This window comes from Furipterus horrens, unplaced genomic scaffold (genome assembly GCF_987537825.1).
Source record: "Furipterus horrens unplaced genomic scaffold, mFurHor1.1.pri manual_scaffold_10, whole genome shotgun sequence".
NCBI classification, from domain to species: Eukaryota; Metazoa; Chordata; class Mammalia; order Chiroptera; family Furipteridae; genus Furipterus; species Furipterus horrens.
The window spans coordinates 72379710-72440657 of record NW_028327180.1 but is presented as its reverse complement, the minus strand read 5'-3'; the positions used below and the strand labels follow the sequence as shown (position 1 = coordinate 72440657).

Sequence of the window (60948 nt, the reverse complement as noted above, 5' to 3'; positions counted from 1 at the left end):
GGTGTCACTCCTGAGAGTAGCTTATCTGCAGCCACCGAAGAGAAGAAAATAAGCTATAGTAATAAGTTACAGCTGAAGCACCTAAGCAGGATGGAGAAATGGTGACACGGTGGTGCCCTCCAGGAAGAGCAGCCCAGTAGTTTGCTCCCTGAACTCTGGCTCAATGAAAAAAGCCGGCCAGCAAAGCAGGCTGAGGGTTTGTAGTCAGAAAGCGGGCTTGGAGGATGTCCTTAACAAATGTTTGTGATAGTTATCAACTTTCAGCACCCACAGTCTAGTCTTCGCACAGTTACTCCAAGGATTCCCTTATTTCTTTAAGCTGGAAGGTGCTTTAGAGAAGATTGTGCACAGTGAAAACTTAGTGAGAGTCTGATGCCAAAGGTGCGAGTACAAACTCAGCACATTTACTTCTTCTCCTTGCTTGGTGCTCTCTTTTTTCCCCCTTCATTGAATCAACAAACAAACAAAACTAATATTAATACATATAAGTACATATAATTTTAAAATGTGATGGTGTCTTATTTTCAATCCCATTTCACTTCTTGCAACCTGTTGTGTTTCCTAGTACTTATTTATTAATTTAACAAATATTTACTGAGTAGCTCACAATGAGCCTGTTTATCTAGGTACTGAAAATGCAGCAGTGAATAAAACAGACATCTCCCTGCCCTTGTGGAACATATTAAGAACCCTGGTGGATGGAGACAGACACTAAGCAAATTCTATGGTTCATCAGAAGATGAGCACTATGGAGAGAAGTTGGGAGAGGGTACAGGGAGTTAGGGGAGGCAGAGTGATGTTGGGATTTTAAGGAGTGGAGAAGACTTCATTAGGTAGCACTCAGAACGAATGCTTGGCAGTGTGGGAATGAACCCCATGGACACCTGAGCGAAGAGAGTCCAGGCAGGAGGCAACTTAAAGGCCAAAGGCCCTTGGGATAGGAGCGTGTTAGAGGGCTCCAGGAACTGTGTGATAGTAAAGGCTGGGGCAGACCAAGGAAGGGAGAAGAGTTAGAGGTGGGATGGAGGTGGGTGGTACTACAGACTGCCTCGTGCCTTGTGAAATTTGGCTTCTGCTTTGAGATGGGAGCCTTTAAACACATTCTATCCACTCTTCCTGAAATAAACCCCATTATCTTTTTCCTTTTTGAGTATCAGACTTGGGGTTTCAGACTCAACTTTTTCTACTTAGCAGAATTTAATATTTCTTTATTGATCAAATTGTCACAACCTGGCCCAGTGGGAGCTGCACTGAACAGGCTGCTTCGTCCTCTCAATACTGCTCATTTTTTAAAGCACCTTTGTTTTCTGGTAACAAGATATTCCAGGCCCGCTGCAATCCCTGCCCAAAACATGTAATTAGCTCCTGTCTAAGGAGCTCTACGTGGTGTCAGAGGCCCAGGCTGGCCCAGGAGCCACAGCACTGGTTGTAGCAGGAAGACAAGGCTGTTGAGCCACCAGGGTAACACAGGCCCAGGAAATAGAAGTTTTTACGGTCCTGAGTTCATCCAGACATCTCCAGTTTGGCTGTCATTCCATTCTAATACAATTTTTTCTAAAATACACCTACTTAAAATTAATTCCTTTTTTACTGGATAAACAAGATGGCATATTCATATAATGGAATACTCTTTAGCAATAAAAAAATGGACTACAGGTGCATGTTATATAAACCTCAAAAACATGTCATGCTGTATTATTCCACTTACATGAGAAGTCTAGAAAAGGTAAATCTGAAGACAAAGCAGACTAGTGGTCACCTGGGCTGGGAAAGGAGTAGGGAGCTTTGGGGGACGACAGAAATGGATTGTGGTGAGGACTTGCTTAATTCCATACATAAACAATTAAAATAATTGAATTTGTTTAAAAGAGGTGAATTTATGGGCTGTAAATTATGTCAATATAACTGGTAAAAAATTAAACCCTTTTCCAACTTCAATTGGTTATAGCGACCCAAGATGTTTCATTATATTGATTTTTAACTTACAAAAACTTTTTTAAAAAGTTTTTTTCCATACCATGTAGTTTTTATATCCTTCCTGCCTTATTTTTAACAGCTCTGTCCTTGTTTTGATCTCAAGTACAGTGAGAACATGATGATTTATTGCTGAACAGTTCATTCCTACCATTTTCCACACAGGAGCTTAAATTTTATGAAATCTCCCCCACCCCCGCCCCAATGGTAAAGATCAACAGTTGCTAGGACTGTACTCATCCTGCTGAGCTGTTGTGAGGAGTGTAAAGCTTTGTTCACCAGCTGTTCCCCGAATATATGAATCCACACCATCTTCTGATCTTTTTGGGGGCGAGGGAGGGAGTCACAAATGACAACATTTGAAAATATTGGATTTAATAGAAAATATCACATTGTGAACAAGCCGATTGATCTATTAGCCTAAAATAGAACGGCAGCACAATCACGTATTAAAGAGGGTTAGCAGGGCAGGGTATTTCAGGTGGGGAAAGGCAACTTCAGAAGCAATGGTATGTTGTTCTGGCACTCAGTTCCCAGGGATGCTGGAGAACACACCCCTCGCGTTGTGACTAAACTCATAGTTGAGCTGCCGGCCCCAAGCCCACCCACCCAGCTGAACGCAACATTGAAATTGTGCCACTGTCCGCTGCCCCAGTGGGCCACCTTCTTGTTAATGAGTCTGTAAAATGGGGAGCCACAGTGAGACCTGGGGACAGGAACACAGGGCTCTAGGGGGAAAAGGGCTTCACCTTCGTCTTGGTGCTGGAGGGTCCCTGAGGGAGAGGGTTTGACACTTCTGGGCCCCTTGAGGCTTGAATTTATCAGCAAAGCCTTCTCTTTAGCACTATCTTCCCAAGTCCTCTCCCAAGGAATCCTCAGAATTCATGGAAAGGCCAGCTGAGAGGGGGAGAGAGAAAAAACAGGAAAGAAAGTACGGGGCAGTTTTCTTTCCATGGCACTTGTTACTGACCAGAGCGACTGCCCCTTATGCCGATTTTAGACATTGAGAGTCTGTTCACTAATCTGAAATAGTGACTCAAATAAGGGGCAGGACTGCTCAAGAGCAGCTCTCAAGCCTCCCAAAGAGGTTGTGTCCAATCCAGCAAGCCCGTTCCCCGAACTGAGAATCTGCACGTGACAGAAACTCCTGGCAGGAGTGTGCTTACATGAGAATAGTGTCAGAGGCAGAACAAAAAGCTAAAAGCCCCTCATTTCTGTAGAGCAGACATCAAAATTATGGAGTGGTTTCTTTTTTTTTTTTCTGATTAAGAGTAAGTTACAAACAAGTCATTTTTCCTGTAGCTAAAGTCCATGACTAGACTTCACGCTGTATAGCCAGGAACAATAACTTCATTCATTTATCTGGAGTAACACACTAGATTGAAGAATTGCAAGTCCATCCTAAAGATGATTCCCAGAAAGACCCGCCTGTCCCCATGAGGTACTTGACACAAGGATTAGCACAGGCTAATCACTGTATGGTTTCTTAGAAGACTGGCTTTTCTCTGTTTCTTTCTCTTTGATACTGTACAAGGGGTCCACCAACTTGTTATGAACAAGCATTAAACCTACAAAAAAAAAAAATTAAAAACAAAACGTTAAAAGGTAGAGGCAGAGTTCCACGACTGTCAACAGTAATATCCAGGAGCTCCCCAATTTTGTCCTAGCACTTACAGTCATCCTGTTTTCTCTGTGGTTCCAAATGACAAGACACCCTAAGCCTAGAGAAAGAATCTGTGATTCCCAATGAATGCTGGAACCCACGGGACTTTTGTAAATGCAGTCTCTAGGAGAAATGGCCATTAAAGGGTTCATCTTTTCAGCAAAGAACAAATTCCCAATTTGCCTGCTTAGTAAATGAGGATTTTCACACAAGTTAGCTTAAAGCAGTGTGTCCTTTTTAAGCAGAACAAAAGACCCTCAGGACAGGTGGGTGCCTCTTCTAGTGGGAAAGGCCTGTGTGAGCTGGGAAGATCAACCACCCGGGGCTCAACAGTACTGCAAAGGTCACCACATAGCCCTTGGACTACAGCTTTTCATTTTCTTTCTCCTTCCTCAGAACAAACGGCTCTCCAGAAATGGACCCTCACAGTTATGGATGGAAGAGAAAGGACTGTATTCTGAGACAGGGTTTGATTTTTATTAAAATCAGAGTTGATGATTAAAATGTCCAGAGCATGAAAGCTAGATCCACTTCTCCCTCCACGCATATCCTGAACTTGGCCACCTACTCCCTGACCCAGCCCTCCCTCACCTTTGAAATACTTGACGGTCTTCACTTTCAGCTCCAGGGTGGCATCCTCATCGCACACAAACACGGTGCGTGGATGCTGCTGGAAGGCAGACACAGTCCACATGTGATTCACTCCCTCCTCGATGGCTTTGTACAGAGCAAAGGCCTTGTGAGCACCTGTGATGAGGATCATCACCTGGGGACCAGAGAACAGGCCCATGACAGAGGAGGAGCAGCAGTGAACCTGAAGTGCAGGCACCTGAACTCGAGTGTGGCCACCCCAAACAGTTTTAAGGACCGCCGTCTTGTTTTTTATACGATCACAACACACTCCATGCCCTGGGTCCCTGTGTACTGTCACACGAGTAGTCTGAGTAGGGAGCATCATTCTCCCCTTGTTCTGTGATAAGGAAATGGATGGGGGTGAGGGGCAGGATTAAATAACTGCCCCCACTCGTTTCTGACCCTAAGTGCATGTTCTTGACCAGCATGTCATAGTGCCTCCTGGCACTTTTGAAGGTGACTGCAAGTGCCCTGTGAATAGCTGTGCCATACAAGCTCTCCTCTTATCCCAACAGTTCTGATACTGGGTTCTAGGAGGGCCTAGGCTGGGTGAGTTTTCACAATCACAAGCAAAAAGATGGGTCCCATCTGCCAGGGGCCTTGGAACATGCTGAGTGTCACCTGTATGGTAAAGTTGAATCCCAACAAGGCTGCCCCTTGGTCATTTCAGTTCTGAGTATTAGACCTACTAATGTGACTTCGGGTAATGCTTCTTGTTTAAAGAAGACAAAGGCAGAGACTCTCTTCAACAGTTAAAATACCAAGAAAGTAAGTGCCAGACAGTGATTGTAAAGATCTCAGCTCTATGGATTTCCTTTCACTGTAATTCACTTGTACCATGGAATTGTGAAGCGGATTTACTGTTCCTTTCTAAAGAGGTGAGAAAACAGAGGCATAGAGAGAACAATGTTCAGAACCCCAGTTCTAATTTCAGATGAGAGAATTCCCTGATTTCCATCCCAGGCTCTTTCTCAGGTTAGGATCCACAAACACAACAGGGAGGGTTTATAAGCCACAAGGCCAAGAACAGTGGGGTGATCCCCTAGGTACTGATTTAAGGCAACCCAACAGAAACCTGGCACCATTGCACATTTCCCAAAAGTTCCCTTTAGACAGGGAACCTTTTTCACTGATTTAGCTGTTTGTTTAAAGGTCTGGGCAAAGAAACTTAAAGCTAAAATATCTGTAGCTGCTTCTCACTAAATATACCCCAGGAAAACAAAATGGAACCACAAAAAATGCAAGTGTTACCCAACTTTCTAGGGAAAACCTTACTAAATTCAGTTTAGGACACTTATATTTCAATCACACTTTTCCACACAGCACTATAACCACAAACAGCCTGCGGCCCTTCAAACACTGACCTCCACCAACTGCAGGGAGCCAGAGGACCCCTCTTCGTCCCTGAGCAAATCCGTATTCGGACATTAGTGGTGCTGGGCTCCTCGGCCTGCGAGAACCTGAGCAGAGGCCAGGGAGCCTGTGGTCTTCTGGGCGCCGGTGCTCAAAGGAGTCACCTCACACTGGGAACAATGGTTCCCTCCAAAGAGGAAGGAGGAACAGTGTAGGGCCAGTCGGGATTTTTTCCTTAGTCATGCCTTCATTTTGAATGCAAGTGTCTTCAGGTGGTATCTGTACAGTTAAAATTTTTGAGCAAAAAGACCAGTCCAACCCCCCAGTGAAGGCCTGCGGACCCCTGTGCCCTTACCTCTCTGGCATCCATGACAGTGCCCACGCCCACTGTCAGGGCCATGGTGGGCACCTTGGCGAGATCTCCGTTGAAGAACCTAGCGTTGGCCAGGATGGTGTCCATGGCCAGCGTTTTCACACGAGTCCTGGACACCAGACTGGAGCCTGGCTCATTGAAGGCAATGTGTCCGTCGGGGCCGATGCCTGCCGAGGAGAGACAGTCGGGCAGCCCTGTCAGTGCCAGGGACCCAAGGTTGCCAGGGTGGACACGCTCTCCTTCCCCACCCAGGGTCTGCAAAACTTCTTGAAAATCATGTGTCTTCTCTCATTCACCCCTGGGCAGGGGCACGAAGCATGTGACCTTCCCCTCTGCCTGCTCCTGTCCATTGTGAACTTGCTACCATCCTCAGAAAGCTAAGCAAGGGGCACTCGAAATAGCTTCTGCCTCCCCAGATCATCGAAGTGTAACCTCTCTCTTCTTTCCCATATTCAGGGGGACCCTACAGGGACAGAGTCATAGTAACACACACACAGCCTGGACAGGAGCTGCCAAGTTTATACAGTCTTAGAACGTGAGTCGTCCTGGCTTCTTCATCCCCATCTGAAGTAAAGTTAAATCTAGAGCAGGAAAAAGAAGTCCGGCTTCACACTCCTGTGAGTGACTCCAGAGCTGGCAACAGATGGAAATGTAAGAGGGCAGCGCAGGGTAGGAACAAGGGCACAAATCCAAGAGGGGGACCCCCTAGGCTCCTGCCTTGTCTCCACTACTATGGCTAGCTAACTGTGGGCAAATCACAAACCTTCCCTGGAGTTCACTTGGCTATCTATAGGGTGCAGGGGCTGAGTATGGAATCTTCTGGAACTCCATGAGCCTGTGATTTTAACTGTGTAGATAGGTCCCGTGACTGAGCTATAGAACTTTAAGATTGGGAAATAGAATCTCAGAGCCTAAATTCAATGTTCTCAATTTACACCCAAGGCACTGAAGTGCAGAAAAGGAGACATCCAAGATCACACAGCTACTGAGCAGAACCAGGGCAGGGAGCTAGGGGTCCCACGCTGCCTTCCCTGCGTCCTCAGTGGTAAGGAACCCCATTGTCACTAGCACAGAGAGAAGCTGCTTGAGACAGGCATGTGCTGGGTCTGTCCTAGACGCCCGCAGAGTGTTAAGCTCACCTCCAACAAACAGCTCAATCCCGCCTGCAGCCTTGATCTTCTCTTCGAAGGCATCACACTCAGCCTGCAGGTCGGCTGCATTCCCATCCAGAATGTGGGTGTTTTCTGGGTGGATGTCAGTGTGCTTGAAGAAGTTGTTCCACATAAAGGAGTGGTAACTCTCTGGATGGTGTCGAGGAAGACCTGTGGGACCACAGCCACGCTCAGTCACCCCCAGGCTGAGCCAAAGTCTTCCTCCTGAAGAGGGTGCCAGGATATCCCCAGACCCCCAGAGATGCTCTCAGGGGAGTGCCAAGCAGGGAGCCTTGGGCACCAGTCCTCTGACCCTCACCCCCTCAGGACAGGCTGAGCCGATGTCCCTAAGTGTCTTCACCACTACGAGCACTAGAGGCCTGATGAATCCCTCGTTTTGACCTTTTCACAAGGGAATGACCACAGGCTGGAGGCCAGGGTGACTCTGGGCCTCTGCAGGTGGCCTAGGCACCTGTAGCTGAGGTTAGGCCCATTTGGAATGAAAGCAAGAACACCCCTCACCCTGTGCCTCCAAATCCCACCATTCACCCCCAGTGACGTGCTGCCCAGCCTGAACCCCAACTTGAAAACCAGGTGATTAGAGAGAATTATCTCAGGGCTTCCCCAAAAAGATTTTTTTCACCCAAGAAGAAAAAGAATGTTTAAAGTGAATATTTAATGTTTAATGTTAAACATTAAGAATGTTGACAGCAAACCTTAAAAAGGAAGGAAATTCCGACACATGCTACATGGATGAACATTACGGACATTGTGTTAAATGAAATGAGCCAGTCACAAAAAGACAAAATACTGTATGACTCCAGTTATATGAGGTACCAAGAGCAGTCACATGCAGAGAGAAAGTAAAATGGTGATTGCTAGGGGCTGGGGGGAGGGGCAAACAGGGAGTTGCTGTTTAATGGGTAGAGTTTCAGTTTTGCAAAATGAAGACAGTTGTGGAGATTGGTTGCACGACAGTATGCATGTGCTTAACGCTACTGAACGTACATAAAAATGGTTAAGAAGGTGCATTTTATGTTATGCGTATTTTGCTACAAATTAAAAAAAATATTTTAAGTGAAGCCATTAACAATCACGGGTGGGTGGGGGACAGGGAAGGTGACAGAAGACGAACAGGTCCTTTTCAGCAGTAGAAAGGACACCAGTCTCAGCTCCCCTCCCAGTGTACCTGACAGAAAGGGGAACTAGAGGATGAACACCAGAGAGAAAGTCCAGACAGACACAGGGACACACCCCAGCCACCATCCCACTCAGATCATTTGTGTTAAAAAGAAACAGCATGGAATTGGGGAGGAGGCAGAGAAGAAAACACTTGAATGTTTACTAATTGCTGGCTCTAAAGAAGAGGCTTCCACATCTGCTCTAGCATTTAATGCTTAGGACCTACAAGGTCAGTTTTGTTGGCCCCATTTTATAGCTGAGTAAACCAAGGCCTGGAAGAGATAGGTATCACCAAATGTCACAGGTTGCCTGAGGCATCCGAATTCCTCTCCAGGGCTGAGTCTGTGAGCGGCAGGAGGACGGACTCTCCCAGAATCAGGTAAGGATTGAAAAGGAAAGACTCACCCACATACTCGTCCATGTTGAAGGTCTTCACATATTTGAAGGACAGGTCTCCATTCTTGTAGTACTCAATTAGCTTCTTGTAGCAACCAAGGGGGGTGCTCCCTGCAAGACAGGCCCCGGCCAGGGACACCCTTCAGCCCCAGCCACTGGAAGTCCAGAGGGCACCCAGGAACGAGTCAGATCTGAAGTCGTCCCCAAATGCTCCAATCCTGCCATCTCGTTTCCGCCTATTTCCCCAGCAGACTGTAAGCAACAGAGGGGCAGAGCCGCATCGGTTTCGTTCGCTGCTAAGTCTCCAGCATGCAGTACACTGATGACTGAGATGACTGTGATCAGTCCTTGGGGGGACGTCAGACTCAGTATGCTCCCTGATCAACTACTACGTGCGGGGCAGAGGGCTCATGACAGGGATGCAGAGGAGAGAGACATGGCGGCCGCCCTGGAAGAGTTCACTGACTCGGAGTGGGCACAAGAAGCTGTAATGTCAGCTGTACCAGGGATAAGCACAGCCTAGCCTGAGGGTTCAGGGAAGACTTCCCTGAGGGGCAACAAACTTCAGGTTGAGTATTATTAAAAACTCAGTCATAAAATGCATAAAAAAGACAGGAGGAGCACTCTAAAGACTAAAGATTAGCATGAAGCCCAACTGGACATTGGATTTTTATGTTATAAAAGCTAAATGTGGACAATTAGGAAAAAAGTGTTTAGTATAGTCTGTATTAGATGACATTGTGGAATGATTTTTAATTTTCTTAGGTATGATCATGGTATTGTGGTTATACAAGAGAATGTCCTTAACTGAGGAGATAGATGCTAAAGGATTTAGCAGTAAAGTGTCAAGATGTCTAGAGCTTACTTCCAGTTCATTCAGGAAAAAAAAATTGTGTGTATAGATAGAACATGAGCCAGAAGAAATGAACGAATGTGACAAAAATGTTAACAATTCATGAATCTAGGTAAATGGTCCAGTACTAACTATTCTTTCAGCTTTCCTGAATATTTGAAACGTTTTAAGAAAAAAGGATTGAAAGAACCCCACTCAAATCAGATCACTCTTTCTACAACCCACCAATGATTTCTCATTTCACTCTGATAATAACCAGTCCTAACAAAGGCTCTACATAGCCTGGCTCCTGGCTACCTCTCTCCTCCTTGCTCATCCTGCTCCAAGCAATTCTACCTCAGGGCCGTTGCACATTCCTTTAGCCAGCAGTGCTCTTCTTTCACAGGTTTGCACGGCTACATCTCACCGCTTAAGCCTTTACTCAAATTTTCCTCAGATCTTCCTTGCCACCATATCTTGCCACCAACACTGCAACTCCCACCCCTGCCTAGACACTTCCCTATCCCCCTTCCTAGCTTCATTTTTCTCTTTCCCTTTTACACCATCTAACATACTCTATATTTTTCTAATTAACTTGTTTATTATGTCTCTCCCACTACCATGTAAACTTCAGGAGAGCAGACATTTGTATTTTTTGGTTCACTGCTGTATCGCTAGCACCTGTAATAATAGCCTTTGCCACACAGCTTCCCTGTCCTTCTCCTGGGCCAGTTCACTTACCGCCTAGTCCCTTTTCCAAACCTCTAGCCTTCCCATCAATTCTCTAAGCTCCCCAATATATAGCCAATAAATTCCTTTTCTGTTTAAGTCAGACAGAGTTGGTTTCTGTGGTTTCCACCCAGAACCCTGTCCAGTGCTCCAGCTAACAGAGAATGTTCCAAAGAACCTACGTGGAAATGTGCTGGTTCAAGTGTGAAAGTCACAAAGGGGCCAGGTTGTGGAAGAGCCTGAATGTCGCTCTGAGGAGCTTAGATCTGATCCTGCAGTTCCTGGGGAACTAGGGAGGGTTTCAGCAGAAGCCCACTCTGACCCAGTTAGAAAACAGGATATTAGTGCAGCCCCCAGTGGCCCGAAGCACTGGTGGTGGGACAGGTACCGGCAGACACTGCTCCCGCAAACCTTCAGTGCCGAGGCTGGCAGACTTCAGCCCACAGGCCAAATCCAGCCTGCTGCTGTCTCTGTACAGTTCATGAGCTAAGAATGATTTTTACATATTTTTTAGGTTTTTAAAAATCAAAAGAATATTACTTGTGACATGAAAATTATATAGACTCAAACTTCAATGTCCATAAGTAGAGTTTTGTTGATGTTTATTCACTTACAGATTGCCTATGGCAGCTTGCGAGCTACAAGGACACAGTTATGTAGCTGCAACAGAGGCTGTATGGCCAGTGGAGTGTAAAATACTTACTAGTTGACCACTTACAGAAAAGACTTGAAGACCCCTGCTCTAGTGGCTGGGCCTGTGGGATAAACTCACCCCACTTCTGAAAGAAATAGCACGTTTGCTTTGAGGATCTGGGGTCAAAATATCTTCCTATAAAGACAACATTCTGATTGTTCCCAAAGACACTGGGGCTGTTCTTCACCATAGGTCCTGTGTTTAACTTAACTAAGCCTCACAGAAAATGCTTTGAGTAACCATCTCCTCAATTCTCCCAAGGATGGTGGGACTAGCTGGTAGCACTCCAGAGGCACACAAGAGAAATTCATTCATTACATAAAATGTATGCCTTAAAGTATTGGGAAGTAATCCTGCTGAGGAAGCCAGGGGTGACGTAGGAAGTTGTTCCTGCTCCAGGAGTCTTCAGGAGCAGACAGCAACTAAGCCAACCCATAAAGGAAGCTGGATCCTCTGTTTTAATGGGCTGGAGGCAGGGGACTTGCTCACTCAAAGCACCAGCACCTCAGGGCCCTCCTTCAAGTCCCTTGACTGAGTGAGCCCACCTACCTGACCCCCTACAATCCCCTAAAACCTATTCTCCCCCCACGCCCACAATTTGTGGCACCCTCTCCATCCCACAACGCACCAGTGGGGAGCCCCAGGGTGAAGTACTTGTCTGGTCCTGGGTTAAACTGGATAATGCGGTTCCTGATGTATTTGGCGGCCCACTCGCTGGCCTGAGAATAGTGGTCCAGGATGATGAGCTTCATTTTGTCCTGCAGGCGGCAGGTGACAAAAAGGACTCCGTGGTAAGGGTCAGGGAGAAAGGGATGCAGATGGTGGTTGGGTAGGGAAGAAGCCCCTCTCACCCAGCAACAACCTCCCCCCAGGCTGTCTGGGTCAGGAAGAGGAAGGCACTCAAAAGTTCACTGGGGAATTGACAGCTGGGCCCAGGGCCTCCACCACCCACCAGGAGGCGCCCCTATGGCACAGACCTGGGTTTTAACCTCCATTCCTTCAATACATAGCAGGGCCTTGGTCTAAGGACCGAAATTCTCTGAGCCTGTTTTCTCTTACGGGAAATTGGGGACAAAAGTACCTACCTAACTAATTGCACGATGGTGAGCATTAAATGAGAGAATGCACGTAACCACAGCATTCAATACGTTGGCCATGATCTTGCAGCTCGACCCATCCCCTCCTTCTCCACCCGCAGGATATTCTCTGCCCAAGGGCTCATGGGTTTGTCTTGGGCCAACAGAGCCGGTGGGCTCCGTGGCCTTTGCTGGAGACATGTGTTCTCTCGGTACTGGAGAGGGGTGCTCCCACCGGCCGGCCTGCTTGTGAATCTTCAGTTTCCCCCAAAGCACAGGGGGCATTTGCTCCCCCGCACTGCGCTCGGAGTGGGAAGGCCCGGGCGGAAGTGAGCGAATGGACCGTCGGTGGGGTGCAGGAGTGTTTCCCCCAACCCGCCTGCGATCCCGCCGCCCCTCCGGCCCAGTCTGGGGATGGGGTCCGAGAGGATGGCTGGGGTCCCGGCCCTGGGGTGTCGGTGACAAGGGCAACGCCCGAACCCGCCCGCGCCCGCCCCTGCGCCTTCCGGCGAGGAGGGTCCTAGACAGCCCGGCTCCACACTTACGCAGACACCTCCCGCTGCGGCTGCCGCAACAGCGCTGGCGGGCCCGCCCCATGCGGGTCACGCGGCTGCGGGTCACGCGATGCCAGGCACCGCCCACGCTGCAGGCTCCGCCGGGCGGACTCCGTGGGGCCGCACCCAGCGGGCTGCCTTTGGCCCACTGGGGCCACCCACCCTCTGCTCTTGTGCCGGCCTGGAGCTGGCGGGCCCGGGTGGAGCCCCAGCCCGCGGGAGCGGGACAGGGAGGCGTTATTTTGGCAGGAGGGTGGTGACTTGGAGGCTGAAGTCGCTCCCAGGAATGGTGTCCCCAGGCCCGGGGCAGGGTCGCGGAGGAAGAGCAGAATCCCTTAGTTTCCCAGGGTTGGGCCTGGCTTTGCCTTCGGTTTCTTTGGAATTTTTTTTTTTTTTTTAGATGCTACTTACTTACCTAGATATTACAACTATTGTATTGTTTTAAATATAATTGGTTATTTTCTGCCTTTTTTCTTTTTAAAGCTCATCTTACACTATAGAAAAAGGCCCCTGGTCTCCTCACTCCAAGGTAACAGTTTAGATTACATTCTATATCGTTCTCTTGAATATACTTACAGTTTATTTTACAGCAACGGGAACGCACCACCCATGCCATCCACCATCAGCTAGGCAGCCACATTCTCCAGTTCCTGCGACTGCTGTCTCGGGAACTCGCCCTCCCTTTGGGCTCACCCCTCCCCCTGGCCCAGCTGCGGCTCTGACCAGCTTCAGGAAGGTCGGTCTCTTTTGGTGAGACCCTGATGAGACTGGGCGGTGGAGCTAATCCCTTTACAGTTCAAGGGACTTGTTCTTTGGCCTCATTGTTGGTATAGTTTGTTTTTAATTCAGTCAGAAGTCTCATCTCAGCATGAGGATTGCAGGTGTTTCACAGTGAGATTCCAACTCATCTTCAAATGCATCAGAGAACAGGGCCTGGTTTGCAGCAGCTGCTTTCTCATCTTTCCGGGAAAAGTGACTTCATGTGACTCAAAGAGGGCCTTTTCTATGGGGAACCAGAACAGTGTGTCCCTATTATGCCTGGAAGCTCTGGAGTCAGACAGCCTGGGGACTAAACAGAAAGACCTGGCTTTGAGTTCCGGTCTAGCTGGTCTCTTATTTCTTGAGTGAGTGACTCAAGCAAATGACTCGACTTCTCTAGCTCTCCATTTTCTTATCTGGAACATGGGACTTAAGTAAGACTAACCTCATGTGGCTGTTGTATTAAATGGAATATTAGCATAGCTTGACATTCATGAGTAGCCATGATTGCCCCTTCCTCCTTCCAGCCCATTCTGTAACCCTGAAATGCTCTCTTCCCTGACCACCTGCCCCCCTTCACACTCCTCCCACTCCATGCCTGGGTTTAAACTCTCACGTGCACCCATGCTCCCATCTTCTTGTTTTAGAACTAAAGTTCACTGCAGAGTTCAAAGAATTAGGAGTTCATCTCATACAAGGGAACGTTCTGCACCTCTTATGTGGATGGATGTTTCTGTATTGTCTGATAGTCCCTTCTTTGAGCACACATCCTGCTACTTTGCCCCCCAGATCCTGCTTGGTTCATGGGTCCAAGTGGATATAATGGATGTGGCTATACCAATTAGGGACCTCCATGCCCCTGGCCAGGAACGGTCAGGGCTGGGTAGTCATGGAAGACATTAACCCGGCAGCCAGTCACAGCCTCCTTTCTCCCTTGCTTTCAATGTAGAAGCTGGAAAGTCAAATACTCTCCCAGCTTCTCTCACCTAGGGGCGGCAGGTAACCTGGTTCTGGCCACTGAAGTCAATGAATGGCTTCTGAGAAGGTGAAAAAGACCAGGTGGCAAGAAAATAAAATCTTCAAATAGCCAGGTGAGTCAGCCACCTTGGAAGTAGGTCCTTCATCCCCAGGCAAAGCCTTCAGATGACAAGAGGCCTGGCCAGTATCTTAAGTAAAATCACGTGAGAGACACTGAACCAGAATCTCTCAGCTTAGTTGCTCCTGAATTCCTGGCCCACAGAAGCTATGAGATAAAAAGCTTTTTTTTTTTAAAGCTGCTAACTTATACAGTTTTTGGTTAGGCAGCACCAGGTAGCTAATACATTCTGAAAAATTCCACAGGTGGACTAGGTGGTGGGCAGGGGATTCAACCCTCATCCCTCTCCCTTGTGCCTGGCAGTGCGTCACCTGACCCAGCAGACACTCCACTCCTCACACCCGCACTCCCACATGGTGCTGCCCTCCTGGTGCTTGTGGAATCTCCTGCCGAGGCGTTCCCTGTGCCTTTCTCCCTGTCACTTGACTTGCTCTCTTCTACCTTCTAATAATCTGAGGCCATGTCTTATCTCCGTGAACCATAGCTGTGTCACGGACCTGTGCAGTTCCCATACCGCCTAGCTGAGGGCCTTGTAAATAAAAGCTGAAGGCCCACAGGTTTCAGAGCATTGGTTCTGGAGTCCAAAGGGCTCGGATTCTGTATTGACCACTTATTAGCTAGGGCGCTTTCTTCATCTCTCTGTGCCTCAATTTCCTCAACTGTAGAGTGGGGTAATAGCAGCTACTTCATGTGGTTGTTGTGAGGATTAAATAAGTTGACACTGGTAAAGCATTTGGAATTGTTTGTGATACATGGCAGTTCCTGAATAAATATCAGTTATCAGGTTGAACCATATGACAATGCCATTTTTCTGGATCAAGAACTTAAATATCGGCAATTTTACATAGTTTAACCTAATCTTATTTTTTCACCAGAGTTATGTTCAAAGAAATAGTCTAGCCAACCAAAATGATTAAAATTGCTATTTATATCCCTAGAATAATATCAAAGCAGATCCAAATCAGAACTCATGCCGTGCCTCATTCCTCTTAACTGCTACCAGGAAACCTTCCACATTCATTCTAAACTGCTCCTAACTAAAATATCTCTTTGCCCCAATACCCCATCCCACATAACCAGCCCAAGTGGGTTCCTGCCCTGCCCTTCCATTTACCTCCACTCTCCTCTTTCTTATACTTTATTTCTCTCAGTGCTTTTCAATTCAAGTGCCTTGGTTGGCTTCTCAGTTGTCTCATCCTCTCTCGGATCTCAAAAACTCAGACATGAAACTGCCAAAACCTGTCTTCTTAGCAGAAGAGAAGGGGAAAGCTGAAAAGGCAAAATTCCTTTTTTCTTTTTCAAAATTTTTAATAGTGGTAAAAAAATAGAGCATAAAGCTTACCGTCTTAACCACTTTTAAGTGTACAGTTCAGTAAAGTTAAGTACATTCACATTGTTGTGCAACCAATCTCCAGGACTCTTTCACCTTTAAAAGCTGAAACTCTGTACCCATTAAACAACAACACCTCCATTTCCTCCTTCCCCCAGCCCCTGGCAACTGGCATTCTACTTCCTTCCCTGTGAATTTGATTGCTCGAGATACCTCACATACTGGAATCGTATAGTAGTTGTCTTTTTGAGACTGGCTTGTTTCATTTAGCAAAATGTCCTCAAGGTGCATCCATGTTGTAGCAGGTTTCAACTTCCTTCCTTCTAAAGGCTGGAAATTATTCCATTACATGTATGTATCACATTTTGTTTAGCCATTTATCTGTCCTTGGACACTTGGGTTGCTTCTACCTCTTGGCTATCGCAGAATTCCTTTTAAAGGGGTATAATGAGCACAAAATCAGTAATTTTAGACTCCTTCACAAGGGAGAAACAGTATAATAAACTGCACAATTGTGTGGTTCAAACATTCTGTGGGAAAGCAGGTCAGAGCCTCGAGAGGGCCAGGTAGAGCCAAACAGGACAGATGCAGGTGGCCTAGGCAGGGATGGACTGCAGAGCCGCACTATCTGGCTTTGAATCCCAGCTCCTCAGCCACTTACTGATTGTGTAACTTATGGTGAGTCACTTACTTTCTTTGTGCCTAAGTTGTTTCACTCATAAAAAAGGAAAAATAGTGTTTTCCTTAAACTATGTATTATTATTACCAAGAGTAATTTACCTTAGGAAGGAATGAATGATTTAAAACATGTAAGATGCTTTTAGAGAGCCATGCTTGATACGGTTAGCCATTACTGAAGAGTAATTATTATTACTAAGGTTTTGAGATGGATCTTGAAAGACAGTTATGATTTGGTCGTTGAAGAGAAGGATGGAGGCTTTACAGACAGAGAATGATCAAAGGTATGGAGGGGCAGAGTACCCAGTTAAATTAGAAGTATTTCTGTGCATACATACTTCAAGATAAAAGAAAAATACTGCATGAGATACACTTACTCTAAAAACATTTGCTGTTTATCTGAAATAAGTTATAAGTATCTAAATTACAGACCTCTTTCAATATATTTCCCTGGTGATTTAGCTCTCCTTAATAGTTCTCGTTTTGCAGAATTTGCTTTTGAAATTCCTCCAAGTTACAGTCTATGTCTATTTACATCTTAACATGGTTTCTGCAGTGATCACATCCAACTTATTTGGTCCTTGGTCATTGAATATTCATTAATGAGAAATTGTGGCCAGCATTAGTATTATGAGCCAGTTATATGAAACATGTACTGGCATGAACTTAACAACTCTTGAGACTTGCTCTTCAAATTTGGTGGTTGAAGCACCTTCATAGGATAACTTGCTTTTGCACTCTTTAGGATTACACTGCATTTCCTTTTTTTTTTTTAAGTATAATTATATTTTATTGATTATGTTGTTACAGTAGTCCCAATTTTATTTCCCTTTGCTCCCCTCTGCCTAGTAACCCCCTTCCTTCCAGTAATCCCACTCCCCTTAGTTCGTGTCCATGGGTCATGCATATAAGTTCTTTGGCTTTACCCTTTCCTATATTATTCTTAACGTCCCCCTGTCTATTTTGTACCAACCAATTATGCTTCTTAATCCTGCACCATGTTCCCATTTCTCCCCCTTCCCCCTCCCAGCTGATAATCCTCGAAATGATCCCCATACCTATGATTCTGTTCCTATTCTTGTTTGCTTAGTTGGATTTTGTTTTTATTTTTTAGATTCAGTTGTTGATAGTTATGAGTGTGTTGTCATTTTAGTGTTCATAGTTTTGATTTTCTTTTTCTTAAATAAGTCCCTTTAATATTTCATATAACAATAGCTTGGTGATGATGAACTCTTTTAACTTTATCTTGTCTGGGAAGCACTTTATCTGCCCTTCCATTCCAAATGATAACTTTGCTGGATAGAGTAATCCTGTTTGTAGGTCCTTGCTTTTCATCACATTGAATACTTCTTGCCAGTTCCTTCTTGCCTGCAAAGTTGCTTTTGAGAAATCAGCCGATAGTCTTATAGGTACCCCTTTGTAGGTAACTCTCTGCTATTCTCTTGCTGCTTTTAAGATTCTCTCTTTATCTTTCACCTTTGGCAATTTAATTATGATGTGTCTTGGTGTGGTCCTCTTTGTGTCTAGCTTGTTTGGGACTCTCTCTGCTTACTGGACTTGTATATCTATTTCCTTCACCAAGTTTGGGAAGTTTTCCTTCATTATTTTTTTCACATAGGTTTTCAATTTCTTGCTCTTCCTCTTCTCCTTCTGGCACACCTATGATTCGGATATTTGCACGTTTAAAGTTGTCCCAGAGGTCCTAAGCCTCTCCTCATTGTTTTCAATTCTTGTTTCCTCATTCTGTACTGTTTTATTGTTTTTTGTTACTTATGTTTCAAATCATTGATCTGAACCCTGGTTTCCTTGCCTTCACCATTGGTTTTGTGTAGATTTTCCTTTGTTTCATTTAACATAGCCTTCACTTCTTCCTTTATGCATTTGCCATACTCAAGCATATCTGTCAAGCCTGTGAGCATCTCTGTCACCAGTGTTTTGAACTCTACATCTGTTAGATTAGCTATCTCCTTGTCGCTTAGTTCTGCCACTGGAACCTTGATACATTCCCTCTTTTGGGCCAGATCTCTGTCTCTGTCTCCTCATCTCGACAGGCTCCTGTGTTTGTTTGCCTCAGTGTGTTAGGTAGAGCTGTTGCACCTGTTATGTTGTAAGGAGCAGAGCCTTAGGTATTTGTCAGTACAGGGCGACCCATTTCACCACGTTGTGGTACTGTATGTGGGGGAGGGGTCTGAGAGGGAACAATGCCTGCTTGCTCAGCACTTGCCCCTTTTCTAGGCACTTCTCCCACTTCTATATGGGGCTGGCACCTCTCTAGCTGTTGCCTTGGGCGTTGTTTCCAGAGTGAGTGGGTCTGCAGACGTTCTAAGACCATGGGGGCCCTTTAAACAAGCAGACTCTGCGGAGAGACTGGCAGTTTCTTCCTCCACCTCAACCCCCACTGATTTGCACAGTCAGAAGCAGTAAGCTTTCTTTTCCCCGGTGCTGGGACCATGAGAAGTGCAATCTGGTCTGGGACTGGGAACGCTCCCCAGGTGTCCCTCCTGACTTTTTAAAACGTGTGACTGCACTTTCCTCTGGCCTGCTGCCGCTGCCACCACTACACCGCCACCACACTGTGTCCTCTCCGCCCCAGCTCTGCCCCTCCTACCTGTCTGGATGAGTATTTCTTTATATCTTTGTTTGTTGGACTTCCATGCAACTCAGTTTTCTGGAACTTCTGGTTGTTTCTAGTTTTGAGGTAGTTGTATTCCTTCTTAGCTGTGGAGGGAGATGCAGCGTGTCTGTCTAGGCCTCCATCTTGGCCAGAAGTCGACACTGCATTTCTTGATCAACAACTTCTTTAAATGTCCACTAACAAAAAGGAGCACTGTCATTGATCTTTATTCCTTTTTCTTCAATGCTATAAGTGATGATTACACCTGTTCCTGTGCTGAAAGAGAACTCAGTAATATCCATATAAAAATAATCAAATTTTTCAATGGATGAAATCCATGTCAGAAGAGTCATAGCAAGTGGTACAGTAATTATCCTGTTTATAATGTTGTCCCTTTTAAAATCTGCTTTGCTAATAAAAGGGATAAACTTTTCATTAATCCCTTAACATATTCAAAAGTCCCTTTAAGCAATTGATACCTTCAATATCACTGTTTGCTTTTCTTTAATTTGCATAATCCTATTGTTAAATTGATATTGAAAATTGAGAAAGAAATAAGTAGACTTCATCCAATGCATTATTGCAAAAGTCAACCAGAATTTTGGGGTCTTTTTCTTCAGAATTGAAGTATAACGTTAGTACTTCATATAAATGGAGGATTCTCTAGAGGACATTTGTTCAAGAAAGTCAGTGATCTTTGAATGTGAGAGAAATGAAGAATACTGAATGCCAACAAAATCACTGAAGTCCTTAAATTGCTCAGCTAGAACAGTGTAAATGCTGGAGTAGAACAGTTTCATGACTGTTACTTCAGTCTCAGTAGAAAAGACATCAGATACTACTGAGCAGCATTATGCAGAATATGGGCAGGAGAAGCAAGCCCTTCCACAGTTATCCATGCTGTGCTTCAACTTCGAATAAACATAGTTTGTACCCTTATGCAGACATCCATCAAAAGTTGTGTTATCTCCAACTAAATAGTAAAAGATTCCTCACTAACTTTTTTATATATACAAAAAACTACATATATTTAATATGTATGATTTTTTTCAACAATCATTCTTTCATTAGTAATTAGGATCACTTAGATCTGTTTTGTTTTGTTTTTTAACACAAAATCCCTGCCCATTTAATACAAGGCACAATGAAAAAGACCAGGTATTTAAGTCAACAATTCTGTCTTGTTGAGAGGTAAACACCAAGGACTGTACCTATACCATTATATGATTACAAACTATATTTAAATGCACTGCCACAGCAAATTCAAGTATAAATATTATATTTAATTGCCCCATTCCACATTTTTAAGTTTCTCTTAATTAAATTTATTGGGGTGACATTGGTTAATAAGATCATATAAATTTAAAGTGTACATTTCTGTGATACGTGATCTATATATTGCACTGTGTGCCCACCACCCAAAGTAAAATCATCTTCCATCACCATATATTTGGCCCCCTTTACTCTTTACTACCCCTCACCCCTACCCCTTCCCTGTGGTAACCACCACACTATTGTCTATGTGTATGAGTTTCAGTTTCACATTCCACATATGAGTGAAATAATTTGGTTCTTAGCTTTTTCTGACTGACTTATTTTGCTTAACATAATATTCTCAAGGTCCATCCATGTTATTGCAAATGGCAATATTTCATCCTTTCTTACAGCTGAGTAATACTCCATAGTATATATGTACCATATCTTCTTTTTCCAATCCTCTATCAAAGGACTCTTAGGTTGTCTCCATGTCTTGGCCACCATGAATAATGCTGCTATGAACATAGGGGTGCATATATCCTTGCGAAAAAAATGTTTTTTTGACTTTTTCAGATAGGTACCCAGAAGAGGGATTGCCGGGTCATATGTGAACTCTATTCTTAATTTTTTGAGGAATCGCTATACTGTTTCCCATAGTGGCTGCATCAGTTTACATTCCCACCAGCAGTGAATGAAGGTTTCTTTTTCTCCATAACCTCTACAACACTTGTTATTACCTGATTTGTTAATAAAAGCCATTCTAACAGGTGTGAGGTGGTATCTCATTGGTAATTTATTGTTTCAGATCTTATATTTAGGTCTTTGATCCATTTTGAATTAATTAGTTGTACATGGGGACACAACTAGGATCTAGTTTCATTCTTTTCCATGTGGCTTTCCAATTTTCCCGGCACCATTTATTGAAGAGGGTTTCTTTTCTCCATTGTGTGTTTTTGGCTCCTTTGTCAAAAATTATGTGCCCATATACATGTGGTTTTATTTCTGGGCTCTTAATTCTGTTCCATTGGTCTGTGTGTCTGTTTTACTGCCAGTATCATGCTGTTTTGATTATTATAGCTCTATAGTATAATTTGAAGTCAGGTGGTGTGATACTTCCAGCTTTTTGCTTTTTTCTCAGGATTGCTTTAGCTATTCAGGGTCCTTTGTGGTTCTATACAAATATGATAATTTTTTGTTCTATTTCTTTTAAAAAATGACATTGGTATTTTGATGGGGATTGCATTAAATCTGTATATTGCTTTGGGTAATAGGTATAATTTAATGAGTTTGTACATATGCATACATCTGTGAACCATCACCACAATCAAGGTAGACATATCCATCACCTTCCAAAGTATCCTGTGTCTCTTTATTTTTGGTGTGTGTGTTTTCATTAACAACTAGTAACAGTTCCTGCAAAAAATTGCTACTGTTTCTGAAGTTTCATCTGGAAAGAATTCTACTTGCAATAACCCTGTAAGCAAGCCTTTTTCACAAGAAAAATATTGCACAAAGGAAAAGTTTTTCTGCATTAGAAGGTGATACATTTAGATATTTGATAACCTCTGTAATAATAAATAGAGCTATTACATTTTTTATTATAGAAGTAGATTTCATCGTAGCATTTGAAAATTTGCTTGCAATTTTGGAGCCAGAAAACATTTTTGGTAGTAGTACATTCAAACAGTTATTTGAGCTGAAAGACTGATGATGATATACAGTGTGGAAGTCCATTACATTTCTGCTGCTGTTATTTTATCTTCTTAATCTGAATTTCTCTTAGTAAAAAAAAAGGTTAGTTTATCACTTTTCTTAGTACTAATTGAAGAACCCATACATCTCTTATGCTTAACTGTTAATATACGCTATTTTATATCTGACTTTCCACCTTTTCTATGTTAAATGAACAATTGCATGCTACAGAAAGCTTCAAATGGAATTTTTCCTCATTTAATAAATGTCTGCTGCTCAGAAATTTCAGCACAAAATTTATGCTTGCTTTTAAGTATTTGGGGTTCGAATATATGCAAAAAATAGCTAATAGAAGCCACTATGGGAATCAGAGATTGAATTAGATAATCTCACAGCTGCAACAGAGCACCTGCCACTCACAAGTCTGAAATTGTTAAAAGGGCTCCAAATTCATGAAGTTGACCTTGACATCTGATGCAAAGAAGGTAAACTTCCTGTATGTATGAAAAAGAGAACTGTGCTTTTAGGACAACATCTCTCCCACAACACCAGAACTGATTTAAGTTAAGGTTTTGGGAAGCCCCACTCAGGAGTTGGTGGACTTTCAGAAGCATTTAGGGATGTAAGTTTTTCAGCTGCTTTAGTGTATCTGGAGCAAGGCTGCCTTTGACTGGCTGTCTTCAAGCACTGTCCTGGAGTGAGGCACTTGCTGATTGGCTGTTGTCTGGCACGGGGGCTGACACTGATTGGCTGACTGTCAAACGAGGGTCTGCCATGGATTTGCTCACTTTCAGAAGCTGAGTTACTGACGTGAGAGTATTGCTGATTGGCTGATTTTCAGAACAAAAATCGTAAGTTATTTCTTTTTTTAAAAAAATGTATTTATTGTTTTTCTATTACAGTTGTCCCACTTTTTCCTCCACGTAAGTTATTTCTTATTAACTAATGGGGGGGTTACTGTTCACGACTTGGCCAAAAAAGTTTTCTTTTGTTGAATATGAAAAGAAATACCTTTAATTCCGAGCCTCCTTTCTGTACTTTCTTTAGCCAGATCTTCAGGAAGCCATAAGAAATTTCCCAGGTCTGTATTTGTGGAGATACGCTTTCCGGCTAGTGTTGCCATTTAAGGGATTCAAGTACTAATTACTGTAGAGGAAATTATTCTGATGCGTTTTTGTGATTTCTTGAAAAAAGCTGAATACAAGCTATACAGGGTGTCCTGATTGTCAATACAAAATGCAGGACAAAATACAGGACACGTCCTGTATTATAGGCACCTCTGTGGGGAAAGTACAAGGGGAAAGGGAGCAAGCCCGATTCTCATTTCCTTCTAGAAGGCATTCTTTGTAGCCCTGCCTGTTAAAGGAAAATACTGGAAACAGCCTACATGTCTGTCAATCATAAACCGGTTTGATAAAATTTTCCATGCGTATAAAATGGAATATAATGCAGCCATTAAAAAGGAGTTGGCATTCTGTGAACTAATATGAAGACTCCTGCAACAAATAGTTAGGTTTTAAAAATAAGATGTAGAACTCCATGTATAGTATCATTTGCAATAAAGTATATGTGGGGTCATGGGAGTAGGAATAAATATATGTTCCTATATGCAGAGACTGTCTCTAGAAGGATATATGAGAAACAATTGTGGTAATCTCTTTGGAGAGGGAAACTGAAAAACTGAAGGGCATGGATAAGTGTTAGGTACAAAGAAACTGGTGACTCTCAAACCAGAGTAGGAAATAATTAGCAGCAAATAACAAATTAATTAAATCTTGAAGTAGAGGGTCTCTGAGTCAGAATAAACAGTATTAGCATCCCTACAAGTCAGGAAGTGATATTTCTGTACCTCAGAGAAAATGCCTCTGAGATCAAAGGGAAAAGATATTCAGCACCAAACACCTGGAAATGAGAAAATGTAGCTAGACAGCCCAGCAAACAATTTAAGAAATTAGTACAATTAATTTAGTTAATCGTGTTAGATTGTAACTCCAGAGTATCCAAGTTTGGTGAAAGGGAGGAGGAAGGGGAAGTTGTGGGAGGGGGTGGGGGTGGGGTGGGGGCTACTCAAGTTAGTATAAAACCAGCTCGTGTTTCTGTTTGGTTGTGCATACCTTTGCTGTGCACACAGCTCTGCAGACCTGGGAATTAACATAAGTCTTGCCTACTGCTCAAGTCCTGTGTCCCAGTGTTTTTATTGTGAGCATTTCTCACATAAGGAAACAGCCTTAAAGAAGCTTATAACTAACCTGTGCGTGTGCTATCAACAGAGATTCAAAACCAGGTCAGTCTGTGTCTTCACTGCATCCTTTGATTTGTTTATCCTTTGTGACTGCATTACCTATACTAAATAAGTTTAATTATTTTAAAACATGATTTAAAAAAATCAAATGTGTGACCTGGGCAGGGACAAGAGGCATGGGTTTGATGTGTTTGTGGGGGAGGGTTGCAGTGTGGACAGGATGTTTCCTGAGCCTGGTGCTGCTTCTGCACCAGGGTGGACCTCTGAGGCTGGCTGCCCAGCTGTGCGGAATGTTTCCCACATCTCAAGTCTCCTCCCCACCGCAGAGCATAGGAAATAGCCTGGGGCTGAAGGGAGAGCAGTGTCATCCCACAGAGCAAGTGATGGAGGAACAGCTCACAAGAAATGCCTTCAATTGCACAAGCAGCCAAAGGGAACAGGAACCACTCTAAATTATTCTGCATTGAGTTCACTTCCAGGGAGCTCTCTGCTGCTGAGGGAAATAAAAAACCAAGAAGGGTCCTCCAGGGTGTCCTTGGAATTTCATGGCTGGGGGTCTTCTCATTTGGGAGTCAGTCCCCTTTGAGTATAATAGCTTCTTTCCTGGCAAAAGCAGATCTCTGCTGCACAGAATGTATTACAGAAAGGGAGTGTGACAGAAACTTTTGGAAATAGAGGGGTTGAGAGCAGTGAAAGCCACTGTAGCAGATAATCACCGTTATCATAGCAGTGAGTATTTACTGAACATTTTTTGTGTCCTAGGGGCTGTTCCAGTGCTTTGCGTGCATTATAATCTCGTCCTTAGAACAACTTTATGAGAGAGGCAGTTATTCTAATTTTAATGATGAGAAAACTAGCGTACAGAGTTTTAGAAATTCACCCAAGGTCACCGCAGTGACTTTCTGGGGTTTGAACCCAGGTTCTCTGTACTCCTAGCCATGTGATCATATTCCCTCCAAAAGAGAGCTTCTCCAGGACAGCCTAAAACCCAGTTAAAAGCATCAGGCATTCATTACATACCTCCTGTGTGCCTGGGGCTGAGAGACAGTTATGGGAAATATTTGGTGGTTTTGAGTGCCTACATAGCTTCTGGAATGTGTTTTTTAAAATGGAGGTGGGCCCTGGCTGGTGTGGCTCAGTGGACTGAGCATTGGCCTGCAGACTGAAGGGTCACCAGTTCAATTTCCAGCCAGGGCACATGCCTGGGTTGCGGGCCAGGTCCCCAGTTGAGGGCATGTGAGAGGCAACCAATCATTCATTGTATCTCGCACATTGATGTTTCTCTCCCTCTTTCTCCCTTCCTTTCCCTCTCTCTAAAAATAAATAAATATTTTAAAATGGAGGTAAAATTCACATGACAAAACGATCTTAAATGAAAAATTCAGTGTCATTTAGTACACTCACAATGTTATATAACACCATCTCTATTTAGTTCCAAAACTTTAATCATGCCATAAGGGAATCCCCCTGCCCATGAAGCAGTTTCTCCACTTCCCCTTCTCTCCAACCCCTGATAGCCACCAAATCTGAGTTCTGTTTCTGGATATTTTATAGAAATGGAATCATGCAATATATGATTCCTTTGTGTCTGGCTTCTTTCACTTAGCATAGGGTTTTGAGGCTTATTCACATTGTAATAATATGTATCAATTATTTTTTCTTTTTATGGCTGAATAACATTCCATTGTATGCATATCCCACAATTTGTTTATCCATTCATTCAGTGGTGGACATTTGAGCAGCGGCCACCTTTTGGCTCTTGGAAATAGTGCTGTCATGAACATGTGTGTACATGTACTTGTTTGAATACCTGCTTCCAGTTTGTTGCAGTATATACCTAGGAGTGGAGTTGCTGGGTCTTATGGTAATTCTGTGTTTAACTTTGAAGGACCCGCCAATCTGGAATGTGATATTTTGACATTTGAATCTTTCCTTGTACCTTGACTTTCTCCTATCCAAGAAAAGGAGGGCTCCTTTCTAAGGTGTATAAAGGAAACCCAGTGTGGTGTGGAAGAGCGAAGACACAGGCTGACCTGGTATTGAATCTCTGTTGATAGCATGTGCAAGGCTCAGTTTTCCTATCTGTAGAAATGGAGATGATCATATCACATCATTCATTCATTCATTCATTCATTCATTCATTCATTGAATCTGCTGAGGGCTTACTATGGCTAGGCACTGGGGATACGGTTAGCTATCATGGAGTTTACAGAATGAGGGACTCAGGAGGAAGGGAGTACCAAGGAGCAAATTATTTTGCAAAGGAAGAATCTGTTTTGTCATGAGAATAATTACTCCCTTTAGTCATAAGTAGTTAGTGAGTACATTTAGGTGGGCCAGCATCTTATTCCTCTCTGTCCCCAGCAGCCAATACAGGAAGAGATACGTCTTTCAGAGCAGTGGAAATTGAGTGGCTTGGTTTAACAAGAATTACTGGAAAAAGATTGGGAAAGATTCCAGAATGGAAAGAAGAGATAACCAATCAGTCCTCTAAGAGTCAGGGAAGAGGCCAGGCAGTGACAGGCATCTCAGCAGCAGTGGCTTTTTGCTCTGCCTCCCCTGGGGCTGCACCTTTAATGACCCTGCCCTGACCTTTGTGTCCCACCTGAGAGTGCCCTCATTGCTCCAGCTCAGTGCATGTGTGGCAGGGTGCTGCCCATAACTGCAGGTTGGGCTTTGCACAACTCCCAGGGGGTGGGGGTTCCTTTATGTCCCAGTCGTCAGAGGTTGGAATTTTCATTAGGACAGTTTTCTAGTAAATAACAGCAAAGTGTCTTGAGGAAGGGTGTCTTTGTACAAAGTCACAATTAGGACTGAAAGAACCAAACCCAGTCTGGGACTAAACGTGAACGTCAGCTTGGATTGCAAAAGAAAAAAGTCGGCTTGGAGGTGAGAAAAGAAAGTCAGATGGAAAGCCAACAGGAAGCACATGAACAAGTACATAAGTGACTTTCTCCCAAAGTCATGCAGCAGCTGTGAAATGTCATGCAAACCCCTCGTTGGGTGACCACTGCTTTCTGACCTATGACAAATCAAAAGGCCTGGTTTGCTGTGCTCATCTATCACTGGGAATAACCAACTGCCCAGTCGTCCTCACCTCATGACACACTCCGTCCTTAGTTAATCTCTGCTTTTCTCCATACCAAGTGCAAAAGAGCCACCAGACCAGAAGTGATTCCTGCTTCCCTTAGACCCCACTCAGAATCCTGGAGCTGGAACCCAAAATTTACAAAAGAGCTACTCTCCTTCCAAGAGGCTTCTAGAAAGCGTCCCCTCGCCACATCAAGTGAAGAAATTAGATTCCGTCAGCCAGCAGGGTTGGTCCTGGTGGTCTCTAGATAATTAAGCTTTAACCAGACTGTCAGGGGCTGGATTAGAAGTCCGTGATTGGCCCTGCCAGGGTCCTGAGATAGAGGGTGAAGCTCCCCAAAGGAAAGTAGCCTGCTGTCATCAGGAAAAGGTGAAAGTATTAGCATTCAGACCCAAGGGATGGAGCTCTTGGAGTGGTGCTCAATGAATGCTATCTTTTTAGACACTATATCAAATATCTTATAAAATTATAGATTATAATAATGATTAAATACTGGCTTTTAGCCAGGCACTGTTTGTCTATGACCTCATTTAATTCTTAAAGTAAATGCATACCTGTTTTATAGATCTTTGCAGTTTCTAGAACATACTCTCTGTGCAGGCAGAATCATCCAGCAGGATGAACACTGGAAGCAGGTGGCTCTCAGCTCTGGGCACCACCTCAGCGATTCCCCTGGCCTGGCTGCCACATGCCCCCATCCCCGATTCCTCTGGATGTTCGCGGGGACGTGTGAAGTCAGAGGGGGCTGTAGGTTCAAGTCACCCTGCTTCAGGACAAGGGACTCACACTACTCTGGCAGTAATCAAGATAATAACAACCATTAAAAACATTGTTGGCTGTTGTACTACATGCAGGACTGTTTTAAGAGCTTTGCATGTATCATTTACTCTACAGAGCAGCCCTGTGAGGTACGTGCTTCCTTGTTTGACAGATGAGGACACTGAGGCCCAGGGATGTTTCTTGCTAAGGTCCCTCAGTTGATGAATGACAGAGCCAGAACCTGAGGCTGTCTCGAGCTCATGTGCTAAACCAGAGGGCTGCACTGTTTGACTGACCTGCCACCATCTGTAAATGCAGCCTCTGATTATAGTTTTGTGCTTGTTTATCTATGTACTTGTTCCTATGTAAATATATTTTTAATGAATTAAGGGAGAAAGTGCTTAGCACAGGGCCCATGAGTCATTATTATTGCAGTTACAAATGGGAGTGTTCTTGAACAGAATGTAAATCAAATCCTATTCTCTCTGTAACTTGAGCTTCCGCGTCTCATTTCATCTTCATTGCTCAGTGCTGTTCAGTTTGCCAATGGCTCTAAAACACTCTCCATCGCTCCCCTGAATGCCATCTGCCAGACTTCTCCCACACGCTCTTAATGAGGCAAACAAACACACGAAGGCCAGCACCTAAAAAAATAAAGGCATCTCTCAGCAAATTCTTTTGGGAAGGGAATAATCCTGTTATCATGGGATAAATAAGTCAGCCCCCCCCCCCCCCAACTTTTCTGTCCATAAACTCAGGAATTTGGGGAGGGACTCAGGGAAAGGAGGGGACCGGAGACTATGGCAGCTGTCCCATAGACGGGAAATCCCAGGGGAGTCTCTGCCACTGAGAGTAGCCAGCCAGAGGGGCTCAGAGTGTGGGCTCCAGCCTTGGCATCACTGGCATCGTGGGCAGCTGGGTCAAAATGCAGGTTCCTGGCCCCCACACCAGTCCCACTGAAGCCATATCTCTGGAGATGGTGCCCATGAACCTGCATTTACCATGTTTCGTGGTGAAGAGCTATAGTCTTATTCTAATATCATGGGAAGGAGCCTCGGGCAGGGCTGGAGTCACTGTCAGGGGACAAAGACTGTTTAAAAATGCCTGGTGGAGGGCTGCCTTTTAGGGAGGGGGGCTTCCTGAGTTTGTTCTCACATTTATTCCCTGCATGACTTTTCATCCTGGATGCACTTGACTTATTAGCACCATCTTACTTATTACACTGTTGTGCTGAGACTCCAAACCCGGAGAGTGTGATAGGGAAGAAATCACTCTTCCTGCTTCACCCCAGCCCCAGACATGGTTCTGCTCCCAGAGGCCGCTTGCTCAGGACCTAACATCTTTCCACACCCCTCACTATTCTTCTTTCTTCGGACCTTGGGTGCTGCTGTTCCATTGTGGGGGAGGCGGGGAGGGTGCTCCTGGAATGTGCAAAGACCATTCCCCTTGTGAAGTCAGTGATGAAATTCATATGAATCCCTTCATCTTTGGATTTGAGGCACTGAGATTTTGTACCTAATTTAGCATGGTCTGGATTGAGAGAATTACTGCCTGTTTGTTTGTCCTTTTGGCTGACCTTCCCCTCCCTCCTTTCTGGATTTGTTTATTTCTTGTCCCTAGCTACTGTGGCAGGTTTCATTTATCAGTCTGGTCTGCCTCAGTGATGCCGGCAGAGCAGGCTGGACCTGAGTCTGTGCGGCTGGGAAATTAAGAGGAGGCTCCAGGGGCATGGTGGGAAGAAAGGAATCACAATGCATGTAAAACACCTTGCTACAACTTGACAACAAAACCCACTCAAACTCAAAAACTAGCAAAGGACTTAGATACATGTTTCTCTGAGGAAGACATACTGGCATACTACTGAAGTCATCAGGTTTATGTACCCCACCCCACCTTCGGAACAAAGGCTGGCTTAAATTATGGGGCTCAGAGTACATCAATGGAAGTGGATCATCAGGCTTGAGTGGAACAAAGGTCAGCTGTGGCCACAAGGACCTTCTTGGTAGTGGGTTGGAATCTCTCGTGCCTCTCTGCTGCACGAGTCCCAGAGCATTCTCTTCACTCGGGGCAAACGCAGTTGGGAGGTGCTGTGTTTGAACATTTAGAATCACTCCACACTCTATTAGCACTTGCATGTTCTCTCCTAGTTCCTGCTCTTTCTGCTTTTCGTGGAGCTGGTCGCACCCTGCTCTGCCACACCCAGGGGGAGACTGTAGTGCTGGCAAGTCAGCTGACTTGGCGGATGACCTTGGGACTCTGAACAGTGTCTCCTGCTCCATAGAGAGTTGGTCAGCTGAGCTGAAAAGCCACAGGCTGCTTTTCTTTGCTTAATATGGCTCCTAACCCTCTTCTTAAAAAGGTTTGTTTTTTAAAAATTTTATGTCTTTTATAACTTTTATGTCTTAAATGTACAGCTTGATTAATTTTTACATAAGTATACATCTACTTGGACCAAGATACAGTCCTGTACTGTTCAATACAGTAGCTTCCAGCCGCCGTGTGGCTGTTGAGCAATTGCGATGTGGCTAGCTGGGACTGAGATACGCCCCATGTGTGCAATACAGGCTTGACAACTTAGTACAAAAGATAAAAAGAAACATACATCATTGATAATTTTAAAATAGTGATTGAATAGCCATATATTTTGGATATATTGCTGTTTCATTATAGCTTTTTAAATGACTATTAGGAAATTTTTAATTACATGTACAGCTTGCATTATATTTCTTTTGCACAATGCAGGTATAGAATATTCACAGCACCGGGAGGGCTCCTTCGTGGTCCTTTCCCATTAATAGCATCCCTAAAGGTAACCCTGATTCTGATCTCTGTCATCATAGGTTCACTTGGCCTCTTCTTGACGTTCATGTAAATGGAATAATATAGTATGTGCTTTTTAGTATCAGACTTTTTTTCCATTCAACATTAAATCTGTGAAATTCATCCATGTTGCAGCATGTTGTAGTCATTTGTTCTTTTTCACTGCTCAGTGGTATTCTGTGGTAACAATTTATTTTACCTATTCTGTTGCTGATGAACACTGGTGTTTTTTCCAGAGTTGGACTCTTGTTAATTAAGTTCCAGTGAAAGCTTTTGTAAATGTACTTTGTGGTATATAAACATAAACACTCGTTTCTATGGTATATACCCAGGAAAAGAACTGGGTATATACCATGACCCTAGGTTATGAGGCAGAATATGTTCTTTGTTAATACCGCCCAGCCAGGTTTCCAAAGTGGCTATAACAATTTATGCTCCCACCTGCCATGGCTGAGGGTCCCGCGTGCTCCATATTCTCACCGGCGCTTGGTATTGTAGTCCTTTTGATTTCAGCCATCTAGTAGAGTGGCAGTCAAGTTTTGAACTGAAAATAATTCTTACCATTTTTCCTCTTTACAAGGTAACATACATCCACATAGCTGATGTGTAGGACATACACATAAACAAAATGAAGACAATGAAAATACCCAGCATCAAGTCAACTACTGTTAACATTTGAGATATATATATATAAAACCCATATATTTATCAGTGTGTATACTAATGGTATCATACTACACTAAATTTCCCATGACCGTCTTTGCATAATTATGACTATTCATCTATAGCAGAGTTTTTCAAAGCTCCATAATGTTCCATTTTATGGATGTGCCATAATTTAATCAATCCCCTTACTCTTGGGCATTCACTAGAAGTAACTTAGTCCAGTTGACACTCAAGGGGTTGGGAATTACATTCCACCTTTTAAAGGGAAGTGTCATGGATTTATGCACATATTTTGAAACAACAACAACCCAGTGTACATTTTCCCAGTCTGCACCTCTATAAAATATTACTAGGAGTGAAGAGAATTATTAGTCAATAAGTTATTATGATAACTGATTAACCACTTGGAAAAACAACAACAGAACAACAGAAGCTTAGATCCCTACCTCACATTGTGCACCAACATAGACTCCAGACAGCTCACTATTTAATTGTACAAAAGTGTTAGAAGGAAATTCGTATGAAAATTGAAGTAGGATGGATATGGGAGCAGCTGTTTTTTTTCAGTTTCCAAGTAATTTTACCCAGAATTTTGAGTTTGTTTCCTGAATCAGTAAATACTCTACAAAACAATGTAAAAATGGCTACTGCTTTTTCTCCCCTGCTCCCCCCCTCTTGGGGAGAATCCCCTGGGCCACCTAACTCAGAGATTCCAGATTTGGTCCAGTAAATGAGGTTGAGTGACATTAGAGTCCCTTGGATCATTTTCAGAGGAATTTGGCTGAAGCGGGGAAAGCCTTGGGGTTTGGAGGCTGACCAGGTCAGGGAAGTGGATTGGTGTTTTGGGGAGAAGAGACAGTGCCTGGGGCAAGAGCCTACTCCAAAGAAAAGGGTATCTAAAATGTTCACGGTTCCTTCTTTACCTCAAAAAGTGACAATGTAAAGGAAAAAGAGAAAAGAAAATGATGCAATGGCTGTCCATCCTTCAGCTCCCTTCCCTCCCGCCCCCCCTTCCTCCTCAGCCCCCCAAGGACTGAACCCTGGCTGGGGTGAGGTGGCCGGCCTCCCCTGTCAGATGATGTCAGCAACACTGAGGGGCATCTCCTCAGTGGAGGTGTTGTAGAAGGTCTCGCTCGATGTCTCGAAGACTCTCGTCTTTTGTCATCATATTAATAGCCACACCCTTATAGCCAAAGCATCCACCTTGAACAAATTTGTGGACAGAGTTTTTTCTGTTGATGGAAAGGTCACAGTTGATAACTAAAGAAACCTGCTGCGCCCTGACCAGTATGGCTCAGTTGGTTGGGCATCGTCCCACAAGGTTGCTGATTTGACTCCGGTCAGGGCACGTGCTTGGGTTGCTGGTTTGGTTCCTGGTCAGAGCATGTGCAGGGGGCAACTGATCGATGTTTCTCTCCCTCTTTCTCCCTCCCTTCCCCTCTCTCTAAAATAAATAAAATCTAGGGAGAGAGGAAGGAAGGAAAATAGGAAGGAAGGAAGGAAGGAAACTGCTGCACATCAATGCCTCTACTAGAGCCACCTTGGTCCTTTTGGTCCATATCTGCGTGCATGAGAGACAGTGAAGTCTTGGGCATTTATCTTCTCAGTGAACCAATCAGCCTTTCTTTAAGTGTTGACGACAATGACTGCTTGGTGCCTGGGTGATGGTGAGGGTTTCTTTCATACAAGTCACACAGTGTGTCCAGCTTCCACTCCTCTCGTTCCACATTGATGTAGATCTGGCAGATACCCTCCAGAATCAACTCTTCCTGACAAGAATCCAAAGGGGGTCCCTCATAGCAAGCACATCAGAAGGCTTTGTAGCTGACTGCGGGACTAACTGGGTGTTGCTGTTGAGCTTCTGGAATGTCGTGGATCTGGTCCTTGAATCCACAGCTTAACATTTCATCAGCTTCACCTAGTACAAATATCTTGATGCATTTGGAAGATAGGTAGCTGTAGTTAAGCATATCAAACTCATGGCCTGGGGTGCCCACAGTGATGTGGGGAGCTTGTATCTGCAACTTCTGCACCTCAGCTCGCACATTGTACCTCCAACGAAGGCATGGCGGGAGGCACCCATGTAATCTTCTAAAGCCGTGGCTACCTTTGTATCCTTGACACAAGGAAGAATGTCTCCCTGCTGGGTGGCAGAGGGCTTCTCAAAGCCATAAGCATAGGTACTGTGGAGGAGGGACTCCAAGAGGTTCCTTGTCAAAGCTGTCAACAGTCTCATTCCAGTTACTCTCAATGTGCCTGCAGGTCCATTCCATTTGGGCCATTGTCTCTGGATCTGTTGGTTTCAAGTATGAGTATGATAACTGAGGCACATCAGAAATCCTAACCGCCAGCTTTTTCCACCAGGAACTGGCCTTTCGTGATGCCGTCTTCATTCCCTGACCCAACCCCCACCCGTTCCAAGAATGCTGGCTGACTCACAGACATGATCCTTAGAAACTCCGGGGCAACTGTTCTCAATTCTGTCATGTTCAAGTTATTGCAAACTCGAGCTTTTAAGGGAAGGTTCATGATTTTATAATAAATTATTTTCTCTGGTTAAAAAAATTGAAGTAGAGAAGAATATTGAATCATGGAAGCTTAGGCAACACAAAAGAAATGATTGATAGACATGATAGCATGAAAATTAAATACTTCAGAAGAGAAAAACCAGTTAAAAGATAAATGAAAGCTGGAGAGAATATTTGCAACTTATAAGACAGGCAAGAACTAAATCCTTAGTAGAAAATGTTCTTCCAAATTAGTGCAAAAAACGAAAACAAAAAAACAACTCTAAAACATGCCCTGGGAGTGTAAGTGGGCAAGGAGAGGATTGTGTCTGAAATGTCTTTGTACTGTCCACAGAACGTTGTATATCATCAGTACTCAAATCGAATCTGTTGATTTCAGCTCTTTATTTCTGTTGCAAAAATGTCTGCACCTCTTTCTGTTCCTCACCCTTAAGAACTCTCCTCTCTCACTCAGAAACCTCATTAAAATGCTTCCTGTGCAGTTTGTGACTCACAGCTAGATTATGGCACCGTGCTGATTTCAGCAAGAATCCTCCTCAAAGCATAGACTGGGTTTCTGCAATGCCCAAGGAGTGAATCAAAACTAGAGAATGTTTGCATCCAAAAGCACCTCTTTCTTATGCCCTTAGTATGTATCTGGACCCATATATATATTTTAATCTCCACCCGAAGACATGTTTCCATTGATTTTTAGGGAGAGAGAAAGAGGAATTGGAGGGGAGAGAGAGAGAGAGAGAGATCAATGTAAGAGAGAAACATCAATTGGTTGTCTCCCAGATGCACCCCGACCAGGAATCAAACCTGCAGCCTTTTATTGCATACTGGTTGATGCTCCAACCAACTGAGCCACCCAGCCAGTACATGGAGCTGTTTTTGTTTTTTGTTTTTTAATCAAAGTTTGTGCTTACAAGGGAGAGTGCAGACAAGAGTCCTGGCCAAGAAGAAAGGGCATGCGCTGGGAGATCTGGATTTCCTGTCAGCCCTACCTGCCACTTCTTATCTGCATGACCAGCAGGCCCCTGCCCGCTCCAGGCCCCAATCGCCCCGTCTGTAAAGTGGGTGGGAGGACCGGGTGGTCCCACAGGCTCGTCCAGCTCTGCCATCTGGGGATTCAGCTCATTTTCTTCTTTTTAATGTGTGGGCTTTAATAGCTGTTCGCTTAACCTTATTTGAGAAGTTTATTTAAACTCCCTTGAGCATCCTTCTCAGATTTTAGAAACCACTGGAAGTAAAATAAAAAATTCTTTCAATTACTGAAGTTGTTTCTCCATTTCTGAAAAAGGCTCAGTTCCACTCATTTGGAAAAAGTGAAATTGCACCCAGTGTGAAATGACTAAGGAGGCAGTCATCAGGTTAGGCCACGGCCTGCACCCCTGTCCCCCCAGGTCTCCACGTGTGCTGCAGTGATGCGTGTTGTCCTATAACCTGTAAGGTGCCTGTTGGTTTTCCAGAGACTCCATATCTTCCATTAGTTATCCCAGAAGGACTGGCTCCAGACTCAAAGGAAGCTATGGGGTCATTTCAGGTCGTCTTGCCGGGCAGTATCCTTTTATGTGTCTATTGTGATGTCAAAAATCTCTAATGCTAGAGCTTCCCCTTTGAATTAAGGTCTTTGACAGGGATTATGTTCAGTTGCCCAGCATGGCCCTCCCACCCCCTTGCCTTGTACATCCATTTCCTTCTTCTGATCTGGCCACAGATGTGGGTGTGGGAGCCAGTGTGGGCCAAACATTGGCCTTCATTTTCCTGGACACATGACTGATCCAGGGATGGGCATGACATAATTGATGCTGGCACAGAGAGGGTTCCTGTCCCTAGGTTTAAGCTACAAGGCTGGGAGGATGTCAGTCTGAGCTGCTGGCAGCCACATTCTTGCATTTGGAAAGACCTAGTGTGGAATGAGGCTAAGCAGAGGCTACGGGGACGGGACATGGTGAGAGCAGAGGGCTCCAAAGACACAAGAAGCAAGAGGGAGATTCGGAAAGGTGGGGGGGGGGGGGAGTGAGAGGGCGAGGGGTTCACCTCGAAGCCTTCTGTCCCTTAACCGCTCCTTAGATCTGTAAACTACCCCACTGTCTTGCCAGTTACCTAAGTAAATAAATCTTTTTGCTTCAGACAGTTTGAATTTGAAAGTGCCCTGAATAATGTATTAGTGTATCTCCAGGAAGCTCTTCTTAAATTGTGAATGTCTTATCCAGAGGGATGACACATGAAAACAATAATATAGAGTAGCTGAGAATAATACATAGAACAGGCAAATTTTGACAAGGGCATTGCTATAGAAGAAGATATTGCTAGAAAAGGGCAGACCCCTGGTACACTGCTGGTGGGAATGTAAGATGGAGCAGTCACAGTGGAAAACAGCTTGACACTTCTTTAAAAAATTGAACAGTTACGTCATGGCCCAGCAATTCCACTCCTAGGCATACGCATATATACCTTAGAGAACTGAGAACATGTTCACACACAACCTATACACAAATGTTCATAGCGATATACTATTCGTTATAGCCAAAATAGGGAAACAGCCCATTAACTGATGAATGAATCAGCAAAATCTGGTGTCTCCACACAATGGAATATTATTCAACAATAAAAAAGAATGCAGTTCTCATTCATGCAACACCATGGATGAACTTCGAAAATATGATACGAAGTGAAAGGGGGCCAGCCACAAAAGGCAACATATCGCATGATTCCATTTTATGTGAAATGTCTGTAAAAGGCAGACAGAGGCAGCCTGATGGTTGCCAGGGGCTGTGGTAAAGTGACTTGTATACATTAAAAGGGATGAATTTTTGGTATGTAGATTACATCTCAATTAAAAAAAGAAAGATTTTCCTTATTATCCTGGCCATTCTCATCTTCATATTGTACCAGGCAGAGTACATTTTGTGGTTTGACTCTTCTGACTCACCCCTCCTCTAGCTCTGAATTCTCCACAATATTTAGAACATTGGGTGCTTCCTGTCATGGAGAGGAACTAGACCCTGTTTTGCCTGCTTAGTTATTTTTCCGGAGTAAAGGACCAGTTCCTTCAACTCAAAGGGGATAGGTAGCAGTGGACTGAAACTAATTCACAATTTTGTTTAAATTTACTTGTCAAGGAGAAATATTCGATTTCATGCATGCTCCCAATTCTCTGCACTGGGAGCAGATTTCCAGGAAGCAATTATGTAGAACAAAATGTAATGGGTAACACGGGGTGCCTTGTGAATTATTCATAATCCAGTAATGATTTTAACCCATTTTTAACATGACTCGCTGTTGGTGTTAGCTTCTGGAACATTCCCAAAGTAAGCAACAGAGGCTTCCTTTAGTTATGCTTATATAACCATAAACCTCCTGCCTTTTCCCAAACCACTTGAATAATTAAAATCTAAAGAGGCCTGGGCTTTTCTGCCAGAACCACCATCTTCCAGTAGTTTGCCAAAATGACTAACACGAAGGGAAAGAGGAGAGGCACCTGCTGTATGCGCTCTAGGTCTTTTATAAAACATGGAGTGTTCCTTTGGCCACATACATGTGGATCTACAAGAAAGGTGATGTTGTAGATGTGAAGGGAATGGGCACTGTTCATAAAGGAATGCCCCATCACTGTTCCCATGGCAAAACTGGAGGAGTCTACAATGTCACCCAGCGTGCGGTGAACATTGTTGTAAACACGTTAAGGGCAAGGTTCTTGTCAAGACAATTAGTGTACGTGTTGAGCATATTAAGCACACTAAGAGTTGAGATAGCTTCCTGAAACATGTGAAGGAAAATGAACAGAAAAAGAAGGAAGCCAAAGAGAAAGGTACCTGGGTGCAACTGAAGCATCAGCCTGCTCCACCCGAGACGCACACTGTGTGAGAACTAATGGAAAGGCGCCGGAGCTGCTGGAACCCATTTCCTATCAATTCATGGCATGATAATTGGAAAACAACAACAACTTCTGTACTGATAAAAACATTGAAAATAAATAAATGAAGAGGCCTGGAATCCCATTTCTTTCCCAAGTCTACAAAACAGAGGTAAAAGCTGCCTCACAGATGTCATCTCCCTCGCCCATCACTCGTCTTCTCTGGGAGGGGGTGTGGCTTAACGCCCAGCAGAGGGCCTAGCTCCCTGGGCTGGCTTGGGAAGACACAATTCATATTTGTATTTGATTATTTGAATGAGTGAATGACCTAATGCATGAACTAATGAACCAACAAATGAATAAATGAAACAATGGCCCTGGCCAGGTAGCTCACTTGGTTGGAATGTTGACCTGATAGGCCAAGCTTAGGGATGGTAGATTTGATCCCCGGTCAGGGCACGTACAGGAATGAATGCATAAATAAGTGGAGCAACAAATCGATGTTTCTCTCTCTCCCTTCCTCTTTCTAAAAATCAATAATTAAAAATTTAACAAGAAATGAACAAATGGATGGTAGAAAGAATGAGGTATTTGTAGTAAAGAAGACTTGGGCTAAGGACCTTTGCTACTTCCCAGCTGTCTGATTTGGGCAAGTGTCTTGATCTCACTTTTTGTTTTTGTTTTTTAATCTGTAAAATGGAGAAAATAATACCTGCTTTGCTGGGTTACTGGAAGAATTTGAGAAAAGAGTAACTATTCAATAAGCAATAGCTGTTATATGGGCTTTCTTTCTAGCAGCAGCCCTATAATTTTCTCAAATCTGGGGAACTATGAGAGTCAGCCAAAGCTTACTTAGGAGCCCAAAGTTCCCCAGCCTGGCTCTGTGTCAGCAGCACCTGGGGAGTTTTCTAAAATGCAAACTTTCAGATTCTACTGCTGGAGATTCTGATTCAGTAGGTAGGAATAGAATGGGACCAGAGGATATATTTTTTAGATTTGTTTTTTAAATTGAGGTAAAATTTCTGTACAGTGCAATGCACAGATCTCTGGAGTCTACCTAGGTGAATTTTGACAAATGTGCAGCTAGAGAATGTTTCCATGGCCTCAGAAAGTCAAATCAATTTCCATCCTGTGTAAACAACCACTGTTGTGATTTCTATCCTCATAGATGAGTTTCGCCTGTTCTTGAATGCTGTATATCAGGGGAATCACACAGTATGGACTTATTTTGTGTCTGGTTTCTTTTGCTTCTTATACTGTTTTTTGAATTCATCCATGTTGTTGCATGTATCATATAACAGTTCACTCCTTTTCTATTACTGAGTAGTGTTCCACCACATGGTTATCTCTCAGTTTGTTTCTTCATCTACTGAGGGGCCTTTTAAGATTGTTTTGGCTATTTGAATATAGTTGATACAGATACGTGTTTATTTATCATAGGAAAATAACAAGGAGTAGAATTGTTGCACTATAGTATATGGATATTTTAATTTCTTATTATTTATTTTTAAAGTTAAAAAATATTCTCACCATTTATTGGTTTGAGAGAGAAGAAGGGGGAGGGGGAGAAAGAGAGAGGTGGAGAGACATTGATTGGTTGCCTCCCATATGCACCCCGACCGGGAACCAAACTGGCAACCTAGGTATGTGCCCTGACTGGGAATCCAACCCATGACCTTTCGATTCAGGGGACAACATTCCAACCAACTGAGTCACACTGGCCAGGGCTATAGGAATTTTTAAGTTGATATATTTGTTAATTTATTGGGATGACATTGGTTAATAACATCATAAAGGCTTCAACTGTACAATTCTGTAATACATCTTCTCTATATTGCATTTTGTGCTCAACCCTCACAGTCTAGTTCCCTCCTGTCACAATATATTTGACCCCCTTTACTCTCTTCATTTACCCCCTCTGGTATCTGTGTCTATGAGTTTGTTTATTTGTTTTATTTGTTGTTTTCTGTTTCATATCCTACATATGAGTGAAATTATATGGTTCTTGTCTTTTTCCATCTGACTTATTTTGCTTAGCATGGTACTCTCAATATCCATCCATGCTGTCACAAATGGCAGTATTTCATCCTTTCTTATGGGCGAGCAGCATTCTATTGTATATATATGCCACATGTTTACATTTATTTTTTTTAATCCTTCAAATGATTCTGATGGTCAGCCAGATTGGAGAATCCTGGAGTTGGTGGAAGATCAACCCTGATGATGCAACAGGTGATTTGTTTAGTTTCTGTTTCATTGTGCAGTTGCCCATCTTTCACCGAGGAAACTCCTCCTGTTTCCCCTCTCCAGCGGAGGCACCCAGCTCTCATCTCTGTTGCCTGCCAGTTTCTTACCACGAAGAGAGTTCCCAGCCAAGGATCCCATGAGTCTCTTGGACTGTGTCATCCAAGTAGTTCCAGGAAGCAGTGGGGGGTGAAGGGAACCTGAGCTGCCAACCCAAAAAGACCTGCTCTAACCTCGGGATGCCTTGCTTAGGATGAAACACCTAGGGGACGGTGGCAGTGCCCCCACCTGATACAGGTGCAGGCCTCAGGTAATTTGGGACTGAGGCCTTCGTGGACTCTGAGGTGCTTCTGAGGGAGGGGCAGTGGGCAGGGCCACTAAACTCCTCAGGCTCAGATTTGGGTCTGGAAACTGATGGAAGAGAAAAGTCAAAACACAACCCTTCTGTTTCAAGCGTCATGCTTGCTGTTGTCTTAGGAAATATACATATATATGTATTTGTCTGAAATTGCTTTTCCTTTTTGGGACTATTGGAATTCCGCAATAGGGGTGAAGACATATCTGGGAGCTGAAGTGATGCTCCAATCCAGTGTTTCCCAAAGGGTGGCACATATTTATGGTACTCAGCATGGTTTCAGGAGTCATACAGATAAGCATGATTAAAAATATTTGTTTTAGTGAACAGTAGAAAAATAAAATAAAACTAGCACTTTAAATATGTGATTTCTTGGATATATTGCTTAGCATAAAGCCAGGTTAAAAAGGCAATTCAATGTTTTTATAAAACATTATCTAATAGTACAGGTGGTCCACGGGTGTGACAAAACATATGGCAGAGATGAGTGACGGGTCAGGACACTTCTCCTGTCAAGCAGTGCATTTAATGGATAAGAAAAGCAAGGCACTGAGGTGTGAGCGATTTGCTCAGAGTCAGACTTCATCAGAGCTAGGACCAGATCTCCAGAGTTACCTGGGTTCTACAGCTCTTCTCATGCCACCACATGGGTCACTTCCCTCTAGTGAGAAGGGGAAGAGATCTCGTTGACCATGTAGCTTTGCCCCTAGATTCAAAGTCAAATGCATTTGCAGAAACAGCCTGCAGTTTGCTCAGATCACAAAGTCTGGAGTCCATGAATAAGTCCAGGAACCAGGCTTCTAAGGAATGAACACCAGGATTTTGATAATTCCCCTCCTATGAAATCTTCGGGGCAAAAGAGAAGAGAAGCAGAATGGGCAGCTGGTCTGTCCCACCCTTGCCTCCCATCCCTCCAAGAAATTTAAAATGGCCTTTATGACAGGATGCTACAACCGTGCATGAGTACCCTGTGTGAGCAGTCTACCCCTCCACAGGTTTTTCAAGGCCACAGAGACGGCTCTGATCGTTCACAGAAGCAGCTTCAGGCAGCTGGAAACATGTAAGAGCACAGCTTCACAGGTGACTGTCATCCTGGAATCTTCACAGACCCAGGAGTGGGACTGCTGATCCCCACAGCACTGAGAGTAAAAGGGCAGGCGTTGGAAATGCAAGCACGGACTTGAACTTCTTCAGCTGGAAAATATAACTGGTGGTGGGAGAGGCGGTTCCTGTTACTCCTTCTCTTCTCTGAAACAGATTTTGTATCCTTTACTGAGGCATCCCTGACCGCTGCAGTCTGGTAGCTGTTCATTTTTCCTCTGTGTCACCCTCAGAGTGTTGGGCTAGTGAGTGACCTCCTGAGCCCATCCTTCAAAGGGGGTCTCAGGGATCCGAGCATGCAACCCCATCTAACCTCAAAGGCGGTGTAGTGGGATATACCACGTGTACATTTTCCTGGTCATCCCTGCAAGAGCTCAGCAATGATGCGGGCAGCACTTTATCCTGGGGCCAAACCAGAGTCTGTGCATGAACCCCTCCACCCTCACCTCCTGCCCTTGCTCTGGTCAGTGTGAACTGGAGCCCTAAGAATATGGTAGTGGATAAGTTAAACCAGGAACTTCGGTTCCAAAGCTTTTCCTGACCTTTGGGGGCTCAGACTGAGGAATCTGGGTTTAGCAAAGCACCTCAGTGTGCTTTTAGGATATGCCAGGGTAGGCTTAGGAATCTGACTTGAGTGGAGGTGGAAAGGTGACTACCTCTTCATTGAAAAGAAACAGGATGAGGATGAAGAAGTGAGGGGGCACACACCTAGGTGGGCCTCACGTGATAGGGGTGGTCTGGACCCTGGGATACCTGCCTTCCCAACCATAGGGAGCTAACTAGAACTAGGGAGCGTCCTTATTAGAGCTCTGATCCATCCTTGGCCTTCACTCATTAGTCCAGGCCTAGGAACCTCTGATCTGGGCGAACGCATCTCTTCCCTTGGAGTTTTGGTCTTGGAATGGAGGAATGCTTGAGGCCAGGTTATCTTCCGTGAAAGTAAAATGCGTAGGATCTGTCAGCAGCCACACTGCCCATGTTGTGCAAGAAGCCACAGTGAGGAGAAGGAAGGAAGCTGACGGCCCGAGACAGAGAGGAGATGGCGATGGAGTACTGACGACTTCCAGGCCTCTGGCTGCCAGATGCATCACCTGAGCCTTTCTCTGAGCTTGGTCTCTGCCATTAGCATCCAAGAGTGTCCCCTGGACATGGCACACCATGTCTTCATCCCCATAGTCTGTACCCCCTCCCTCTGGAAGTGGGGAGCTTAGATGAGGACAGAGGAAAAGTCCATCCTAAGGACTGGAGCTTCTCAGATCTTTTATGTTCACGCTTACTATGATCCAACATTAAATGTATTTGTTTGTTGACCTATTTGCTTTTATCACCCCTCCTCCCCAGGAAAATGCAAAGTTCCACCCTTATTTACTATGGTATCCTGAGAGCCTGGAATATAGCAGATGCTCATGAATCAATGAATGAATCAATTAATGAAAGAAGAAATCAGGCTTGAAATCGGGGCACTATAGACCCGCCCCTCCCCCCCAAGGTCACATTTGCAGCAGAAAGATCATGGTGCCAGATACTAAGTCCAGGATGTTCGATTTGTGTGTCCAAGCTATCTGCCAGTCTGGGGTGCGCAAGTGTATTGGGGGCAAGCCTGGATACGCAACTGTGCTTCAGAAAGCACAGATAAAGGGTCGGGGGCCCTCATGTGAGAAACGGGCTATTGGGAGGAGGAGTTCAATGCAGAGTACAAAGCTTTCAGGCAGGAACAGGGAATTGAAAAGCAGCTGTAATTAGAAAGCAGAGGCATTCAAAGCTGCGTGGAGGTCAGAGGGGCTGGGCTCACAGGCTGGGCACTTGGGCAGGGAATGGACACACAGGCACTGCGTTTTGGGCTGATATAATTGGACAGAGATAGGAGGCCAGTTGCCATGGTAGCAGCCAATCCAAGGGGCTGTTTGTGCAGCCAGGAGTCAAGGTTTCTAAAGAAGGGGCTAAAAAGAGGTGCCTTTGTTCCCTCTCTGAGCGAGTTGCTCTCAGATCGCTGTGGGGGTGATGCAGCACGGGGCCAGAGCCAACTGCTGGCCACCCTGGCCTGGAAGGGACCACGTGAGGACCCAGGGGACTGGCTGGGGCTGGGGAAGCTAAATGTGTCATTCCCTGTAGCTGTTTGTGCCTCCCAATGTAGAGCAGTGGCCATGGCTTGGGTTTCCAAGTCTGAGAGTACAGTGTTCAGAGGTCAGCGTGGCCTCTTAGCAGCTCAGTGACCCCAGGAGCGATGGAGCCTCTATTCATGCATGTAAAGAGAGACTATGAATAACATTTTTTCCAGGCAGTTGTAGGGACTGTGAGAAGTGATGCTTGCTACACCTCCACTTAGTGAGTACTAGATGCATTGTTATTGTTTTGAAAAATAACACAGACTGTTTTCTAGCAGCCTCCTCAATGAGCTTTTAGCTTCTGGAGAGTAAAAGCCATGTTTTGCTAATTTTAGGAGGACCAAAAAGGCAGCCAACAGAGACTCAGAAACTCTAGGAGGTGACCAGTTAGACTAACAAAGTGGTTTTTGGGAAAAAAAAAAACATTTGAAAGCTGTGAGCCATCAGAGAATCCTTCCCCTTTGTTCTTCTGGCCAATCTGTGGGCCTGGACAGGATACAAAGAGAAACCATCGGTCCCCGCTCCTCCCGCAGCAGGAGAGAGAGAACAGGGGAGAAGACTCCGGAGGGAGTGCTTCTTCCTCACATGTTCGGGAGTGGGTGGAGGAACAGGGGAGGGTGCCTCTGCTCAGGGAGAGCACTGGCAGGCCGGGGCAAAAAGAGCAAGGATGCAACCACAGACCCACCCCTCCTGCCCTTTGCCCTCCTCAGAAGTGTTGGGAGATACAGACATCCCTATTTGGACTCTGATGCAGTCCTCTGTTGCTATGGCAACTCTGTGGGCTCTCTGGTGAGAGGAAGAAGTCAGCGGCTGCGTGGAAATCAGCATTGGAGGCAGAAGCTCTGCCCTTTTGCTGCAGTGGTCTAGGCATTTCTGAGTAATGGAAAGACATTCTCTCTGCCATCTCAGAGTGTCCACAGGGAAGGAGACCAGCTCCGATCTCCTCCTGTCTCATCGTGAGGAACCAGGCTCCTTTATGGAGAGGTAGCTCCTTTGATCACAAATACCCCTGGCAGTTTCCTTGTGATTTTTTTCGTTGATGTATTCATTTTTTGTTTGTGTATTCATTCATTCATTCATTCATTCATTCAACAAGTATGTGCTGTGTACCCACTGTGCAAGGTGCTAGGGGCAGAAGAGGGAATAAGACAGACAGAGCACCTGCCCACATGAAGCTCGCTGCTTTGTGGGGAGCAGGCAGTAAACACGAATAGAGAGAGCTTGGGAAGGTAATAAACAGGGTGGTATGATCTAGAGAAATTGCAGGGAGTGGGCTGATTAGGGTGAATGGCAGGGAAGGTCTTCCTGCGCTGACATTGGTAAGCTGGGAAGGAGCCACTGGAGCTGCTTCAAGGGAGGACTGTTCAGAGAAACACCACTGCAAAGGCTCGGGCGGGTGGGGCATGGCATTGAGAGGAGAAAGGAGGTGAGTTGTGAGGGTAGCAGAGGACGGAGCTGGAGAAGCAGCCGGGAGATCAGGCAGAGCCCCTGCAGTCTTGTCATGCAGCCTGAATGTTACTCTGAAGGCAACAGGAAGCACAGACTGTCAAGCAGGAGAGGGAAGTGGTCTGACTGACATTTTTACACAACTCTGCTAGTCTGATGGACGATGGATTGTGGGAAGGCAAGAGTGGCAGCAGGGGGACCAGCGAGGAGACTGTGGCAGTGGCCCAGGTGGGAGCTGATGGTGGTGGTGGTGGAAATAGAGAATTTGCAAGTAAACCCAAAAGGGCTTGCTGGGGACTGAGTGCAGCATGCGGGAAAGGATGACTCCCAAGTGTCCAATTTGAACCCCTGAGTGGGTGGAGGAGGTGCCGTCTGTGAAGGGTGCGAAGGGGAGCGATTTCGCTGAATCTCAACTCTGCGGCCTCGGTGGAGCTCATTTACGTTGTCCCAGAGCCTCTTGTCACGCTCATCATGAAGCCCCTGAGAACTGCAGCATTTCGTAAGCAACACTGCTGAGGAGTGAAGCTGAAAGGAAGCTTTATTTATTTATTATTATTATATTTTTAATCCTCACCTAAGGACATGCTTATTGATTTTAGAGAGAGGGGAAGGCTAGAAGAGAGAGGGAGAGAAACATCAATGTGAGAGAGAAACATCGATTGGTTGCTTCCTGCATGCACTCCAATCAGGGATCGAACCTGTAACCTAGGTATGTGCCCTGACCAGGAATCAAACCCACAACCTTTCGGTTTACAGGAAGATGCTCCAATCAGCTGAGCCACCCGGCCAGGGCAGGAGCTTTCCTACAACACACTCATGGGGAAGAAAATAATTATCTTAAAAGTCAACTGCTGGAGTCCTAGGGTGGTGGCAGAACTCACACAGGCCAATAACTGCTCTCTTGAGAGGTAAACATCTTAAGGGACATCTCCCAGCATGAGAGATGATAGCATCATGGACATGATAGGAACTAATGTATAAGTTATTGTGCTAAATGCTTTAAATACATTCTAAAGTAACCTCTGCTCCATATTGTATTAAGAAACTAGAGCTCAGAGAGGCTAAGTAACTTGCTACACAGGAAGCATGTAGCAGAGCCCAGATTTGAACAAATGGAGTCTATTAATCACTCTGCATGACCAAGAGAGTTAAATTGCTGGCACAAATAAGAATAAAGCAATAGGAATCGAGGAGCTCTTCCTCGGTCAGTGGAATTAGAAGAGATTTGGGGAGATGGCAGAGGGCCCTTGGGAGAGGGGAGGTGACCTGGCCAGTTGCCATGAGATGTTCAGCCAACGACCCCTGCCAGGATACAGTGGTCAAGGGCTTTTTCAAAAGAGTGTTGCCTGTTATTTGTCGTGATGTGTTTCCTGTTTCGCACTGTGCTGTGATCCCTCTCCTTTACCCACAACCCTCAGTAAAATCACTGGTGTTTGGGAGAATAAAGAAGGGATCTTGGCGGTAGTGAGCACGGGCAGAGAAGCGAGAACGGTGATGCCTGCCGATAGCACATTCGAGAACAGGACAAGGACAGGAAGTGAGCAGGAGAGCACAAGCAACCCTGGAACCTGCAAAATCCTAGGTAGGAAGCTGGCCTCGCCATAGGTGGTGCGATGGAGAAAGGAGCCGCTTTACTTGGATGTCGAAGGAAAGGGTAATGTGTGAAGGCTGGGGGGTTTAAGGAAATCTGACTGCTCATGATTTCATGACATCACAATCTGAGGAGCAGAGCATCTCCAAAAAGTGGCCCAGTGGAATGGAGAAGTCCATCTGGGTTAGTACTGTTAGCCATCAACAGTTGCTCAGAGGGTCTGCTGAAGGCAGCCCCTGAAGTCTGTGTTAGGGCAGATACTCATTTTGCTCTGCATCATTCCTGCTGAAGCCCCAGCTCTCTCCCGTCCATCTTTTCCTATTGCTTTTTAAACCAGAGTGTAGAGAGGAGGGAAGAGGAGCGGGGCCCGGAGGAGGGAACAGCGAGGAGGGAGCTGCTTTATGCCGGCTAGCCGTTCTCTGCCCCCACTATGACAGAGCAAATGGTGCTTTATTTATTTTTTAGAGTTGTCATTTTCCTGTGGCTTTGCATGCCTCTTTTGCTTGTGATCTCATCAGTTTCAGATCACAATCTCTAAGGGTAAAAAACAATCCTGTACAATTTACTGTGTCACTGCCTCGTGGAGACCCTGAACTTCCTTTTTGAAGGGTAATTTGGGAGTATCTTAAAATTTTAAATGTGCATACCCTTTACCTCCAAAATTTCTCTTCTGTATTTTAGAGAAATTACTTTACCTGCACATAGTTTTCATATACAGCACTGCATGTAACAACAAGAAATTAGGAGCAAATTGAATCAAGAAGAAATCCTTATATAACGATGTTACAGCCCTACACTGGAATCGAAATGTGATGGTTACAAAGAATGAGTAAGTCTGCACACTCGGAGATGGAAATAAGCCAAGACAAAAATGTTAAATGAGGAAAGCCAGTTGTTGAGTACATTGAATAGGACCGTGTGTAGGAAAATAGAACAAAAACAACCTTCACCATAAAACAAAAGGCACAAAACACACAAAATACCAAATTGGCTGCAGTGGATACTTCTAGGTAGAGTGGATGTGGGTTTGGGGAATCAAATGGGCTTTGACTATAACTGTATTGTTTGACACCCGCCCCCCACCCCAGCAGGAATATGTTCATGTATTTCCTTGGAATTAAAAATGATTTAAAAGCTCTAAAAAATAAGTGGGTCCCTGAGTGATGTGCAGAGGGAGGCTCAGGCTGATTGTCTGACCACAGCTTGGCCCGCCCTGCCCTGTTGGCCCCAGAGCTGCTCTTCTCCAGGTGATGAGCTCCAAGGGCAGCCTGAGTGAATATGCGCCCAGCTCCCCAGCCCCAGGTGCAGTTTAGCTGCCACCGAGTCTCTCATGCCCATGAAGAACCACGAGCACACAGCCCCGCCACAGTTCCGATGGTCACACATAATGAAGCTGGGTCTCACAATAAACCATTGAGTGAAAAAGCAAGGTGAGGGAAAAAAAGCAAGATTTGGGACATTGCAAATAGAATTCCACTATTTGAATGAAAATAAAAACTGTGAATATGCGACGTATGTATGCATAAACTGTTTCTAGAAACTAGGAACAGTGATTGCTTCTAGAAGAGACCACAGGGTGGCTGAAAGATGGGTGGGCTTGAAATGTATGTGTTGCCTAATTTAAAATAAGTACTTTTTTAAAAAATAAAAGTAAAACTGGACCCCCAAGGAAAAACTATCAGAAAGGGCCCTTTTCTAAATACTGACAACATGATTGGGGGAGTTCCCTTGACTTAGGGACTGAGGTGCCACTGCTAACAGGTTATCAACACATAGGCTACTCTCTCAGGTGATGACTCAGTTTCTCCTAAGGCACCTCGGAATGCCCTTTCGGTGATCTAGAAATCACGCTGATGCTGTGCCAGAGCACCACTGTAGGCATCTTGTCCCTTAGTTTCCTTTTGGGGATTTTATGGTAATAAAACAATCATGAATTATTATTTTATACTGTAATTGGGTCATACCATGGGTTTGACGTTTCCAGAATGCAGCTGAGAAGGCTTCTTGTTGCCTTTCTAGGAAACATATTATATATACACAGCCACTCCAATTCCTTTGTGAAGTGAGACAGAATCTAAATAAATATAAAGGAATAGCACTGACTGGTGTGGCTCAGTGGGTTTGGCATCATCCCGTAGACCGAAAGGTTGCTGGTTTGATTCCCAGTCAGGGCACATGCCTGGGTTGCGGGCGAGGTCCCCAGCTGGGGGCATGCGAGCAGCAACCAATCCATGTTTCTCTCATACATCAATGTTTCTCTCCCTCTCTTTCCCCCTCCTTTCTTCTGCCTCTAAAAGTAAACAAATAAAACTTTAAAATCTACATACAAAGGAATAATTATATATATGCCCTTCTATGTATCATGTGGAGCCTAAACTAACATCATGTGCCAGTTTAAATATTGTAAACCCTCCTTTGTGAAAGTGTACACGCACACACACGCACACACACACACACACACAGACATTTTCTCACAAGTAAGTGCTCTTCCCATGGGTACTAAAGACAACAGGAAGCTGTTGAAGATTTTAAGCAGAGGAGTGACCTGATTAGATTTGCATTATTAAAAGATCTCTGCCTGCCTTGTGGAAAATGGAAGGGACTCTGGTGAGGCCGGAGTAGACGAGGGGAGACGAGGGGAGATGAGGCGGGAGAGGAGGCAGCCCCTGCGGTTCAGGGTGGAAGTGGTGGTGATGATGGTGAGCCAGGTGGGCTTGGTGGGACAACGGATATGCTTTGGAATTTGTAAATTCCTTCCAGGGGAACTCACTGTGACCACCCTGTGTCAGCCCTTTGGAGCTGCACCCCATGCTCCAGTCCAGACAGAGATGGTAGGCTCTCCTTAGACACAGCTGAGGACAGAGGAACGGGGCAGGGGTGGGGTGGGGGGCATGCTCAGGTTGCAACAGCTCAAGACGTGAGAGGGAAACTTGAGTCTGTGCAGGAGTCCTGAGCTGCTCAGCACAGCAGGCCTCTCCTGTGTCACTGACCAAGGGGCTTGTGGAAATGATATATGGGTGAAGGCAGAATGAGGCAGCGTTGCAGACAGAGAGGCAGGACTCCCTGCCTTTTCCTAGGGTTTATTTCAACACACTGGCGCTCTCTTCTTTGAAAGTCCCTGGTGTTTGGTACATGACCAGCCCTGAGGGAGCTGCAGAGTTAGAGATGTGTGACACCCGAGTAAGAGGGAGGGGGCCTGGCTTCTGGGTCTTGACTTGATCACGCACCACCTGTTGTGAACCTGGGGCTTAGCGCTTAACCTCTTTGGAGCCCAGTTTCTGCACCTGTAAAATGGTGCTTATCATCTCTCTTGTGGAATTTAATATGAACAAACTGTTAAACACTGTTCTTCTTATAACACAGAAAGCCCCAGTCTCAGAAAGCAGTGATGTTTCAGGATGTGCTCCAGGTGATGAGTGAGGAGGAGGGTCCGTGGGTGGGACTCTAGACCTCGTTCTCCCTTCCCCGTTTCGATTTTTGGAATTGCTATTTTGGAATGTTGAGTAAGATTTCATTGGCTTACAGGGTTCTGTTGGTAAAAACAGTTCTAAACCCTCTCTGACACAGCATTCCTCACTCTGCAATTCAAAGAGATCTGGCCTGAACGCAAGGAATGGCAAATAAGTCAGCCACTGCTTAGGAATCCTGTGCCTGGGGCCAATGCCACTAATCGTCCCTTTTCTGCTGAACCTTAATACAGCCTCAGAATTATTTGCCACCCAATACTTCTAGCAGCCAGTTCCACAGTGGGCATGTGAGATGAAACAAAATTTCCACTCTTTTGACTTTTCATTGTAGGTTGACCTTGAGTGTTCAGTTGAATTCAGGATGATAGCACCTCTAAAACTTCATGTAGGTAAAGAAGCTTTAAAGCAAGTTGAAGTTATTGCTTCTGTCCTAGGCCATTTGTGCTTGATAACAAGATACCACAGACTGGGTGGTGTAAACAACTAACATGTATTTCTTACTGTTTTGGAGGCTGCAAGTCCGAGATCAGGGTTCTGGTGAAAGCTCTTTTCTCGGTTTATAGATGGATTCTTCTTGCTGTATTCTCACGTGGTCGAGAGACAAATCTCTCATGACCTTTATAAAGGCACTGATCCCAGTAGGAGGGCTCTACCCTCATGACCTATTATCTCCCAAAGGCCCCACCTCCAAATGCCATCTCACTAAGGATTAGAGCATCAACATATGAATTTTGGGGAGACATAGTCTGCAGCAGGTTTCGTAATCTTGTTTTACCAATATGTATATAAGATCAGTTACTTTTGATCAGTTACAGACTGCTCATCATCCTAGTATGCCCTGCCTTCCTCTCATTTTACATGTGTAAATAATACTCAATCCTTTAAATCCCAATTCAAATGCCATCTACTTACCTCCTCCATGAGGCTGAACTTGCACAGCATTCTATTTGCCTTGCTCTTGGCATTTTTTGCCTTTGCGGTGTTTTTTTCCTTCTATAAATGCTTTGTTTCCAGCTACACAGTGAGCTCCATGAAATTTCTGTCTTCGCACACATTTGTATTACTCCAGAGTAGCCCAGTAGTTACTCAATAAATATTTGCTGAGTGAATGAATCAGCACAGGCAAATCTGAGTACTAGCCCGAAAGGCTTTTTCATTTTGTTAGACTACAACCTGAAGTGTACATAGGTGACTTGAAAGTAGTTGCTAAAATGAAAATTCTTGGGTGACAGGTGGCCTTTGTTTGGTTCATGCTTCACTGATGCCTAGAACAGTGTCTGGCATACAGCAGGCTCTGAATTTATTTTAGTTGGATAAATTAAAGAATGAATGAGTCAATATGGTTTGAGACAATACTGAAGCCTGGCAATGGCTTTTCTTGTGTTTATCTTGCATGAGTTAAGGTATCAAATGATCGACAGGGTCTAGCCACTTTTGAAACCAGCTGGACATTGCTTGGTTACTTCTCTGGAAACTTGCACATACCCAAACAGTTAAGAGTTTGTGGGGGTGCTATGTGATTGAGGGATGACTTTCACCTTTAACTAGTAATTGATTCACTCTTGCCTTCTGACTATCTGTCTATATGTGGTCCTTTAAAGGATGAAAATTGTCTGCATATTTTAAAATTTTATATTTGTTATCAGAATATCTCCTGAAAATTATTTTACTTATGCTGTGCTTGGCAAATGGAGATTTCAGTTTTCCAGGGCCACCCTGCCAAGAGAGCTACTGTCGAATTTTCAATTTCTCCTTGCTATGAGAAATTGTTTGATAGTTTGTTATCAAACAGGATTGGTTGAAAGTTTGCTTTACTGATGGTTGTGCACTCATTGACGGAGAAATCTGATATTTGTCATCCGTTGTCTGGCACATAGTGGGTACTTGAGTAAATGTTGAATCTTTGCATTTAGTCATTCAACAAATATTTATCTAATGCCTGAGGTTACCAATATTAAATTCAGATTCTGAGAACTTTATTGGTGTTTTCTGTCAGTCAAGTTGGCGAATTAATGTGGCCTCCTACTGCCAAATGGCTCAATTAAAGCAATACAACTGAAGAGGGCTTGATCTTCCTTTAACATTTACCATTAACAGGGGCTTGGTTCTGTGCTAAAAAGGCCCTGGTAGAGACTTTATTGGGCCCTTTGCCTACTCAAACTACTATTTAACTATTAACTAGTTAATCCAAATAGGTCCCCTGGGAGGCCTGGTGGAGCCATTATCTTTACATCATTGAAAGCCAGGTGGCTTGTTCAAGACTGCTGAATAAGGTCAGAGCTGGTTCACAATGGTGGTGGACTGGCGTCCAGCCCTCCTTTGCCAGGATTGGTCAACTGCCTCTTCCCCCAGCATTGCATACCTGTTGTTATTTTTCCCACTTTAGAGGAGCTCTGTTTTGCCACCTTCTAGCTCTGTCCACTCATGACCTTGTCCTGACTGTCTTCTCAGACACTTGCTCCAAGCCCTCTGGTGAAAGTGCTGGCCCCTGGAAGTGAGACCGGTTGACCTTCTATTTCAGAAATTATGTCCAAGTGCTGTGCACACTTCAACAATTAAAACTTTGGAGTCAGGCAGCTTGGGTTCAAATTTTGGTGTTGCTTAGTGGTGATAGAACTTTAGGCAAGTCATTTATCCTTTTCTCAAACCTCAGTTTGGGGGTGTTGATAATAGTACTTACCTATGGCATTGTGGCAAAAATTAAATGACATAATGTCTTTAAGCCCTTTGCATATTGCCCTGCACATGTGCTTCATGTATAGTAGCTATCAAATTATTAGGCAATCATTACACACTGCCTCCGGGTAGAAAAATAAGAGACTTCTAATCCAGTCATATCTGATCTTTCCAACAAAACTCACCTGAAAAATCTATAGACAGAATAGAAACTAGGCTCTCAAAGTGAGATAGAGCAGGTCTGACCTAGGTACATCTGTGTTGACTAAAACTTGGGGGAAAATAGATATGTAATGAAAAAGGAGTATGCCTTGTAGGGCTTATTTACCTGGATGCAGCCAATTAAGAGAAAGCAGACTCACTTTGGAGAGATACATTTATTACCTTTGGGAACTGAACTGAAGTGCAGCTGAGCAACCAGGATTTTGACATTTATCCACTTTCTTGATGCTTTATGGACTCTATATAAAACCAGTCTAATGATCTTCCTACTAAAGCTGAACGATTTGCCGATAGGGCTGCAGGTTTCAGTGAGCCTTCTGTGTGTGAGAGAGGGAGTGGCTTTAATTTCATTTCTGGAATAAAGGAAGTACAAAGGCATTAACTCTGAATCCATCAAAGAAAGAACTCTGTAATTGCAATTTGGCAGCAACTGTGCTTGGGCTGTGTGCACTCTGAAAGCCAGTGATGATTAATTCCACACATTTATCGGAGCCCAAGAGAAGGTAACTGCATCAGGCAAGAGAACGTCACATGTGATGACTACAGACTTGGACCTGTTGTGACATGTGTGAGTAGGGTAAGATCAGTCAGACCTCAGCCCAGAAATCTAGACCTGCACGTCTACGATACTAGCCTTTAGGCTTATGTGGCTACAGAGCACTTGAAATGCTGCTAGTCCAAATCGAGACATGCTTTAAGTGTAAAACACACATTGGATTTCGAAGACATATATAAAAGAGAATGCAAATTATTTTTGCATTGAGTACAAGTTGAAGTAATTATATTTCGTATATATTGGGCAAAATGAAAAGTATTATTAAAATTAATCTCATCTGTTTCTTTGTACTTTACTGTGTCCGCTAGACAATTTTAAGTCACACGTGGCTCACATTTGTGTCTCACGTTATGTTTCTGTCGGGCAGTGATGCTCTACAGTCAGAGATTAATAGATGAGGCTGACACCTCTTGGGTTGCTCCCTGGCTCACAATGATTTCTCTTTTTCAGGTGACTGCCATTGTCCCGACCTCAGGGTTGAGTGGCCTCCTAGTTGCCATAGTGATGTTTTTTGCCTCAAGGATGGACACCTGACTCAAGTCTATCCGTCAGAGGGCTTCCTTGGGAAGTTGGATTGGGAATGGAACTGGTGTTAGAGCTGCAACATGTAAACGAAGAGTGCTCTGAGTGGCCAGGATGTTCTGCTCTTCGGGTCAGAAGAGCAGAGGGAGCTGACCTTCACAGAAAAAGATAAGAACAAAGCACGTGTGTAGGTTTAGAGAGGAAGAGATGAAACAGGGGGCGCCCTGCTTATGTTTGTGTCTGGTTGCAATACGTGTTTGGTCCAGCTAGATCTTCATGCTTGGGTCTGGCGAGATGTCCTGAATCCTTAGCATAAATGCCAACATTTTTCACTTCGTCTAACTCAGATGGGTTTCTGGCTACCAAATGAGTCTGAGTAATTCATACTTCAACTTACTTTTCTGTTATCACCTCAGGTCTAAACAAGAATGAATTTTCCGTGAAGTATATAAAGCTTAAGCTTCAGAGCCTCTCACTTGCAAAGTCTCCTTCCAAAACTTCATTTTATGTTTGTACGTTTGTATTATTTTTCTTAAAGTGCGTCCCCCAAACTATAAATTTCAGGCCACATAAAATGTGGATTGGTTCTGCATATGCATTTTTTTTCCTGTGGTTGCAAATGCAAATGCAAACCTCTGGTGAATTCTAAAAGACTATCCTTCCATAACACCAAACTCATTCTACCTTAAGGCTTTTGGTCAGCCTCCCTCTGCCTGCAGTATTCTTCCTGCAAACCTTTGCAGAGTTGGTTCCTTCTTATGGATCAGGACTTACCTTCAATGGCACTACCTCCAAGAGGCTTTCCTTGAATACCCAACCCAAGGTGCTCGAGTTTCTCTATCACACCAATTCTCTTTAGTTTTTAAGACAATTTCTTGTTTATTTGTCTATTTGCTTATTGTTCATCATCTCCTGCTCTTTCTAAAATGAAAGTACTGTAAGAGCACAAATACTGTCTTGTTCATTGCTGTATTTCCAGCATCTAGAACAGGGCCTGGCATATTATAGATATTCAATAAACATCAGTTAGGATTATATCTACTTATCAAATATTTATAAAGTGGAGACTTCCAGCCAAGATGGAGGCCTAGACAGATACACTGCGTCTCCCTCCACAACTAAGAAGGAATACAACTACCTCAAAACTAAAGACAACCAGAAGTTCCAGAAAATCGAGCTACATAAAAGTCCAACAAACAAAGATATAAAGAAGAAATACTCATCCAGACAGGTAAGAGGGGCAGAACTGGGGTGGAGAGGACATGGTTTGGTGGTGGCAGCAGCAGTGGCAGTGGCAGGCCAGTGGGAAGCACAGTCACACGTTTTAAAAAGTCAGGAGGGACACCTGGGGAGTGTTCCCAGCCCCAGACCAGACCACACAGCTCACGGTCCAAGTGCTGGGGAAAATAAAGCCTCATTGTTTCTGACTCTGCAAACCAGTGGAGGTTGGGGCAGAGGAAGAAACTGCTGGTCTCTCTGCAGAGTCCGTTCGTTTAAAGGGCCCCATGGTCCTAGAACGTCCGCAGACCCACCCACTCTGGGAATGATGGCCAGGGTAATAGCGAGAGGCGCCAGCCCCATACGGAAGTGGGAGAAGTGCCTGGAAAGGGGGCAAGTGCTGAGCAAGTGGCACTGTTCCCTCTCAGACCCCTGTCCCACATAGAGTGCCACAATGTGGTGAAATGGGTCGCCTGTACTGACGAATACCTAAGGCTCTGCCCCTTACAACATAATAGGAGCAACAGCTTTACCTAAGACACAGGAGCCTGTCAAGATGAGCAGACAGAGAAGTATGGCCCAAAAGAGGGAACAGATCAAGGTTCCAGTGGGAGAACTAATCGACGAGTAGATAGCCAACCTAACAGATGAAGAGTTCAAAACACTGGTGATAAAGGTGCTCACAGGCTTAACAGATGTGCTTGAGTAGGGCAAACATATAAGGGAAGAAGTGAAGGCTACACTAAATGAAACAAAGAAAAATCCACACGAAACCAATGTTGAAGGGAAGGAAACTGGGGTTCAAATCAATGATTTGGAACATAAGGGAGAAAAAAACAGTCAACCAGTACAGAATGAGGAAACAAGAATGGAAAAAAATGAGGAGAGGCTTAGGAACCTCTGGAACAACTTTAAACATACTAACATCCAAATCATAGGGGTGCCAGAAGGATAAGAGGAAGAACAAGAAATTAAAAGCCTATGTGAAAAGATAATGAAGGGACACTTCCCAAATTTGGCGAAGGAAATAGACATAGACATACAAGTCCAGGAAGCACAGAGTCCCAAACAAGCTAGACCCAAAGAGGACCACACCAAGACACATCATAATTAAATTGCCAAAGGTGAAAGATAAAGAGAGAATCTTAAAAGCAGCAGGAGAAAAGCAGAGTTACCTACAAAGGGGTGCCTATAAGACTGTCAGCTGCTTTCTCAAAAGAAACTTTGCAGGCAAGAAGGGACTGACAAGAAGTATTCAATGTGATGAAAAGCAAGGACTTACAACCAAGATGACTCTACCCGGCAAAGCTATCATTTAGAATGGGAGGCCAGATGAAGTGCTTCCCAGAAAAGGTAAAGCTAAGAGTTCATCATCACCAAGCCGTTATTATATGAAATGTTAAAGGGGCTTATTTAAGAAAAGGAAGATCAAAACTATGAACATTAAAATGACAACAAACTCACAACTATCAACAACTGAATCAAAAAAATAAAAACAAAATCCAACTAAGCAAACCCAAATAGGAACAGAATCATAGGTATGGGGATCATTTGGAGGGTTATCAGCTGGGAGGGGGAAGGGGGAGAAATGGGGAAATGGTGCAGGGATTAAGAAGCATAATTGGTTGGTACAAAATAGACAGGGGGAAGTTAAGAATAATATAGGAAAGAGTGAAGCCAAAGAACTTATATGCAATACCCATGGACATGAACTAAGGGGGATGGGATTGCTGGAGGGAAGGGGGTTACTGTGCAGAGGGGAGCCAAGGGGAAAAAATTGGGGCTCCTGTAACATCATAGTCAATAAAATATACTTAAAAAATATTTTTAAAATGCTTCTTGTGTGCCAGGTATGATTTGAAGAACTTTACAAATGTGATTAAATAGTTTCTAACTTTCTATTATAGTCTATGCTCTGTAACAGATTTTTAATTCCTAGTCCCTCTTACTAGGAAGAAAATTGGATCCCATCAACCAATATGTATTGAGTTAGGCCTGTGTTCCAGGCACTGTACTAAGTGCATGACAAACATCTTATTTGAATCCTCACAGCAACCCTATAAGGTAATTATTTGCTTAGGACTGCATTTGGCTGCATGTAACTGAATCCTAATGATAGTGGCTTAACCCACTAAAGGTTTATTTTTCTCATGTCACATGAAGTCTAGGGTATGTGGTACAGGATTTTTACAGCATCTCCATGAAGTCATCAAGGACATGGTTTCTTCTGTTTTTCTGTCATCATTAGCAGATGGCTCTTACAGTTGCTAAGATGGCTCCTAACCCTTAACTGTCATTTTCTTGCTTCAGGCAGGAACAGGGGCAAGAGTTAAGGGCAAAGAATATATGACAGCTGAATCTCTCCCTTCTGATAATGAATACAATAGTTTTCTTGGGAGCTTCTTGTAATATATAAGAATATTACCTACATCTCATTGGTCAAAGTGATCACATGGCCACCCCTAACTGCAAGGAAGTCTGGGGTGGGATGAGTATTTTTAATTGGTCACACTGCTGCCCTGCATAAAGTCCAGGTTCTATTGGTAAAGAGAAGGGGAAGAATGGGAATTATGCAGTGAATGAGCTGTGTTGGCCATGACTAAGATCTATTATTGTACAAAGGGCCTGGAAGAGTGCCGAAGTCACAGGTACTCTAGGGATTCAGTGTGTTCAGGGTAGCTGGAGACACCAAGAGCTCTGGAGGTTGTATAGGGTTTGGGCAATTGTATGAAGGGAAAAGCATTTTATTTCACAGATGGAGGCATCAAGACTATAAGTGGTGAAGTGTGTTGCTCACATGTAGTATCTAAAAAAATTGAGAGGGAGAAATAAAGATACATATAGAACTGGGATGTAAACCCAGGACAGTCTGATTCCCAAGCCCATATTCTTAAGGATTGGGCTTTGTGGGTCTTAAATGTAGTTAAATGGTGATTTTCTGGGATCAAACAAGCCATCTTTTTATGATAGGTTTTCACAGTGATGTCTACCATTGACTGCATACTTACTTTGTGTAATTTTCTTTATATGCATTATTTGATTTTGAAAATGGCTTTATGTTTTTTGTAAAAAAGATTCCTAATAATTGTAAACATTTTTTTAGATCACCCAAACAAACAAACGCAGGCAGTGTGGTAAATAAAATAAAATAAGATAAAATAAAATGAAATAAAACTCCAGAAATTCCACCTCCAGAGAAAAGCAAAGTTAACATGTTGATAAACATCTTTCTAGACATCTCTCTTTGCAGATTAACATATTAGATATGTGTTTAAATACACAAGTGGGAGCAAACCATATGTTTTCCTGCAGACATTAAGCTGTTCCAGCTAATCATCCCACACCCTATGGGCTAGCCATCATTTTATAGGCTTAGAATGGTGAGGTGACATGCTTAAGGACACACGGTTAACAAGCTGTTAAAGGAGGTTAGTTTCAATTTTACTTGAACGGATCGCTCTGATTCCCTGGCAGAATTAGAATTGGACAAAGCAACAGTCTCTTTCTCTGGAGAACTTTAAAATATATGTACATGTAAAGATGGTCCTACTATCGAGGCACCTTGGAAACAGGAAAGCATGGCTGATTTAGTGGACTCAGCAGCTGTAGTGAGTATAGCCATTATGACTAAAATAAAGCATTTCCAGGGCTGGAAGCCTTCTGAGATAGTGTTAATCTGAAGTCTCTGCTTGAAGCAATGCTGCATTGACATCATCCAGGGCGACACCACCTGGTGCAATCACACGATGGAGTCTTCGCAGACTGGCAGTGTTTACAGCTTATTACCATGGCAAGCAATCTTCATTCCGGTGCGTTGCAAATGACTTTTCATTCCACACCCCGCCCCCAGCTCTGCAGATGGTTTGCTTTGTACTTGTATTTGCCAGATGTTGTGGACCAAGCTAAATAATCTTTGCAGCTGCAGGATTTTGAATAAGTGAATGAAATAGGGGTCCTTCCTTCGTATGGATGGATAGCATGTCAACTGCCAAGGTGCACACTGAACTCCTTAAAAGATGTTTTGCTGTTAAATAAATTATGACATGTCCATCTGTTAGAAAACCACGTGCTGATAAAATGAATGAGGTGGATCAGGAAAGAATGCCAAGATGTATTACTTAATAAGAAAAAAGCAAGGTGTAGAACATAATGTAGAGCGTAATGCCTCTCCCTATTTTTGGGGGGGTGAATTAAAAAAGAATATACACATATATACACACATAGGCATATATGTATAAATACATATACATACATACATAAATATATACTTTTTCTGAACAGACCCATGACAAATTATTACTAATTCATAATTGTTACAATTAGGAGGAGCAGAAGCAGGAGTTATCAATTGTTATTGTATACTTCAATTGTTTAAAATTTCAAAACTCTTACATGTATTTATATAAATAAAGAGGCTCCTACTCTGAAGGCACCTTGGCGATAGGAAAGCATGGCTGCTTCACAGGGCTCAGCACTTGTGATGACCATTAGAATTCACGTTATAATTATTATCTAATATCAACAGGAGTGATCTTGCCAGTGAGAACATGGGCCATTAAATGTTTTCTTCTCTGTACTTCTCCATGCTTAAAAAACCTTAATACTTATTTTTAAAATGTTTCAGAGAGATTTCCCTCCTCTTGAAAGGAACAAGGGGCCCTCTCATCTTACAGACTTCTGATGTTGGGAAAATTCATAAAACAGTACTATATGTACAGGGAACATGATCTGAGCAACAGTGTGAAACTGAATCCCATTTGGAGGGCAGATTTATTTTTTCTTTTTCAATTACTGTACTAAATCACTAGGGCTGCCAAACAGTGCCTATTAAGTTCTGCTGGTGGCGGCTGCCTGGGGTACAGTCCGGAAGAACCCAGAGGCCAATTCCAGGCTTGGCTGCGATCGGCTATCCCTGGGTGAGCAGGTGGGGAGTCTGGGGAGGAAGCTCTGTGGGGATAAGTTCTCCCAGGTTGTCTGTGGCCTCCCCTGCCCCCCCAACATGCCAGCACTTCACAGAGTGCTCCCCAGGATGTTCCCACACCCCAAAGGGGGGAACAGGGTCTAATGGAAATGTGAGAGAACGGGAAACCTGATGGAGCATGAAATTAACAACGAACACGGGGAGACAGCTCTGTTTTTCTGGGACAGGGGGAAATCATAATCATTTCATCTGAATAGGAACTAAAGCCAGAGAAAAACCGAGGGCCAACTGATCAAAAGGAGAACACCCCCTGCCCCTTGCAAATGGTGACCCTGTCACCCCTTAGCCTCGCAGAGAGCCTCTGTGAATAAGCGGGAGAGAGGGTTAGGGCTCTGCAGACAGAGATTGACAGCAAGTTCATCGTTAGGGTCTCAAGGGCTTTGTGAGGCACTAGGGTAGCCCCCTCTGAGCAGGAGACCGCTGAACTGAGTAAGAAGTATGTGGTGCAAAAGGAGCCAGCCACTTGCACACCCACAACCAC

The 60948-nt window shown here is 44.2% G+C and overlaps 1 protein-coding gene and 1 pseudogene across 4 annotated transcripts; both read right to left on the bottom strand.

The window, feature by feature from the left end:
• Positions 1-2332: 2332 nt before the first annotated feature.
• GNPDA1 (glucosamine-6-phosphate deaminase 1) lies at positions 2333-13241 on the bottom strand. 4 transcript variants are annotated; one of them, XM_090288096.1, is made up of 7 exons: positions 13187-13241; positions 11609-11738; positions 8735-8836; positions 7136-7318; positions 5979-6163; positions 4229-4403; positions 2333-3542 (listed from the first exon to the last, which is right to left on the bottom strand). In XM_090288096.1, the coding sequence occupies exons 2-7, from the start codon at positions 11730-11732 to the stop codon at positions 3442-3444; spliced, it is 870 nt and encodes a 289-aa protein (XP_090144222.1). In that variant the 5' UTR covers positions 11733-11738; positions 13187-13241; the 3' UTR covers positions 2333-3441. The 4 variants fall into 4 exon arrangements, with proteins under 4 accessions (XP_090144222.1, XP_090144221.1, XP_090144223.1 ...); XM_090288095.1 differs by lacking the exon at positions 13187-13241 and adding an exon at positions 12602-12683; XM_090288097.1 differs by lacking the exon at positions 13187-13241 and adding an exon at positions 12066-12222.
• A 19444-nt stretch (positions 13242-32685) lies between these two features.
• On the bottom strand, positions 32686-38031 carry LOC150000616 (eukaryotic initiation factor 4A-I-like; annotated as a pseudogene).
• Positions 38032-60948: the final 22917 nt, after the last annotated feature.

What these genes read in the sequence shown, in the direction of transcription:
- GNPDA1 (XM_090288096.1), bottom strand. Translation starts at nt 11,732, where the DNA reads ATGAAGCTCATCATCCTGGACCACTATTCTCAGGCCAGCGAGTGGGCC. An exon ending in CAACATGGACGAGTATGTGG is followed by an intron (nt 7,319 to 8,734) that starts GTGAGTCTTTCC and finishes GTGGTCCCACAG; the next exon opens with GTCTTCCTCGACACCATCCA. An exon ending in GATTGAGCTGTTTGTTGGAG is followed by an intron (nt 6,164 to 7,135) that starts GTGAGCTTAACA and finishes TCTCCTCGGCAG; the next exon opens with GCATCGGCCCCGACGGACAC.